This window comes from Tamandua tetradactyla, chromosome 9 (assembly GCF_023851605.1).
Source record: "Tamandua tetradactyla isolate mTamTet1 chromosome 9, mTamTet1.pri, whole genome shotgun sequence".
Taxonomy (NCBI): Eukaryota; Metazoa; Chordata; class Mammalia; order Pilosa; family Myrmecophagidae; genus Tamandua; species Tamandua tetradactyla.
The window spans coordinates 57023371-57095459 of NC_135335.1; positions in this window are offsets into that span (position 1 = coordinate 57023371).

A 72089-nucleotide genomic window follows, 5' to 3' on the forward strand; every position below is an offset into this window, starting at 1 on the left:
AGATAATCCTCCAATTAACATCCAATGCTAGTAAAATATTTGGCTGGCAAAGGCAGATAAAAGAACGCAAACAATTTGTTTCTGTGTAAGATTGGGGAATGCACTGAATAAACAGTACATTTTCTAGGTGACAATGACCTGTCTCCTCCACTGAATGAGGATATTGTTTTGCTGACTCCGAGAGAGCATACTTTGGGAAACCTTGTGTGAAATGGAAGTGCGAAGGCAGTTTCGGTTCTTAAATGCATAAAAAATAAAAAGCCACCTGTGTGGCCACTGGGGCCAGGCTTCCCACATCTGCTCAGTGTATCTGCTGTTCATGGCCCCTGAGGGCCCCCACAGGGGAAGCTGCCCAGAAATATGACTCTTCTTCTCCATGTGACCACCTTCCCCTGAAGACATTTGATGTTCTTTGCTAAGTATTTGCAAATAGTAATCTCAAGTGTGCATATGGGAGTGGGAGGGATTTCTGAAGCCCACTCCCCTAAAGCCCTGTCATTACCCCTCAGGAGCAATGTCAAATTACAATGCCCTCATATTTTGCTCAATGTACTTTGTTTGTGTATCAGAAAACAAACATTTATGGGAGATAAGAATCCAGAAATTCAGGCTCTTCTGAAGCAAGGATGACCATATTTCTGTATGTGAAACTTTAAAATAGGCATATGTTGAGTTATAATTGAGGTCCTATCATAAATAACTATCATCTTCCATTCCTCCTCCATGCTCTGTAGTGTAAGTTGGGCTTTCCTGATGATTGAACTGAGGAGCATAGAAAGGATTGGCATAAATGTCTTTAAAGAGAAAACTGCAACAGATCGCATAGAAAAATAAAGTTTATATGCAAAGAATGGTGCAGAAGAACCTTTGAAAGAAAAGGTAAAATCACAGATAAATTGTGAAGTAGAGAGAGTTGCACAGCACTTTGATGCTTCTGATCAAGATGAGACAGAACTTTAGTCATGTAATTCCCAAGACAGGAAGTCAGGATTTGATCCAACCTGGTTGTATAGATTGTATCATGTTCTTAATCTTAAACTCCATTCCTGTGGGTGTGAAGTGTTTGTAAATAAGATCTTTTGAAGATACCATCAATTAGTGTGGAGCCACATTATTCAGGTTGTGTCTTAATCTATATTCTGGAGGCCTTATAAAGAATGGAAATTCAAATACAGTCAGTCAATGGAAAACAAAAACCACTGAAAGCCAGAAGACATAGAAGACAGAAGTCAGAGGAAGCCACAGGAGAAGGGAATGAAGAGACTGGCCCGTGATGTAGGCCTACCATCACCAGAGCACTACTGGCTCTGGAAGAGAACACCTGGTGAACACCTTGATTCTAAATCTGTCCTTCAAAATCTTGAGCCAGTGAATTCTCATTAAGGCAATATATTGTGTAGTATTTATTATAGCAGCTCTGGCAGACTAAGACTCTGGCCCTGAACTTGCAGAATATATCAGCAGAGACTCACATAAGAATGCCAAATCACCTCCCCAAGTTGAATTCTTGATATTCTCACAAACAGTGTGGAAAACCAAAGCTATAGGCTGAGCCCCCAATCTTGGGATTTGTTCATATGAAACTTAACCCCACAAAGGATAGGTCAAGCCTACTTAAAATTAGGCCTGAGAGTCACCCCCAAGAGAACCTCTTTTGTTGCTCAGATGTGGCCTCTCTCTCTAGCCAACACAACAAGCAAACTCACCACCCTCCCCCTGTCTATGTGGGACATGACTCCCAGGGGTGTGGACCTTCCTGACAACATGGGACAGAAATCCTAGGATGAGCTGAGACTCAGCATCAAGGGACTGAGTAAAACCCTAGAATGAGCTGAGACCCAGCATCAAGGGATTGAGAAAACCTTCTTGACCAAAAGGGGGAAGAGTGAAATGAGACAAAGTGTCAATGGCTGAGAGATTCCAGAGTAGAGAGGTTATCCTGGAGGTTATTCTGATGCATTAAGTAGGTATCACCTTGTTATCCAAGATATAATGGAGAGGCTGGAGAAAACTGAAAATGTAGAGCTGTGTTCCAGTAGCCATGTTTCTTGATGATTATTGTATAATGATATAGCTTTCACAATGTGATTGTGTGATTGTGAGAACCTTGTGTCTGACGCTCCTTATATCTACCTTGTCAACAGATGAGTAGAACATATGGAATAAAAATAAACAATAGGGGGAACAAATGTTGAAATAAATTTAGTTTGAAATGCTGGTGATCAATGGAGGGGAGGGGTAAGGGGTATGGTATGTATAATTTTTTTTTCTGTTTTCATTTTATTTTTCTTTTGTCTTTTTATTTCTTTTTTCTGAATTGATGCAAATGTACTAAGAAATGATCATGATGATGAATATGCAACTATGTGATGCTATTGTGAATTACTGATTATGTATGTAGAACAGAATGATCATATATTAAGAATGTTTGTGTTTCCTTCTTGTAGTTTTTTTTTTAATTTAAAAATTAATTAAAAAAATTAAAAAAAAAAAGAATGCCAAATCAGGAATTTTGTGATAAACTTGTTTCCTTGGAAATCGTGAAGGGGATGTGAAGGATTTCCAACATATACATTTTTTTCTTTTGAGCTCTATCTAATTACTGTTTCATGTCATTCTTTATTTATCCATAAAATGTTATTGAGCCACCTACTTCCCACCGTTGTGCCAGACCCTGGACCAAACACTGATAACAAAGCAACTGAGATGTGGTTTTGTTGATCAGTTGTAGTAGTAGTAGAGAAGAAAATTCCATTGTGCTAAGCCCCTGAGAATTGAAAGTTGTTTGTTACAGTAGATACCCTCTTCTGATAATACAAACATGCTGCTTCACAAAGATAGTATAAGATTTATTCTTGTGTAAATGCCTGGTGTATCTTTTTTGACTTTTACATTATATATAATTACCTATTATTACATGTTGCATTGCATACATATTATATCTTACAATGCTATATATAATTATATTTATATTTTATACCATATATTATAAATTATATATTACTCTTATCCAATTTTCCTTTATGTCATTCTCAAATGATGAGATATTTAAAGCTATAAATCAGTTAGAAACAGTAAAGAACTTAAAATTTGTACAGAAAAGGTGACTATTGATGTAGTTCAAAATGTAGCAGCATCTTGTGCTGTAACGGTGTCAACTCTCTCTCATTACTGAGTTGGTCATCTTCCATGCCCCTGCTCATGACTGTGGGCCACTCTTTCCTTCTGTCTTTTGTGCTCCTGGCACCCAGACAGTGCTTTGTTTCACTTGTACTGTGCCTCTCTTCTTTTCTGCATAAGGCTTCTCTTGCCCTACCATGAGAGGTACAGGCACTCAGGTGCATATCAATCCTGCACATGCTGGTGAGTTAACATGGCAAGCCCTCACCAATGGATGTTGGTTCCCTATTTTATTACTTCAAACTTCCTCAGTTTGTCAATGTGTTTTATTTGATGAAAATTTGTGAGAATTCTATGGTTACTGACAAATTCCAGCAATACACTGAAACCGACACAATATTGAACATAAAATCACTCCCTTTTTTATAGTTAAATGTAATACTTTAATACTATTTTTAAATAAATTTTATAAAATTAAAACACCCTTTAGCTTAGAATTCACTTTTGTGTAGTGTAGTTCCATGGATTTATTTTTATTCTACTTTATATTCAATGTAACATTGTTCCTTTTAATCGCATTCAGAAAATAACACACACGCACATTTTAGTTTTCTCAACAGTAAAAGTCCACAACATAAAAGAAAAGTCTATTGCACTAGAAATATTAAACGTTTTGCTATTGCCATTATAACAAAGGTACTAGGTTAAAGGTGGATTTCATTACTATTAACTTTCAGAGAAAAATCCAAGACCATTCATTCAAACCCATGATGAATTAGCTTAAAGGCAGAGATTATGTAGAAATTTTATAATAAAACCCCTCTTCATTTTTTTTGTTTTAATATGATATTTTGGTACAGTTAAATATAAGCAGCATATATTACCTTAAAGAGAAAATATGTTCAATCGTGAATATTCAGAATCTCTGTTACCATACCACGATTAAAAATGGAGTTTAAATGATAAAATTGAACCATGAAGTTTCTACCTAAAGATAAAAACAGTAAAAGAGAATAGTTAAAAGTTAGACTGCATTGCTACGATGCTATGCACTGAATATATAATATTTTCAGAGGAATTTTCTAAATATTTTGTCAAATTAGGAGGTCTAAAATTCTCTAATGGAGAGAATTTGCATGAATGCCATCTCTGATGGATAGCTGTTTAAATATGATTTGGTAAAACTACATTTAAAATATATCTTAAGTACATTTTGACAAAGTTGAATTTTATAAAGTTGAAAATTTTATAAAGTTGAAAATTCAAATACAGTAATATTCAACAGCATTCACAGAGAAATTTTAGCTCATCTATGCCAGCAGATAGGAATGTTCAAGTAGCTGTTTGTAAGTGCAAACCTGGCACACCCTAGATCCAAATTACCAGGCTAATAGATTTATACCTCGGAGTAGTATATACTCACTGCAGCTACAACAATAGTATTAAATACGTTTTGCAATAATCTTAAGAAAAGATGAAGCTCAAGATTGCTCTTGGGATTTATTTTCCAGACGAATTTATAATTACATTGTTAAAACTATAAAGAGCACATAGGAATTTTTTTTTCAAAATTCCTTGATTTTATATTTTAATTAAAGAAGGAATGCTGCTACTCTTTTTTTACTCTTGTTTCTGCTCGACCAGGAAGATCACATGTCTTTCCATGTATTCCGAGTGCTGGCAGCTTTAACTTAGTTTCATGTCATAAAATATGTCTTTTCTACCACATAGGGTGTTATGTAGAGAATACTTATCGTTTGTATATTCTAAAAGCTGCAAATATGATCGATTATTTTTAACTGGTTAGGCCTATGCTAAAGTGGCTAAGATTACCATATTATTGCCCAGAGAGAGAGAAGCTAGTTGTGTTGTTTTCAGACTACAAAATAGACTTTGTTCAAACCAGTCAGCTGCTCTATTTTCACAGCTAGTTAATAATTAGTTTGCTTTTCATTTTCTCTCTCTTTTTCTATTTGTTTTTGGAATATGGGGGTAATTTATTTTGGGGTAAACAGTTTTTCACATGATGGCTATTCATAGGGTGACCTTCACCTCAAATCTCGATGAAGGCAGAGGTTGTTGCTGGGGTGCAATTAGATAGCTCTGGTTCTTGAGTGTCTCCAGTTGGCCATATCCGCACATCATTCCATCAGCAGGAATTCCTAAAGATCCTGGTGCACTTTGACACATGGTCTCTCCAATAAACTAAGTTTCCTTTGTAGTAGGGAGGGGACACGAGTGGGACTAGGTAGCTAATCACCAATACAGAAATTTTATATAAAATGTAGTAGGTGAATAGATGCTTGGTAAAACCACTGGAACAGATGTTACCCTCCATTCTACTCATTATATTTTAATATACTTTTCTCCTAATTAAAAAGAGAGCATACCAATTTCTGCAGTATTTGCATGTTTTTCTTTTGATTAAAGTGTCCACACTCATGCCTTGTGTTATTTATGGCTCTAAGTCAGATTTTTAAATATATTCAGCTTTAACCCAGAGCACAGAATCCTGTTCTTGCAAGTTCATTCCTTCTGTGTGGGTTTAATGAGCTGGGAGTTAATGCGGTCTCACAATCAAAACATCCTTGCACTGCCTTGAACACTTAGGGGTAAAAGTGGAAAATAATTAGCATCTGTTTTGGGACTCAAAGTCTTTCAATGACAATAAGAAGAGAGGAGAGCAGACACTGAGTAATGAGGAGAGGGCTTTGCTAAGCAGGGGTAGGGATTTAATTAATTTATCCCAAGTGAATCTGAACGAAATGTAGAATGGACTCAAAATGAAAAGGATATGCTTATGCTAACCTGCAGATGTTTTAATTAAGTTTATTTCTTTTGAAAATTTACTTAATCCCTGTAAGTGGCTCATCTAATTTATTAAAATAGAGATGCTCCATAAAGCTGAAACCAATTTGTGTGTGTATGTTTATCATCATTTGCTCATTTTAATCCATTCATTCATTTGTTCAACTAAATGCTGAATATTGACAATTAAAGCATAAAATTAAGAAAGACTTGAAAATAGATACCGTTCTAGCATTGAAATCACCTACTTTTTATCACATGGTTTGTCTAAGATGCCCCAGATGTGACTTTCAGTTAAGTTTATTTATTAACTAGATATTTCTGTGTCTCCTTACAGTAATAATATTTCCTATTAGAACCAGAGATTAGCAGTCAGATATAAAATGTTGTATATATTTTGAATGGTAAGAGCAATCTAAAGATATCAAAATTCTGCTCTATTAACTCCAGAGAGGAGAAAAATAATTTAAATGAAATATGAGCATTACATAGAGAATTGTAGTCATGTTTGTAGATTTTTTAAGCAATAACTCTGTGACTGGGTTACAACCCAGGACGGTGCAATGTGAAAGATATGAAATGTATCATTTTTCAGGATGCCCCAACTTTGTAAAATTGTCATTCCATTTTCTTCTGGCTTGTATAGCTTCAGATGAGAAGTCTTTGATAATTTTATAATTTTTCTCCCGTACATAATAGTTTTTTATCCTTCTAGTTACTTTTAAGATCTTTTGTTTTCATGAATTGTTTTTTATTATACTGCTCAGGGAGTGTTGTACTTTGTGAGTCTATGTCTTTAGAGCACTCAACAAATTGTAAAAATATTGGCCAATATTTCTCAATCATATTTTATTTACCTTCCTAATATCTTCTTGGATTTTATTTTCAATTTGAGTAGCTTAATATAGAGTTCACTGACATTCCATTGTTTTTTTTTTTTTTGTCTTTTTTGCTCTTCTGATCTTCAGTTTATATAGTTTCTATTGTTCTATTTCAATTACTAACACTTCTTGTTGAGTGTTTGACATTTACTCCATTCAATAGATGTTTATTTCAGTTACTAAAATTAGTAAGTTCCCTAGTAAATCATCACTATTTTGCTTTAGGGAGGAACCTACTTCATTTTTTCAGTCTTAAATGCTCATCATACTTTGGCACTTAGTTCAATCTGTAGACTCGTGGACAGACAATTGGTAAGCCAGCCCGAAAACTGAAAATGAAACCAGCTGAGGGAAACAGGCATGTGTAGACATAATGTCACAGTTGGCACGGGCAACCCCAAGGTAGCCAGCCACCTTCCAGTATGTGGGTGTAAGTAGCCTGATAGGACATTAGTAGGTATTCTCAGCTACTGGTCAGCCAGGCTGTTCTTAAAGGGCACAGGCAATAGCAGACTTGGGTGAGACAGAATAGGGTCCAAAGGGGTCAAAACATAAGCAAAGATGCCTTGCAAGGAAAGGGGTAGAGGTAGCCTGTACATCTAACTTAAAAGCAATTATGGCTTCATTTAATTGCCACAGGGACCCCAATAGAAAAACATAAATAACCTAATGATTTTTTAGTAGGTTTATTAACTAGGGTTTTGTAGAAAAACAAAATCAGCAGGAGATATCCATAGATAGAAAATTTATATAAGTGTCTCACATAAACATGAGAATGTAGAGTCCAAGATCTGTAGGGCAGGTTACAAGCTGGCACCTCAGAAGAAGGTCCTCAACAAATTTTCAGAAAAGGCTGGCTGGACAACCGTGGGAATGGAAGAGTCCAAAATCCATAAGGCAGGCTGGGTTGTTGCAGTTTCCATTGATTTTAATCACAGGGCATGGTGGTACTACGAGATACCTAAGAGGTCGCCTGTATTCCAGGAAAGCTCTTCTTTACCTTGATTGTGTAATTGCAGTCTTATTTCTCCCAATAGTCAGGGTCAATCACCCCAGCCAGCAAAGTAATCCCCTTCTTGGCTTGTTGATCCAGGGGCATGAGTAGCCCAAAGTGACCAGGTGTCAGTCTTAGATTCCAGTTCAATGGAATCACTGTTGTTTCTCCTGGTAGAAGTGCTCCCCCTTCTGGAACTAAAACTGTGGACCAGACACTCCCCTTAGTTGATTACAAATGCAATCAGCTGTGGATGCAGCCAATGCAATCATGATTTAAGTCCATGAAATATCCTCATAGCAACAGACAGGCCAGCACTTGCCCAACCAGACAACCAGCAACACCCCTTGGCCAAGTTGGTTCATGAACCTGACCATGGCAGAAGAACTCTGGCAAAAGCTGCCTAAGGAGAAAACATATCACTGACTGCATACACCTAAAGCTGTGCCACCAATTATCACACCCACAGCACCCCCTGAAGAATGTCAGTCTGGTATAAGAGGGTGGATACCCCCTGCCCCTGAAGACTAAGGTTGGGGCCACAACAGGTGATCAGGGACCTCATATAGAGCTAGTAACTCACTTGTTTCCAAAACACCATTTGCACATTTTAACTCTCATTGACACTGGAGCAGAGTGCACACTCATCAATGGAAATCCTTGGAGATTTATTGGGCTCCTGAAGGTAATATATGGGTATGGGGTAGAGCATATGGGTAGTGCAAACTGCCTTAATGCTGCAAATACTGCCTTAATACTGGCACCTAACCCCCAAAAGTATATTGTATGCATTTTTCCCATTCCAGAATATATATTAGGGGTGGATGTATTATAAGAACTAAACCCTCCCACCATCACCAGTGAATTTCACCTTCACATTTGCATGGTGAAATAAATTAGTTGGGGTCCTGCTCATTGATCCCTGGTGCACTTTCCCCCACTCAGGAAGTTCACCCATACCAAACAGTATCACTTTCTAAGTGGACATGTCGAAATCAATGAAGCTTACAAGAAGTGGCCAGGGTGGGGATCATGAGTACAGAGCCCACTTAATAGTCCAGGATGGCCAGTGAAAATACCTGATGGTAACTGGAGAATGGCAATTGGTTATTGAGAATTGAATAAGATTATCCCTCCTATTAATACTGCAGTGCCTAAAATTATTTCTTAAGAACTTACTGGTCCAGTTAGAAGAGTTCCACTATGTATTAGATTTAGCTAATGCCTTCTTCAGTATCTTATCAGCTGAAGATAGCCATGATCAATTTGAATTTATGTTAGGAGGTGGGGGGGTGGCAGTGGATTTTTCTAGGTTTTTTTGCCACATGGTTATCTACCTAGCCCCATCATCTGCCATGGAATGGTGGCAGCTGATCTAGAAGATGGGAAAAGCCACCAAACATAACTATTTCATTATATTGATAATGTTATGCTTGCTTCTGATGGTATTATATCCCTAGAAATTGTGCCCTTGTCAGTACAGCACCTTATAAAAAACCAAGGAAAGTCCATCAATGATGTGTTGATCTAGGGGCTTGGACAGTCTATAAAGATCCTAGTGGTGGTTTGGTCAGGTAAAACAAAGGTCGTTCTGGCAGCAAACATAGATAAGATACAAATATGTCCAACTTCCCATGTCAAAAAGGAACTGTAAGCCTTTATAAGCTTATTAAATTAATGGAGACACTTTATTCCCCACCATTATACAGCTCGAGGAGGCTCAATTTAAATGGAGGCTCACTGTTATTGGGGCACTGAAGCTAAGTCAGCATTGTAACAAACAAAAATAAATGTGAGACAGATCCAGTTGCCAGGTATTTTAATAGCAGGACAAGCTTGTGAATTGTATGCTGCCAGCTACCCAGAAGGTTTCAGATATTGTGGTAGTTTGGAGATGTTAAGTACCCCAGCAAATTCCATGTTTTTTAAATTCATTCCTATGGGTGCAGACCTATTGTAGATGGGATCTTCTCATTAGGTTATTTCAGTTGAGGCCTGCCTAAAGGTGGACCTTAATCCTTATACTGGAGTCCTTTTGAGAGGATGAAAGACAGAAAAACCAAGACAGCTCAGAGCAGCACCACAGAAGCTGAGAGATTAAATTCAAGAGAAACTCATAGAGAAAAGCCCTACAGAAGATAAGAGAGACCTACAGAAGCTCAAAGAGAAAGCCACTGGAACCAGAAGCTGAAAGCAACAAAACCTGAAAACAAAAAACCAGCAGGCACTGGCCATGTGCCTTCCTATGTGGCAGAGTTGAACTGGATGCCAGCAGCCTGTCTTCATAATCTAGGTATCATTCTGTCAATGCCTCGTGTTGGACATTGTCATCACCCAAGAACTTCACATTGTAACTTAATAAATCTCCATTGTAAAAGCCAGTCTATTTCTGGTATATTCCATTCTGGCAGCTTTAGTAAATCAAAACAGAGGAGACTGTGGCAAAAATAAAGCATGAAGCATGCACCACTTGGATTCTGGTCCCAGCTATGGAAAGGAAAAGAACAATGATATAATCTTATTAAAAAACAACTGTTGGGAGGGGGCCAAGATGGCGGCTTAGTTAGGTGCGCACATCTTAGTTCCTCCTCCAGAACAACTACTAAATAACCAGAAATAGTGCAGAACAGTTTCTGGAGCCATGACAGAGACTGGACACACAGCGTACCCCAGTCTGGACTGGCTGGACCCGCTGCAAGACTTTGCTGCAGTGAGCTCCCTAAGCAGCGCGCGCTTCCCTGGGCTGCAGTGGATGGCTGCTAGCGGCGCCCCTCCCTCCCTCCTTCCCGGACTGGCTGGGAGTCTCTGATCGGTGAATTCCCCAAGCCGCGGCGGCTGGCAACCAGTGCCCCTCCCCCACAGGTGGCTAGCCGGAGGGAAAGGAAAGAGTCTCCAACAGTAGTGGGGACTGAGTCCAACCAAACACCAATAGTGGCGTTAATGGACAAATTCTGACTACTAGAAGTAGGCCCCCAGCTCAGGCAAAACTGATCAAGGTGGAAGTCGCCTATTGGGCTAACTGAAAAAGAGGAAAGGGGGCAAAATAGAGCCTTCTGCAGCTGTTTCTATGGAGGCTTGGTTACCTCTGGGCTCAGTGCCGGGATTACACAAGTTGCAACTACCCCAAACACAGAAACAGGCTGCTTTCAGGGCTCTCTACCACCTGACCCTTCCCAAGGGGAGGGGTGAAATGCAATTCAGGTGGAATCCCTCTCTCAAGGAATTCAGATCCCAGGACATCACAATTTGAAGCCATTAAAACCAGCCTACAACCTTTCCTCTGTCTCCACCACGCACACAGCAGGGAGAGCCTTCCAAAGTTAAAGGAGCCACAACATCTTTTGCTGGTGGGACCTGCAGACAGACAAGCGCCACATACTGGGCAGGATAAGAAAAACAGAGCGCAGAGACTTCACAGGAAAGTCTTTCAACCTGCTGGGTCTCACACACAGGGAAATCTGATTAAATGTCCAGACGCCAGCAAAAAATAACAAATCACACCAGGAAAATTGAAGATATGGCCCAGTCAAAGGAACAACCAATAGTTCAAATGAGATACAGGAGTTGAGACAACTAATTCTGAATATACGAACAGAAATGGAATACCTCTTCAAAAAGCAAATCAATAAATTGGGGGAGGACATGAAGAAGGCATGGGATGAACAAAAAGAAGAACTGGAAAGTGTGAAAAAACAAATCACAGAACTTATGGGAATGAAAGATACAGTAGAAGAGATGAAAAAACAACGGAAACCTACAATGGTAGATTTCAAGAGACAGAGGTTAGAATTAGTGAACTGGAAGATGGAACATCTGAAATCCAAAAAGAAACAGAAACTATAGGGAAAAGAATGGAAAATTTTGAGTAGGGACTCAGGGAATTGAATGATAATGTGAAGCGCACAAATATACGTGTTGTGGGTGTCCCAGAAGGAGAAGAGAAGGGAAAAGGAGGAGAAAAACTAATGGAAGAAATTATCACTGAAAATTTTCCAACTCTAAAATTACAGATTCAAGAAGTGCAGAATACCCCAAAGAGAATAGATCCAAACAGGTGTTCTCCAAGACACTTACTAGTTAGAATATCAGAGGTCAAAGAGAAAGAGAGGATCTTGAAAGCAGCAAGAGAAAAACAATCCATCATATACAAGGGAAACCCAATAAGACTATGTGTAGATTTCTCAGCAGAAACCATGGAGGCAAGAAGACAGTGGGATGATATATTTAAATTATTAAAAGAGAAAAACTGCCAACCAAGAATTCTATATCCAGCAAAATTGTCCTTCAAAAATGAGGGAGAAATTAAAACATTTTCAGACAAAAAGTCACTGAGAGAATTTGTGACCAAGAGACCAGCTCTGCAAGAAATACTAAAGGGAGCACTAGAGTCAGATATGAAAAGACAGAAGAGAGAGGTGTGGAGAAGGGTGTAGAAAGAAAGAAAATTAGATATGATCTATATAATACAAAAGGCAAAATGGTAGAGGAAAGTATTACCCAAACAGTAATAACACTTAATGTTAATGGACTGAATTCCCCAATCAAAAGACATAGACTGGGAGAATGGATTAAAAAACAGGATCCTTCAATATGCTGTCTACAGGAAACACATCTTAGACCCAAAGATAAACATAGGTTGAAAGTGAAAGGTTGGGAAAAGATATTTCATGCAAATAACAACCAGAAAAGAGCAGGAGTAGCTGTACTAATATCCAACAAATTAGACTTCAAATGTAAAACAGTTAAAAGAGACAAAGAAGGATACTATCTACTAATAAAAGGAACAATTAAACAAGAAGACATAACAATCATAAATATTTACACACCAAATCAGAATGCCCCAAAATACGTGAGGAATGCACTACAAATCTGAAAAGGGAAATAGACACATCTACCATAATAGCTGGAGACTTCAATTCACCACTCTCATCAATGGACAGAACATCTAGACAGAGGATCAATAAAGAAACAGAGAATTTGAATATTACAATAAATGAGCTAGACTTAACAGACATTTATAGGACATTACACCCCACAACAGCAGGATACACCTTTTTCTCAAGTGCTCATGGATCATTCTCAAAGATAGACCATATGCTGGGTCACAAAGCAAGTCTCAACAAATTTAAAAAGATTGAAATCATGCACAACACTTCCTCAGATCATAAAGGAGTAAAGTTGGAAATCAATAATAGGCAGAGTGTCAGAAAATTCACAAATACGTGGAGGCTCAACAACACACTCTTAAACAACCAGTGGGTCAAGGAAGAAATTACAAGAGAAATTAGTAAATATCTCGAGGCGAATGAAAATGAAAACACAACATATCAAAACCTATGGGATGCAGCAAAGGCAGTGCTAAGAGGGAAATTTATTGCCCTAAATGCCTATATCAAAAAAGAAGAAAGGGCAAAAATTCGGGAATTAACTGTCCACTTGGAAGAACTGGAGAAAGAACAGCAAACTAACCCCAAAGCAAGCAAAAGGAAAGAAATAACAGAGATTAGAGCAGAAATAAATGAAATTGAGAACATGAAAACAATAGAGAAAATCAATAAGACCAGAAGTTGGTTCTATGAGAAAATCAACAAGATTGAGGAGCCCTTAGCAAGATTGACAAAAAGAAGACGAGAGAGGATGCAAATAAATAGGATCAGAAATGGAAGAGGAGACATAACCACTGACCTCACAGAAATAAAGGAGGTAATAACAGGATACTATGAACAACTTTATGTTAATAAATACAACAATGTAGATGAAATGGACAAGTTCCTAGAAAGGCATGAACAACCAACTTTGACTCAAGAAGAAATAGATGACCTCAACAAACCAATCACAAGTAAAGAAATTGAATCAGTCATTCAAAAGCTTCCCAAAAAGAAAAGTCCAGGACCAGACGGCTTCACATGTGAATTCTACCAAACATTTTAGAAAGAATTAGTACCAACCCTGCTCAAACTCTTCAAAAAAGTTGAAGTGGAGGGAAAGCTACTTAATTCATTCTATGAAGCCAACATCGCCCTCATACCAAAACCAGGAAAAGATATTACAAAAAAAGAAAATTACAGACCAATCTCTCTAATGAGTATAGATGCAAAAATCCTCAACAAAATTCTAGCAAATCGAATCCAACAACACATTAAAAGAATTATACATCATGACCAAGTAGGGTTCATCCCAGGTATGCAAGGATGGTTCAACATAAGAAAATCAATTAATGTAATACACCATATCAACAAATCAAAGTAGAAAAATCACATGATCATCTCAATTGATGCAGAGAAGGCATTTGACAAGATTCAACATCCTTTCCTGTTGAAAACACTTCAAAAGATAGGAATACAAGGGAACCTCCTTAAAATGATAGAGGGAATATATGAAAAACCCACAGCTAATATCATCCTCAATGGGGAAAAATGGAAAACTTTCCCCCTAAGATCAGGAACAAGACAAGGATGTCCATTATCACCACTGTTATTCAACATTGTGTTGGAGGTTCTAGCCAGAGCAATTAGACAAGAAAAAGAAATACAAGGCATCAAAATTGGAAAGGAAGAAGTAAAACTATCACTGTTTGCAGATAATATGATACTATATGTCGAAAACCCTGAAAAATCCACAGCAAAACTACTAGAGCTAATAAACGAGTACAGCAAAGTAGCAGGTTACAAGATCAACATTCAAAAATCTGTAGCATTTCTATACACTAGCAATGAACAAGCTGAGGTGGAATCAAGAAACGAATTCCATTTACAATTGCAACTAAAAGAATAAAATACTTAGGAATAAATTTAACTAAAGAGACAAAAGACCTATACAAAGAAAACTACAAAAACTGTTAAAAGAAATCACAGAAGACCTAAATAGATGGAAGGGCGTACCATATTCATGGATTGGAAGACTAAATATAGTTAAGATGTCAATCCTACCTAAATTGATTTATAGATTCAATGCAATACCAATCAAAATCCCAACAACTTATTTTTCAGAAATAGAAAAACCAATAAGCAAATTTATCTGGAAGGGCAGGGTGCCCCGAATTGCTAAAAGTATCTTGAGGAAAAAAAATGAAGCTGGAGGTCTCACGCTCCCTGACTTTAAGGCATATTATGAAGCCACAGTGGTCAAAACAGCATGGTATTGGCATAAAGATAGATATATCGACCAATGGAATCGAATAGAGTGCTCAGATATAGACCCTCTCATCTATGGACATTTGATCTTTGATAAGGCAGTCAAGCCAACTCACCTGGGACAGAACAGTCTCTTCAATAAATGGTGCCTAGAGAACTGGATATCCATATGCAAAAGAATGAAAGAAGACCCGTATCTCACACCCTATACGAAAGTTAACTCAAAATGGATCAAAGATCTGAACATTAGGTCTAAGACCATAAAACAGTTAGAGGAAAATGTAGGGAGATAGCTTATGAAACTTACAATTGGAGGCGGTTTTATGGACCTTAAACCTAAAGCAAGATCACTGAAGAAAGAAAGAAATAAATGGGAGCTCCTCAAAATTAAACACTTTCATGCATCAAAGAACTTCATCAAGAAAGTAGAAAGACATCCTACACAATGGGAGACAATATTTGGAAATGACATATCAGATAAAGGTCTAGTATCCAGAATTTATAAAGAGATTGTCCAACTCAACAACAAAAAGACAGCCAACCCAATTACAAAATGGAAAAATGACTTGAGCAGATACCTCTCAGAAGAGGAAATACAAATGACCAAAAGGCACATGAAGAGATGCTCAATGTCCCTGGCCATTAGAGAAATGCAAATCAAAGCCACAATGAGATATCATCTCACACCCACCAGAATGGCCATTATCAACAAAACAGAAAATGACAAGTGCTGGAGAGGATGCGGAGAAAGAGGCACACTTATCCACTGTTGGTAGGAATGTCAAATGGTGCAACCACTGTGGAAGGCAGTTTGGCGATTCCTCAAAAAGCTGAATATAGAATTGCCATACGACCCAGCAATACCATTGCTAGGTATCTACTCAGAGGACTTAAGGGCAAAGACACAAACGGACATTCGCACACCAATGTTTATAGCAGCATTATTTACAATTGCAAAGAGATGGAAACAGGCAAAATGTCCATCAACAGACGAGTGGCTAAACAAACTGTGGTATATACATACGATGGAATATTATGCAGCTTTAAGACAGAATAAACTTATGAAGCATGTAATAACATGGATGGACCTAGAGAACATTATACTGAGTGAGACTAGCCAAAGACTAAAGGACAAATACCGTATGGTCCCACTGATGTGAACTGACATTAGAGAATAAACTTGGAATATGTCATTGGTAACAGAGACCATCAGGAGATAGAAATAGGGTAAGATAATGGGTAATTGGAGCTGAAGGGATACAGACTATGCAACAAGATTGGATACAAAAACTCAGAAATGGACAGCAGAATACTACTTAATTGTAATGTAATTATGTTAAAACACTGAATGAAGCTGCATCTGAGGTATAGTTTTTTTTTAATTATTATTTTTTTTAAATTTTTTTCTCTCTATTATCGTTTTATTTCTTTTTCTGTTGTCTTTCTATTTCTTCTTCCAAATCAATGCAAATGTACTAAGAAATGATGAATATGCACCTATATGATGATATTAAGAATTACTGATTGTATATGTAGAATGGAATGATTTCTAAATGTTGTGCTAGTTATTTTTTTTTAATTAATAAAAAAAAAAAAAAAACAACTCTTATTGGTATATCTTTCCCTTATGGAAACTAAGCCTATATCAATGACTTGGACAATAACTGTGTAAATGTCTTTGCCTGCAAGTGGATATGTCAAAGCAGCTGTATGTGACCCAGTATTGCTTGTACACAAGGTAGAACACTACAAAAATGGCATGCTTATTTACAATGGAGTTCTTGCTATACTCGCCCACTGTCTTAGGGGTTACATAAATTATTGGGGCCGGTTACATAGGTAGAGAGTTTGAACTCCTTTACACCATCTATGCCAGCACTAGAGAAAGTAGCATCAATAAGAGAGGGTACAGGAGCCCCATCAGAAGATGCCTGATATACTGATTATTCCTACAAAGGACAAACCCCTTGATGACATACAATAGCAGGTCTAATAACTACAGGCACTATGTAGATGGATGAAGGAGAATATTAGAGCAGTCAACAGGCTGAGCTACAAGCCTTCTGGATGGTTGCAGTCCATAAGCCAAAGTTGAGTTCCATATGCACTGACAGCTGGGCCAGGTATCTTAGTCTGATTGTCTAGATGGGACAATGGCAACAGGAGAAATGGACCATAGGTGATATGGACATATGGGGTAAAGCCCTGTGGGAAGATATCTATGTTTGAGCACAAAGCTCAGAAATACAATCTGGCATGTTATAGCCCATACATCAGAGAAAATTGTGGGAAATCTGGAAGCCAACGTCTGAGCTAAAATTACATGGGTTGATGAGAACCATGACCAAGTAGATCGGCTACACCATAAATCAGCTCATAAGAGTCCTAAGACTCTATGGGAATTATGTAAAAAATTACATACACCTTTGAAATATAGTGATGTGTTCATGGCCTGTGAATCCTGTACAACATGAGCTTGACAGAGGTGACCCCTACCCATATGGGACAGATACCCCAGGGAACACAGGCTGAGCAACACTGGTAAATAGATAATGACAGATGGAAAAAAGTATATATTAACATGTGTAGAGGCTGCTTCACATGTTCTGAAACCTTTTGGATGTCAACAAGCAAAACAGGTTTTAGCAATACAGGAAACTTGTATGGGTACATGCAGTACATTGACAGCAACCAAAGCACCCATTTTACAGGTCACTTAAGTCCAGGACTAGGCATAAGAAAGATAAATTCTCTGGCATTTTCATCTGCCATACAATCTCCAGGCTGTTGGCTAGAAGGAAAAGAAAGATGGTATTTTTAAACAACAGCTATGGTACTTAACTCTCAACCACTCATTGCATGAGTAGGCACCTTGTTCACAGGAAGCAATTAGGCTGATAAATAGTGCACTGATGACGGGACAAACCACAGCATATGAACATTTTCTGGACCCTGATTTTCACATTACACAGTAAAAACAGAAGTAACATCGGAACAAGGTATTCCTCCAGTTGGAATAGGGATTTGTGTTGACATTGCCACAGGCTGTACCCAAAGGCACACACCAAATGTGGTGGGACCTGTACTAGAAAATACCATCCTTAGAAACAGGGAAAGGAATTCGCAATAACTCTGACCTCTATTTTACATGTAGACAGTCTCCTTTGTTCTGGTTTACTACAGCCTCTGAAGCTGGGGCAGAAATCACATTCCTATTATGTCTTAATACACAGGCTTCTTTACATATAATGTTCTACCTGACGCCATAGCACACTTAGGGGATAAAGTTTGGCTCTCCTCCCTGGGGAAGAAACCAATGTTGGGAATTATCTTGTCAGGAGCTGAACCTGTAGCTTACATATTACTGAACAGTCATGACCTCCCCTGGTCGGTTCCTACTAAATATCTTGCGTTTGTCCTTGGTTGATGATCCTAGTCTTTCCAACAGAAGGAAATGAATTCCTGAAATGGCTGCCACTCAAAGCCAGACTTACTGCCGGGTGTGCGGACAGTTGCTGATGTCCATTAGAGATGGAACAACTTGGACAGTAGTCCCATTTAACCTGGCAGGGTGGGGATTAGAGATCTGCTTTACTAATTTTCCTCTTGACAGTATCAGACATAGGCCTGAGTGTCTGTGTCTTATATTGTTGTGGATTCTGTCTCCAGATGGGCCCCTCAATTACCACTTGGAGATAAATGCAGAAGAGGGATGTGTAGAATGTAAGAGTGGGTTTTTGAGAGATAGAATGTGAGGCCATAAAGCAGAGAAGCCATAAATTCCTAGATAAGACCAAAAAAACCCTGTAAGTATACCTTAAAGCACACATGCATATTTCTAAGCAGGCTCGCTATCTGTACCAGACCCACACCTGCTACATATTAATAACATCAAAAGAAACCTGTTTTCAATCTTGCAAATCCCAACTTGGCTCTGTGCCTTCCTTGTTCTTGCCCCTATAATCTCCTGAAGCCCACGGGTGGTGCGGAGGCCATCCAGGACCAGCTTTCCCAGTTAGTGAATTCCTTAATGAACTCTTATTATTTTGCTGTGTAGCGTGGCCTGCTTCATGTTTTGGTCTTAAGAGCTCACCAAACTTTGGTGGAAACTAGTCTGTAGTTTCAGGTCTGATACCCTCTCAAACAGTTCTGTCCCCATCTGGTCAGACTTGAGCTGAGCTCACTATGCAGCCTGGGCCGAAAAAGGCAGTCTAGCCTCCAACTGCAGTGAGGTGGTCAGAGGAGAGAATGGGCAAGCATGTAGATTATTTTCTCAGATCTGGTTTTGCTCTTGCATTTTACACTAAGTGACATGGAGCATTCTTACATATATGAGGCTAATTTTGCCCAACATGCTAGGTAGACTGTCCTGAAACTATCTGGCACCGTTTAGATTTTAAAGAAGTGGTCCTTGATTGCAGCTAACAGTTGAGAGGAGAAGGCAATGACCAAGCCAAAGACTGGATGAAGACTGGGTTTGCTGCTGGTGAATCTTATGTGGACTGCTAATTTGAAGGCACCCAGTTAGTATGGACCAGTTAAACCTCCTTCCAGATCATCCACTAACTCACATCTTTTATAATAAGGATTTAGGCAGGGAAATTACTTTATGGAGAAATTACAACATGAAAAAGTACTTGATGTGCATTTAAGTTTGCTTTCTTAGAATGAACAATACTCTCCTGTCTGACTTAGCAGACACATATTACTTCTGTCTGTTCTATGCACCTACAGACTCTGAGCTGGAATATGAGTGCATGGGTGGGTGAGCCCACATCTCCCTGAGATGCCACTGTGCCCTGACTTAGATCTGAACATGTCCCAACATGAACATGAAGTATATATGATTATAGTAGCTTACTATAGTAGCTTACCCAAACAGGAGGTAAGAGGATGAGAGGAAATTTATTACATTCTATTAACAGTAATAAATCCATTTATTTAGTAATCTATTCAGTGAAAAATGCCTGGGTGTGAACATGTTGGGACAATTGTCGAGCCCTCAATAAGCAACACAGACCCTCTACTTCCCCGGATCAGGGAGCTTTCTCTAGCTCTCCCCTTATGTAGAAAGGTTGTAACTTTCCCTGTTGCCCTCAGATAAAAGTTCTCAGTTGGATATGTCAACCATTTAACTATTGCAGTGATTAAAATCCCAAATGCAAAGGCTATAGAATTTGACTTGTATAGTATTCTGTAGACACCCTTTATTGCCTAAAATTCAGCCTCAAGTTTACCTCTGGTATATGGTGGTACGTGGAGCTTTGTTTTATGCTCAATCCCACCCACAAGTAGAGCTGGAGTATTTTAGGCCATAAGAAGGACCCCAGCCTGGGAGCATGAAGGCATTGTTCCTGAAGTTATCCCCCATTTGCTTTGCAAGTCTCCCTGGGCGCACCCACAGCCCTCTCTACTTATCCTCCCACCTGTGCTATATATACATCTTCTTTGTGTGGTTTAGATGAATCATTGGTAGTGAATTATTGAGTAAAGTCCCCATAGATCATATTTGCTCAAATGGCCTGCCTGTTCATCAACCTGTTTTTGCAGTTCACTCCATTTAAACAACCAGGAGAAGCTTACTTGGGAGACTCCAACACAATCCTCGAGGCACATGCTTCTTGGAAAACGAGAAACATAACCTTTATGGGAAATTGACATTTAAAGGGAATTAGATGTGTAGTTGCATTTCTCATCCCAACACCATCAATAAAGCTGACTCTTGTGATCTCTCACCTTTATTTCATAGATGTGAGATTGGTTTTCATAGAGGTAAAATAAAGTGGTTCAGGGGTTCATGAGTGTGTAAGTACTTACTGGTCTCTAAATAAGCTAAAAGAACCTGAGCAATTGACAGTGACAGGATCTGATGGTTTACCAGCAGCCGTGGGGTTTTTACCATTATCCCAGTGAAGCCAATCATTGTGTAATTGAGCCACAAAGATTGTTCTTAAGCCATTAAAGGAGCTGTCACCTCTTACCAAACAGCAAGGACAGTGTTTGCAGAAAAACATATTTGTTTGTAAAAGTTACTGGGGATTCTGAATGTAAAAATGAACTTCCAATTCATATCCTATATTTCACATGTATTCTTATCTAAAGTATAAAAATGCCCTTTGATATCTACCTTGTAATCTTTTATAGTAAAAATAGGTGAGGTTCTGAAAGTTGATTCCTATTAAAAATTACTGTGGAGTTTTTATGTGCCCATTTATGAGGGATTAAATCCGTAGAAAAACTAAGTGCTTCTCATTTTGAGATTTTTCTTGATTTCCCTTATTTGTGTTGTATTTTTAAGACAGCACAATGCATTCATATTTTTATTTAATTGTAGGATTATTGTTTCAAAGTTGCATTTTTAATTATCTTCATTTCAGAATGTTTCCCTTGTTATTTATTGGTGACGTTTTTAATGGAACCTGGGAATTGAAAGTAGAAATGAGCTTGATTCAATCCACCTGGGGTCTGAAGTATATATGATTATAGTAGCTTACCCAAACAGGAGGTAAGAGGATGAGAGGAAATTTATTACATTCTATTAACAGTAATAAATCCATTTATTTAGTAATCTATTCAGTGAAAAATGCCTGGGTGTGAACTCTGTCTTAGTCCCTGTGCTCACTGCTCAGGGCTAAAATCTGGGGACCCTGGTCTTTGTCCCGAGGAGCTCTTAGTCTAGTACAGGGTTATTCAGTCTCCTCACTATTGATATTTTGGGAAGGGTCATTCTTTGTTAAGGGAATTTGAGGGGGAGTCCTGTGTATTGCAGGACATTTTGCAGCATCCCTGGCTTCTGGTCATTAGATACTGCAGCATCCTGGAGTCATGATAGCCACAAATGTCTTTAGACCTTGCCTGGTGTTCTTGTTTGGAGCTGTTACATGCCCCTGGAAAGGCCATATTTTTTCAGTCCATTCCTGTGTGTGCAGACCTGCTGTGGGTGGAACCTTTTGATTAGGTCATTTCCATGGAGATGTGACACAGCCCATTTAAGGCAGGTCTTAATTCCCTTGCTGGAGTCCTTTATGAGACGATAAAAGGCAGAGACATTTTAGAGAAGAGCTCCAAGAAGCTAAGATAGAAATGCCTAGAGACATTTTGGAGAGAACGACCAACAGACATGGTCATGTGCCTTCTCATGTGACAGAGGAACCCTGGATGCCAGCAGCATTTCCTGAGAGAAGGCATCTTCTTCTGAATGGTTTAATTTGGAAATTTTCATGGCCTTAGAACTGTAAATTTTTAACTAAATAAATCCTCTTTGTAAAAGCCAAACCACTTCTGGCATATTGCATTCTGGCAGCTTTGACAAACTGAAACACCTGGAGAGAAAAATTGTGTTGAGAACCGTGGTCCTAGTAGAAAACAATTTTTAATGTCAAGTGATGTCATAAGTGCTGGGAGTGCACAGGCAGTATAATAGAAACTGTAGACAGCACAGCTGATGCCATGTCAGGGAAAAAAGAGTCTGAGAAGCTGGGATATCTATTTTTGAAGTATGTCTATTTTACTTTCTGTGGAAATAGGCTAAAAATTTGTACATGATCTTGTAGGAAATGACATACTACTAAGACATCATACTCAGGAAAGGGACAAGATAAATAGTGACATTTTTATGATCAACCGATTATCTTATTCAGAGATTTGCAACTTGCTTATGACTTAAGGATAGGGAAGAGTTTATTTTCAAATAATCTTCTGGGTTTTTCCAAAAGGGTATCATAGTTTTGTCTCATGTTCATATAATATAATCTATCTGTAAGAGATTTCTAGCAACTTTACACTGAGGAGATGGTCTAATTGTATTTTCTCTATATACAGAATGAGTTTTCCTGACACTGCAGTGTAGACTTGAGCTAGTTTCTAAACAAATGTGATTTGTGATCTAGACTCTTACTATTCTTTTGTGCTGGTCCATTTATCTATTCCTTCAAGAGTGTGAAATTTTGGCTTTATGATAATCTCTTCTATCAACTAGGATATGTCCCCGCTTGTGATTTTTCAGAATTGGTTTATAAATATGGATAGCATTGTACTGTCATTTAAATTTTGAAAATATCTAATTTCCCCAAAAAACTTTTAGATTTCTTTTAAAATTGCATCTTTAAAATTAATTTAGTCTGAAGGGATACAGACTGTGCAACAGGACTGGATACAAAAACTAAAAAATGGACAGCACAATACTACCTAATTGTAATGTAATTATGTTAAAACACTGAATGAAGCTGCATCTGAGCTATAGCTTTTTAAATTTTTTTTTGTATTTTTTATTTTTATTTTTTTCTCTATATTATCATTTTACTTCTTTTTCTGTTGTCTTGCTATTTCTTTTTCTAAATCGATGAAAATGTACTAAGAAATGATGATCATACATCTATGTGATGATATTAAGAATCACTGATTGCATATGTAGAATGGAATGATTTCTAAATGTTGTGTTAGTTAATTTTTTTAATAAATAAAAAAAGAATGGTAAAAAAATTAATTTAGGAAGGATGGCTATCTTTACGATATAGATATTTGGATGCTGTATGATGGGGTCACATTTTGTTCTTTTTCCATGTGAGTATCTCATTATTGCAACACCATTTGTTGAATTTTTGTTTGTTTGTTTGTTTGTTTGCTTCTTTGTTTGTTTTGGGGAAGTGCCTGGGCCGGGAATCGAACCCGGGTCTCCCACTTAACAACAATGGATATTTGAGGCACCATCAATTCACTCTTCTATTTCCCTTTTCACTTTTATTTCACAGTTGGCTTTTTAAATTTAGACCCTACCCTAGAGATAATATATCTAAGCTAATTCCTGGCTATGTGATAGTCCAATGTTTATGCAAACCTTATCTGTTTACATTTTCCAGTTGCATTTTCTGAATTACTTTGGATTTGTGTTTTGATCTTTAAAACTACTTTGTATTCACATTTTTCCATTATTCTCTCTTAAGATTCTTCTGTTTTCTATTTATATTTCCATAAACCCTGAGATTATGACAATGTTTATCTTTTTTTTACTATTCCTCTTGTTGTTTATTTATTTCTCTTTTAGCAATGATATTGAGGAAAAATCTCCATGGAAAGGTTTGTACATTTAGCTATATTATTACTGTAAAGAATACCAGAAATAAGAGGGAAATGATTAGCTGGGAACTTATAATTCTATCTTATGTAACTGACTGATGGCTATTATCAACATGAATAATTAAAACAGCATGATCCAGCAGATATAAATGGTGAATAATCTGGAAAGACAACTCATAGCAATAAAATCTATATGCCTATTAAATTTGAGCACCTTTTTGTATGTTTATGAACATTGAGAAGATAATATATTGAAAACTGAAGTACCAGTTTATGGCTTCCTTTTGGCTCAAATTTTAAAAACTTATATAGCAAAATCCAGCAAGGCAAAGTGGAAACAAAATTTTAGCAGTGATCTGAACCAATGTAGCAATTTCAAAAGCAAATCGAACATATAATACAATGGGGTATATGTTTAACTTAAGACCCAGTGATTCTACACCTAGGTGCATACTTGAAAGGAAATGAGCAAAAAAATTATTTTGTATATTCAAATGAAAAGGGATGCTACACATAATCTCTGATCTACAGCAGGCATAAACCATGATTGCCCCAGTCAAATTTAGGTATCTGGTCACCTTCCCCAAATGAAATCTCATACAGGTTAAAAAAGAAATCCACAAGAATGCTTATGTATTATGTTTTGTAATAATAAAAAAAATGCAAAAGCCTAGAGCTGTCAGTAAAATATTGGACAAATGAAACCCACTTGATAAGCATCTTGAGATATCATATGAAAGTCCAAATTAGTAACTGTTGTCTACATATTGTTATGGGTATATCTCAAAAACAAAGTTTTTAATGAAAAATGCATAGTTCAACATACAGAATTATACATATAACAAAGTTATAAATGAAAACCATCAGTATTTGCTCACTATTTATTTACATATGTATAGTAAACTAATAGAGTCACATTCGTTTATTGTGCATTTCTTTTATAAAGAGTTTTTATATGAATATTTCTTATAAAACACTAGTTGTTTACATACATTGTATAATGCATGTAACTAGCTTAGGGTTAAATATAGTAGAGTTGGTGCCCATTTAGGAAAAAATAAAATCAAATTGCAAAAAAAAAGGAGGAAAACCTAAGGCTGTAATAGGACTGATGGATGACAATGTTTCCCACACTAAGAAATTACAACATAAACTCAATTCTACACCATGAGGACAAGCAGATTAAAATATATGAATTAAAAAGTCTACCAGTATAAAAAAAAAAGATCCTGTATGAATGTAAATGGAAGGGAATATAAACAAGGTCAAGAATACAATCAGCTCATTATAAGTAATCTAACAAGGAGCTATTAAAGTATAAACAAAATTGTACCCTAAATGAAGATGTGGTCAGATTTAAGATGTTAAGAGGTAGAAGTGATCCCACTTGGTGAGGACAGGGCACATGCAAGTTTCTGGCCTATTTAGATGAAGGTAACTCCAGTAATATGTATGAAATTGGTAACAATAACTTGATGACATGGTAGAGAAAATGAAGAACTCAAGTTTAGATATAGTTTGTTTAACATGATTCACTCATATAAAACAACATTTTCATTACTGAGATTAACAGAGGCACCTGCTTTCTTCAATCCAAGGCAGGGTTACATATGGCTCCCATGTTGCCAAACTTGATGTTACTTTACTTTCCTCATCTTATTTATTTTTGACATGTCAACCCATCCCTCTTTCTAAAACTAATAGTCTCTCTTGGTTTCCTCCATATAACACTCTCCTGATTTTCTTTCTACCTCTTTAGCTGTTTCTTTCCAGTCTCACTTGCTGGCATTGTGCCCTACAACCTGCCTTGGACCTCTTTTATGTTTTGCTTTTCTTTCTTCCCTTTTCCATCTGTGGTCTTTCCCTGGGTGACGTTCTCAGTCCCGGGGCTTAAATCATAAACTAATGATTCACAAATGTGTGTCTATAGTCCTAAACTTCTTTAGATTGCTAGTCTTCCATAAACAACTGCATACCTTAATGTCTCATGCCATATATAATGGTAGAAGTAGTCTCCTAACTTATCTCTCTGCTTTCCAGTTCTTTAAAATAACTTTAGCTCAAAATCCAACCTTGATTCCCCTTTCCTAATCCCACCCATGTCTAATCCATGAGCATGTATCAATTAGATCAAACTGCGCCCTGACTCATTCGTCTCTCTGCATTCTCCTTGCTAGTTTCTCTGGCCTGTTGTCTTTTACCCAGACCACTGCCGTGGTCACTGACTGACCTCCCTACATCCACTCCTGCTTCCCCTATGGTCCATCCTTCAGTTGGCAGCCAGAGTGACCTATAGAAAATTGTAAATCAGATCACATTACTTTCTAGCTGACAATACTCTACTAATTCCTGATCATGCTTAGAATTTACTACCGATTCCTCATCATGGCAGACATAGTTCTAAGTTAGTGGGGAATTGTCTGATGTTTTGACCTTTCTTTGTTTTGCTCTCCCCTCACATATCCTGATCCAGGCATATGGGGAATTTTTCACACATTTCTATATTCTGCGATTAGGCATTCATGCTCTACTCCTCTTTACCTGGAACCCCCTTTCCTTAGGAGCTGTGTGTCACTAGTTCTCTCCTGGTTCAATTCTCAGGCTAAATGTCATCTTCCCAGAGAAGTCTTCCCTAATAATCCCTGCTAAAGCAGGACTTTCATCCCTCCTCTTCCACTTTCCCATACTCATGTTGCTACCACATTATCTGATAGTTTTTTTTTCCTTTTTTGTTATCATAAATATTTAGTTTATTTTTAAAAATTGTTCATGGTCTGTTTCACCCATTAGAGTTAAATTTCACAGAGGCAGGGATTCTGTCTCTTTATTCGCTTGTATATTCTTTCTGCCTTGATTGGGTTCTGGAACACAAGGAAATGCAGGAGCTGATATTTTTTGTATACTGATTATGAACTAGAGACTATTTGAAGAGTTTTACCTTGCTTTAATGCTGTAAAAACCTCTGCATGTTAGGTATGATTATTTCCCTGTTTTACAGAAAAAGGAACAGAGACCAGAGAGGTCAACTGGCCGGTTTACATTGGGTTGCCAATAAAAAGTAGAGATGAAATTTGAACTAGCATGCCTATGCCTAGAGCCCACACTCCGAACAGGCACATTGTTACTATATTTCAGCCTAAGGAACTGTTTGGAATGAAAGGACAAACAGAAAAATTGTATCCATGTTATTCATAAATTAAGTTAATTCTTATTTTAAGGCCCAGCTCAAATAATCTAATATCCTTAATGTCAAATGTTCAAAATGACCTATACACTAGAGTTGGGAACAGACCTGTTCATGAAATCAGTAAATGTCATATAAACAAGGCAGCCAAACCACCAAGCCCATTGATGCAGTATTAGTTACATTAATTTTCTTATGAATGACTAGAAACATTAAAATTAATGCTTTACAGACCATCCCCTCTCAACTTCTCAGCCAAGATCCAAAACACCTAAGGTGTCTCAGTATATTTTTTCTTTTAGGAATATCATCCTGAATATAGATTATTCTATCTGGAATTATTTTGTCTCTTACGAAAGAATGCACCAGCATTCCTCTTCCAAGTTTGAGTGGGTGGCTATGCCTGGGCTGGGTGGTGAGCCAGGCATAGCTCGTTCTAGTTTCCCTCAGATCATTCCATTCCCCAAAAGATGAGACTTGACCACTCTTGTCCTTGTCCCACCTTACTCATCTGCCATTGCTATTAATAGAAAAGGTGTGCTGGATACGCAAACACAAGACAGAGGGAAAGAGTCATCCCAGGTAAAAGTAGGCAATGGACCCAATTAGAAAAAACACAACTCAGAATAGAAAGAAAATCACAAGTTTTTCATGATATGAAACTTAATAAGAACATACATGTTTAAAGGAGCTCAGATGCAAAATGATAAGCCTGTGAAATGTGAAAGATTTCCAACTGGGGAAACAAAATTAAAATTAGAACAAACACTATGATTCAAGATCAAGACAATGAATTCATAGAGCAAGTAACAAATAGTGCTATTAAATATCAAATTACTAACAGAGGAAAATTTTGAGACAATCACAGAATTTATATGAAAACACAAAAATAAATACACTGGGAAATGTGAATAAATGTGAAAGAAAAGATATAAGGTAGTTGTTATCACTAAATAACAATTGAAAAGAAACTGTACTTTAAGTTGCTTATTTTAATATATTATTACAAATTTTCAGTAGAAGTTCTTTTGAGTATGTTTATTTCTATCTATCTCCACTTATTCTAACCTGTCCTCTAATCTCAGTTTGGGATCAATTCTTGGCCATCGCTCCAACTACAATCATGCCCCAAGCTACTTACTGAAAATGTACAGCCAACTCTTCTTTGTTGTAATAAATTAAACATTAAAGACTCTCTTCTCCAAACAGCCTTTTCTGATCAAACATCTCCCCTTTTAATGAATTTCTAAAGCATTTATAGTCACTCCAATTCAATCTCACTCCAGGTCATGTCCTGTTTTTTCAGACTCAACTGTTTCTAGAGGTCATCTGTGTGTACTCTGTCATCTGTGTCTACTCTGTCTGAGTAGATCAGCATTTCTAGAAGCGGTGGAGCCAAGCTCTCTGTGCCACCAGGGTTACCTGCAGGACTGAATGCAGAGCTGAAGCCATCAGAAACTCCCTGCTAGGAGGATTCTGAGCTAAAAGCTTCCAGCTAACCTGGGAAACTAGAAAGACTCATCAAAATTTATGAGATAAAATAACCTCGAAATCCAAATAAAGCATCCAAATATATATATGTGTTTTAGATATGTTGTGGACTCCAGTGCAACTCAAAATAATGAGCCAAGGGTTTCCATTAAGCAATTCTCATTTAAGAAATGTTTTATTACATTCTAAGGCAGGTACATTATTTCTCTTTTAATAACTGGTATTCAGCAAGGATACAATTTTATATTGGGACATTTTTAGATCCTAGTATGGTTTATGGAAGAAATAAGAGAGGAAAAGTTTGAGGAAATACAACAAATTCCCCTTGGATAGGAAAAAACCATCAATCCCAGTAATATACCATATGTGATACTACAATGTTAGGCTGGTGGGCAATTTAGTGGTCTACAATAAAATTAGCTAAAATTAATAAAATTGGTAAATGAAGAATATTTTCTCTTTTTCATCAAGACTTCTGTCTCTCAGGAAAATTAAATCTTTCAAATTTCAACAAGAAACAAAATTTGAAATAGAAAAGGATGCCATTTTATCTTCCTCAGAAAAACTGTCACATTATTCTCTGCATGAGCAAAGAAACAAATATTAGTGAAGATTTGAATTTGCAGGTCTTAAATGTCAACATTTCAAAACTAAGTTATTTTTAATTTTTAAGGTTACTCTTCCAGAATGTATTCTTTCTTAATAGAAAACATTGGAATCATTTGAATAATGATTTGAAAAGCACATTATCAAAATATCTGCAAAATTTCAAATTTTGCATCTTTTTCATAGTCACATACACTTGAGATTCCAAGGAAATGATAGAACTTAATTAGCAGCAATAATTTATTAACTACCAAGTACTGTGTTGGATGTTGAGGGAGTAAGACATCCCTTCTTCCTGGGAGGCAATGAAGCCTAGAATCACATGGTGCTTGGTCATATTATAATGTGGGAAGCCCAGGGCATTGAGAATGCGAGCAGGAGAGATGCAGTCCAGTCTAGGGGTCAGAGAAGGGCTCTCTGAGTCTAGGGGTCAGAGAAGGGCTCCCCAAGAAAGGGATATTTAAGTTGAGACTTGAAATGTGGGTGGACAATGCAGGGCAGGAAAGAATATTCCTTGGAAAGGATGGGGGAAAGGCAAAGAATTGTATAAGAAAGAACACAGTGCCTTCAGGACAAATGAAGGGGGTCAGTCAGCAGATCCTGACAGTGGAGGGAGACGGGGCCGGAGACTGGAGTAGAACCTAAGAACTAGGCAGTCTGGAGCTTATCTGCAGAGCAATGGGAGGTCTTCGTAGAGTTTAAGAAACAAAATTATCTTAATCAAAGTCCTCTGGTCCCGGCAACTGGAGGTGCAATGCTGGAGGCTAAATGCAAGTCAGAGAACTGGATCCACAGACCCAAAATAAAAACATGACTACAGCCTCTACTAGGTATTGGATAGAAGACATGGATAGATGTAAGAGATGTTCAAGAAGCAGGGCTAACTGTACAGGGTGATTGTTTGAGTGGTGGTGATAAGGGAGAAGGAGAGAACAAGGGTATCCAACATAACTGTGCAGGTTGCACACTGAGCAGCCCAAGGGGTCACTGCCATCGCAGGCTGCAAGAAAGGCCTCCCATGAAGTGGTGTAATACGGTTGAACCCAAAGGCACAATGATGAAAGAATGCATCTCTTTCTTGGGAAAATGGGGAAATGGTAGTGCCATTTGCTGCCAGGTAGGAGAAAAATCAAGGTTCATTGTGGGGGGTAGTGGTAGCAACAAGGAGGGGGATAATTAGGCAAATGCTGAACAGTTTGTGTTTGAATGGAGATGCACAACAGACAAGTGAGTCCATGCCCCACACTGGCAGTATTGGTCTGCATGGTAATGGATGTTTGAGAACCCCGGCATCCATGAGGCTAGAACAAGAGAGTGGCCTGGATTAGGCAAAGAGTGTGTAAGGACCGGAGACCAAAGATCAGTGTCAAAACCTTTGAATTTTCAACATCTATAGGTGAGAGAGAAGCAAAAACACTAGTGAGAAGAGAGGGTAAGTTACTGAAAGAGCAGGGAAGGATGAATCACAAGATCCAAGGAAGAGGAAGAAGAAGGGGCAAAGTAGCTGATGTTGAGAAAGGGAGAGTGCCCACAGTGTTTAATAAATAGGTGGGTACTTGGTGGCCTTTGTGAGATTATTTCTATCAGGACAAGGAACAGAGACTGCAATGAATTGAAGATGCAGTCAAAATTACAGGAATAGATGCAGATGCAGGAGGTATGGACAACTCTTTCTTGTAGTTTGGTAAGACACTTGCATGGGCTAGGTCAGTACCAGAGAGAAAGTTAGCATATAGAGGGGTATTAAAAAAGCAAAATGGAGTTTTTTTTTTTTTTTTTTTTTAGGAGATTAAGCAAAATTGAAGCTGTTATCCTGTAGGAGCAGACACGCCCCCTTCATTGTAGCATAGCATGTGTTATCCCAGCTACTTATCATCCATTTTGGTTTTGCTTGAGTTAGCTCAAATTGAAAAGATATAAACTGATACAGCTGGATATTTAGAGTATTCTTTTTAGGAACCATCGTGAAAATTCATATGTTTCTTAATGTGATCACTGCTTCACTTTCTGAAGTTCTTTTTCCTTTTTCAATTTGCTCGGTTGCTTATAAAATTAAAAAAAAATTTTTTTTGCTTATAAAATTTTAATGCTAATTATACAGGAAACTCAAATAGTGACGTATATACAGGGAGAAAGAACAGCAATCTCATTCCCAGTAAATTATGGGACTCTGGAAGCTGAAGTTAGACGTTGGAATCGTAACAGAAAGATATTCTGTTAGACATCCACAGCTTGGCTTCAACAGTGCAAACTGGAAATATTTATCTGTCTAGAAAATCTAAGAGCAAGCTTCATTTAAAAACCTCTTAAATTGTATAGACATATGTTGGAATTGATAAATAGCCCATATTTTTCAGGGTCTTCTCTTAACAAAATTTTCAGGTCATTCTTCATAGATGAATTAACCTTTTTGTTTTCCTAAGTAGTCAATTATATCAAAGCTTGCAAATTCAATGTAGTCTTACTAATATTTATTTATTTGGCATAATTATACTTGAGCTTCAGTGTGTATATTTATTAGGTATTCAATAATTTCCAGTTTTTTTATTAATTTATCATGTTTTTGCTTGAATTTATCATATTAATTACTGGTTTTAAAAAGGTCTCTCTAATCACTATCAGCATAGATAACATGAACTGTGAATTAGGCTATAAGGATGTTATGGCTAATGGTTTTAGGTCAGAATTTCTCAACTTTGGCACTATGGAGACTTTGGTCAGATACTTCCTTGTTCTGGGGGCTTGGGGATACTGTCCTCTGTATTGTAGCATATTTAGCAGCATTTCTGACTTTCACCAAATGTATATCAATAGTAGCCCCCTGCCCAAACTGTGACAACCAAATATGTGTCCAAACAATGCCAAATGTCCCATGGGAAACAAAAAATATTGCCCCTGTTTGCACTTCTTTACTTCCTCCCACTCCTTACCCATGTTGGAAATCACTGTTCTAGGTAATGTGTAAAGTGAGGAAATTCATTTATCCTGAATTTAAATAATATTTTCTTTACACTTCTACTGTCAAGACCATCAAATATGGTTAGAACTAACATCACAGTTTTGTTTTGAATCAAAATCCTGGGGTGAAAGCAAGAATCAAGGAATTTAAGCCTACTTATAAAAATTAGATCATAAATTAAGAATTTTCATTTTTAAAAACATTTCCAAAAGCAGACTTAGAAACATAATTAGAATTGTCACTTTTAAGTTTTTTTCCCAAATGTGGATTCATCATATTTAACTTTAAGTTATGGGATGGATCCAAATTGGAGTCTCAAATTCTTTTACTTTGTGGTCATTTCTGCTGCTAGGATTTTCTAGGTGTAATCAAACCCATTCTCCCTGTGCGATGTATACTGAGCAATAAAATAATCTAGATGGGTTCATAATCCTCTGGTCAGTTTCCCTGAATGCATATATATATTCACTGAAGATATGAGGATTCAAAAGTCTTTTATAGGGACCGGAGTCCTTTATAGGGAGGGTGAAATTTCAGTCAAATGGAGAGAAGCCAAGAGAGGTCACCATGTGCATTGTCATGTGGCAGGAATGTCAAGGACCAAGGAGCACTGGAAGCCCGTCCCAGAACTCCTGTCTTCAGAAAGAAAGTGTCACCTTGCTGAAAACTTGAATTTGGTCTTCTAGTCTCAGCAGCTTGGAATTTAGAATAGGGCAATGCATGATAACTTGTCTTTGAGGGACCTAGGTTGATTGATCTTTTCATAAATGTTTTTCCTTGCTCAGCTGTGCAATTGGAGGTCCAGCTTTCAAATAGGCTCACAAAGTATATCATTGCCTTAGCTTATCATGAGCTAGCCAATAACACAAAACTAGAAATACAAAACTACTCCATTTAATGTTGTTTTAAAAATCTATCAGTATTAAGCATGATATACACTGTTAATTGGAGTACATGTGCTAATCTACTTATTATTTTTTTGAGCAAGTCACATAAAGTTGAGATAAAATTATGGACACATAGGGATAAAGGGGGAAAAAGAAACCACTCATTTTGGAAAAGAGTTTCTGTCAATCATGGAAGGAAATGAATATCAGATATTGATACTGTGAGTATAAGAAAGATTTGAGATGTGGATAGGACTATGCACCATACTGTTTACAAAATCCAGAAAGGAAACAACAAGTTATGTTTTTAGTGTGCCCCACCAAAATGAGTATAGAACTTTTTGATAATGAACATTGACTGAAAAGTTGGAGAACTGAGGTCAGAGTGGCATGCTGGCCTTTGCATTAGTGAATTCTTCACCATCTACTGGCTGCCTCTGAAGGTGGAGAATCAAATATCAATCTCATTAGAGCCTTACAATTTCTTAGACTTTAAGGATGCTGACATATGCTGCTGATGCTTGGCAGGAACTTTGCATAAATCCAGGATGCCCATTAATCCGTCCGCAATGAGAAATATAATTGTCTGCAGACTAGAAATTTGCATACTTATCATATTATCCCTTAGTAGCAAAACTAAAATGGGAACTCAGATTTAGTCAAAAGTTGACTTGTTGAGTATGAACTCAGAATCAGAGAAGATGAAGCATTCAAATATTCAATGGTATCAGACTCTAGTGTCCAAACTATCCAGCTTCATTCCAGAGATGCTCCTCTGCAGCAACAGATAGTCTGTACACATCAACTTTATATAGAATACTCTCCCCCCCACCCCCACAGGGGCCAATGGGTAAGCTCACGTGGGAGAGCTGAGGAGGTGCTACTGAGACATGAGGGGATGCTTATGATGGTATCTGCGAAAGCTAGTGGGGTTTTTCTGTCTCATTTTCTTGCTTCTCTGGAAATATTCTGTGAGATGGTGAGAACTGATTGGCAGTTTCTTCCTTCCTTCCCATCAGTAAGACTCAATGTTAGGCCATGATGGTCAAAGAAGATGCTGGCTTTTCACTTCTAGGATAGAAAATATGGTCAACAGGTGTACATGAGGGAAGCCACCAATCAATCACACAGTCTTCCACTAAGACCAGGAAGGCTGCTTGATGCGCTTCAAGACAGTCAGATTTGGTAGGAAAGGTAAAGCCCACCTATCTGGGCAGACATATTATTTCCTTCAGTCTGCACATCCCTGCTCCCTCTCAACTAATCTGTACAGACTGCAGTGACCTTTGTTAACATGTAAACTTGATCATAAAATTCTCTTGCTTAAACCTTCTGATCAATCTCAGAATAAAGACCCACATTTTTAACTTAACCAGATGGCATGATTCTAAGCCATCCCTCCCTCTCCAATTCCTGCACCCGGCTGTACACTCAGTAGTGTAGCCTTCCTTCAGTACTGGGAACAGTACCCTTACCACTCAGGTGCTTTCTGTATTCTCTATGGAAACTTCATTGCCTAATTAACTCCAGACACTATTCAGATCTGAGAACAACTATTTCTTTCCTGGGAAGAGACTGCCTTCTTGACATCCCATACATTTCAGTTTGCAGAACTGCTATGGCTAATACTACACACTGTTTAGCTTAAACAACAGGAATTTATTGTCTCATGGCTCTGGAAGCTAGAAATTCAATATCAGGGTATTGGCAAGGGTTGCTCTCTCCCAGAATTTATAACATTTGAGCAATCTTCCAGCACATGGTGTTCATTCTCTTCTTGTGCCTGCTCCTCCAATTTCTCCTGACTTCTACTTTCAACTTCTGCACCCAATTTCCTCTGCTTATATGGTCAGTTGTATGTATTAAGGCCATCATTCAGTTTGACCACATCTTAACTAATAATAGCATCTTCAAAGTCCTTTTTACAAATGGGTCCATATTCATGGGAATACAGATTAAAATTGTCTTTTGTGGGGAACATGATTCAATTCCCAACAAATTGATAGCATCAGATATGTCCTTGTAGCGCTTAGCAGCACAGTTTGTTAGTCCTAATCATAACTTCATATGATCACATTAATAATCTCTCTGTTTCTTTTTCAACTTGTAGCTTAATGAGAGCAGACGTATCTATGTATCTTTCCCATATTATGCTGCAGTGCTTGACCCATGGCATATGTTCCATAAATATTTGACATATGAGTTAATTCTCATTGTATATGTTTTTTTTTTACTTTTTTATTGTATAGTACAACATATATACAAAGCAAAGAAATTAAAAAAGCAACAGTTTTTAAAGCACTCTTCAACAAGTAGTTACAGGATCGATCCCAAAGTTTGTCATGGGCTACCATACAAAGAGAATGCAGATTATTTTTCCTTCTAGCTGTTCCAGAATATAGGAGGCTAGACGACTTTTGTATTTTTTTATCATCACAATTGACTTTTTTCCTTCTATTTTTGGGGGAAAATAACATATATACAAAAATGCAATAAATTTCAAAGCACAGTTCCACTATTAGTTGTAGAACATATATCAGGGTTTGATATGGGTCACAATTCCACAATTTTAGGTTTTTACTTCTAGTTGCTCTAAAATACTGGAGATAATTGATAGAGATATCAATTTAATGATTCAGCATTCATATTCAGTTGTTAAATACTATTTCTCTGTATAACTCCAATATCACCTTTGATCTTTCCACCCCCTCTTTAGGGGTGTTGTGACTATGGCAATTCTAAATTTCTCATATTGGAAGAGTCTGTCAATAATATGGGGTAGGGAGATGGAACTATCTGATGTTCTGGAGAGGTTGGCCCTCCAAGTTTCAAAACTTACCTGGACCAGGGACTCATCTGGAGGTTGTAGGTTTCTGGAAAGTTGTTCTAGTGAGTAGAACCCTTGTGGAATCTTATAAATTGCTCTAGGTGTTTTTTAGGATTGTCTGGAATGGTCCTGGTTGGGGTTTGGCAAGTTATGATAGGTAGCAAGGTCTAACTGAAGCTTGTGTAAGAGCAACCTCCAGAGTAACCTCTTGACTCAACTTGAACTCTCTGCCACTGATTATTAGTTACACTCCTTTTCCCTCTTTTGGTCAAAATAGAATTGTTGATCCCACAGTGCCAGGGCCAGATTCATCCCTGGGAGTCATCTCCCACATCGCCAGGGAAACTTTTACCCCTGGATGTCATGTCTCATCTAGTGGGAAGGGCAATGATTTCACTTGCAGAGTTGGGCTTAGAGAGAGCAAGGTCACATCTGAGCAATAATAAAGGTCTTCCAGAAGTAACTCTTAGGCATGCTTATTGGTAGTCTAAGCTTCTCCGCTACCTACATAAGCTTCACAAGAGTAAGCCTCAGTATCAAGGGCATGGCCTATTGATCTGGGTGTCCCTAAAGTTTGAAATAGTATCAGGGGATTTCCTGATGGTAAGGTTTAATAGCTCCATATTCTTTCTTCCATTCCTCAAAAGACTTTGCCAATACTTTTTGATTATCTCCTTAATATATTATAGGATGTATCCAGACATTACAATAATCTATATAGGATTAAAGAACCTCTTTCTTATTCTGGGCTCCCTGTGTTTCAATTGCTCAAATGAGCTCATTGTATATGTTTTTAAAGGCACAACTCTATCTTCTAGATGAATGGGGAACTCAGCTGGGACTAAGTTAGGACTGATTTCTCTACGCCCATATGAACACCTGTGAATAATTATATCCCACTGAAACAAGACCGCTTCTTTCTAGATTCATTTCTATAATTACTTGAAAACAGATGTCAACATTTTTAGTAAATTTAAATGATTAGCCATATAAATACTATTGATATGCACAGCAAACTATATGGATATCAGGGGCAGTATGCTGAGTAGCAAAAATGCCAATGTCAAAGGGTTACATAATGTGCAGATATATTTATGTAACATTCTTGAAATGACAAAAAAATCTAGAGATGGAGAAAAAAACAATGACTACCACAGATTAGAATTTCGCAAAGGTTGGGAATATGAAAGGGTAACATGAAAGATCATGTTCGAAAGATCATGGTCACAGCAATGGCCCAGGTCTGTATTTTGCTTCTGGCGATGATTATTCAAATGTATACCTGTATCATGCTTCATTACAGTATATATTCCCGATCAAGAAAATTTAAAGGAGGTCCCCTGAAAACTAGTAAAATGTGCTAAGCTTTGTACTGGAGTTGATATTATATACAGATGCCAACTTCCTAATTTGACAATGCACTATGCTATGTAGCATATTATTATTGGGGGAAGCTGGGTGAATGCTAACACAGAAAGTTTCTATACTCTTTTGGCAAATTCTTATGCATATTAAACTATTTCAACATAAAAATTTATTAAAAACATTTCAGAGCATCGTAATGTCATTGAGAATTTATAGCATGTAGCTACTGATTCCAAAATACTAACTGTAAAAAATTTCTGTATAAAATTTTTAAAAATTGAGTTATAGATAGGAATCAATTCTGTGATTTAAATATAAAACTTGAGTTCTAAAGAGCATTTTAAAGAGGAGAGATCATAAATATTTTATTTATCTTCTCAAAAAATAATCCATGGAAAATATTTCCTAAGGAGAGGTATGTTAGGAAACTTTAGGAATTGTTTCATGAATACATTGCTGGAAAAGTCTTAAAATATAGGAATTTTAAATAGACAATAATTGTCCCTGTTGAAAAAGCTTACAAGTTTTCATATTAGAATTGAAGAAATTATAGTTAATTCTTAATCTATGGCACATCCTAAGAAAATATTTCATATAACTAATTATTATATTATAAATTTTTAAGCCATTTTATTCCTTTAGAAGATTCTGCAATTAGTTCCTTTTCTCTCAAATTGATGCCTTCACTATTTACAACAAAGCTTTTGTATTGAATCCACCTATGACATTTGAGGTCTTCTTTGTGGTTTATTTACAATCAACATTTAGGTGTTGAGGCATCCATCTGATGGCCCATTATCTGGGCCACATCCATCTGCTGTGCATTTGACATCTTTCTCACCTGGAGCACTACTTGTCCTGCTGAATGCTGGCTCTCTCTTATATGCGATCAGGTTGCAAATTTGTTCCTTCATTGCTATAGAGTCACTTCCTTCTCTTGAGATGTTAAATTTCTTCAGTTTATGTTTAAAGACCCATACAGAACACATGAATTTGCAGCTTATGGGCCTTAGATTCTAAGAACTCCTTCTAAGCCCTCAAAGACTTTCTCTTCTCTTTTGTTCTGCTGTGTTTATGAAATTTGCTGTTTTGATAACTTAGTTGGCCAAGATGGACAGAAATGACTAAGTATGTTAATGATAATGTATGGGAAGGCTGATTATAAATTATTAATAGTTAAGGTGGTCATTTTGTTAGTGCCTAATTATTAGGAATACTGCTCATTTTTATTTCTTTTGCACGCCAACATTTTTCATGGTTTTTTTTTCGTAATTTTGCTCCCAAATTAAGTGAAATGTCAGCATCATTATTATGAAATTTTGCATTTGAATAAGGAGCTCTTTCCTCTTGACCCTTGCTTCTGGCATATTTAGTTCATGGACCCATTCCCTATGATAATTGCTTCTAATTAATGATGAATAACAAGATTTTATGTCCCCACAAAACTAAACTTAAACTACCCTCTATTTCTTATGATAGAGGTTTTTTATACTCTAGAAAACGTCTGCTCATTTGTGAGTCTCAGACCACAGAGTAAAGCATTTCTATATGTACAAAATAGATAACAATTTCTAAGGACCTTAGCCTTTCTTTAATTAATTAAGCAAAGTGTTATGATGTATAAAATCCTCCTAAAGCCTAATAATCATGATGGGTGAAAAGCACATTCTTCCAGAATTTCCATTAGTTGAGGGCCATATTCATTCTCACAGACTTTTCTACATCCTGATACTCTTAATTAGCCCAACTCCACATTTGTTTAGCCTAAGGATAAAAAATTTCTAGGGATATCTGAATCATAAGACTGGTTTTGAGTGTGGGAGGAATAAAAGTCACTGGTTCCCAACATCCTGTTTTACTAAAAGAAAGAATCCAGTTAGCCATTTGTGGTAGATTGATGCCCTCTACCAAAGACATAAAAAAGAAAGCACAAAGAAACAGAAGCCACAAGAAAGACAAAAAAAAGACAGCTCTCTATGTGATGAAGGCAGAGATCGATTGTCAACTAGCCACCCCCAGAAAGCCACCCTCTGAGAGAAAGTATGGTCTGATGATACATTGATTTTGGACTTCTAAACTCCAAAAGTATAAGTGAAATTTCTGTTGTTCAAGCCAGTCAGTTTGTTGTATTTATCAAAGCAGCTCAGGAAAACTAACACAGTTCTGGGTATCAAGACTGTGTGCTGCTATTATAAATAGTTTAAAATGTGGGAGTAGCTTGGAATTGGCTGAAGGTTGGAGGTAGAAAATATTTTGGGGTGTTCAACAGAAACAGCCTAAATTCCAGTTGAAGAGATTGTTGATGGAGATATGAAAATTAGAGGCAATTTTTTCATAGAAATATGCTCATTAAAGGTGCTTCCAGTAAAGTCCTAGAAGGGAATGATGGTGTTTTTGGAAACTGGAGGAGAGGTGATCCTTACTATGAACAGACAGAGAACTTGGTGAAATTGTGTTCTGATGCCAGATGGGAGGCAGAACTAGTAAGTGAAGAACTTGGATTCTTAGCTGAGATCTCCAAGCAGAATGTGGAAGATGCAGCCTGGTTTCTCCTTCCTGCATACTGTGAAATGAGAGGAAAGGGATAAACTGAGGACTAAGCTGTAAAGCAAAAAGGACCCTGCCCTTGATGATATGGAAAATTCTCAGCCTGTTTAGAAAGCATGCTGAGATTAGGGCCAGAAGTGGCTCTGTCAAGACATTCCCTGAATCCCCAAGTGGTGTGTCCCTAGAGAATGAGGCTGTACAAGAAGCTGTAGTTAAACAGATGCTTTGTAATAACATTAGGCATATGACTGATGGATCCAATTAGCTATCTCAGAGGAAGACCAGATTAGAAATGCAATTATACAGGAAGAATTTTTGGAAGATCCTTTAGTTGTCTGACCTGGACTCTTTGAATTGCATGGGAAACTGGCAAAGATTTTGAGAATTTTGTATCAGAAGAAAAATGTTCATCTGAACTGACATGGGCAGAGATGAGAAGAAATCACAAAAGTAGAACCATGGGTGCAAAGGTCTAGAATGATAGGATTGGCTTTGGCCCAAGGTTATGGGCTTGCTTAGGAACATACACCCCTGTTTTCATTCCAGTTTCTCCCGTTTAGAATGGGAATGTATATCCTATGCCTGTACCATCACTGTTACCACACCCATAATTGATTTTCATTGGATTTTGGATTTAGATTTGTTACTGAAATTGCTTGAGGCTTTTTTGGATATTGACAGAGTGAAATTTTGAATGTAGGAGGAATATGTGGAGTCCAAAGAGGAGACTGGTCTAGATGGATTCATATCACCCATAAAGACATGTTCAAGTCCTAATCCCCAGTCCCGTGAGAGTGAACTCCTTTGTATAGGATCTTGAAAGTCCTATTTGAATGAGAAAAATTGAATCAAGGTGGGACTTAATTCTATATTATTAAAGTCCTTGTAAGTACTTTATAAATAAATTTAGATAAAGAAACAGAAGCCATAGAACACAGAAAGAGATAGATTGCTATGCGACAGAGGCAGAGATTGGTACCAGGAAGACCACCAAAACTTGCTAGATTCGGAGAAAGCATGCCTGGTTATACCTGAGTTTTGGACTTTTAGCCCTCAAAAGTGTGACAATAAATTCTTGTTATTGAAGTCAACCAACCAGTCTGTAGTGTTTATCATAGCAGTCATGGCCAACTAAAACACCTCCTCTTTGCATTCTCCACGTTAGGTCTGAATTTTGGTCAAGCCTTATAGTTAGGAAGAATGCACATGTTTTTTTTAATTTAAAATAATGTTACTATTTCTCTGTTGACAACATGTGAGACTTGTGGGAAGGAAGTAAGGAACCAGAGGGATCTTGCCTCACCCCAAGACCCGAATAGGATCTCCTCTGACATGTCATGGGGCAATGTGAGGTCCTGGGGGTTCAGAGGTGGTGTCCAGAAGTGGCACAGGGACACTGAGAGAGAAACTGCCAAGGACTGATTTAACCAGGCTCTGCTATGATGACTTAACCTAGAACATCCAAGTTTCATACCAGAAAGTCTCCCTGATAGTCAGACAACACTCTAGGGCATTTTTTGAGCCGGTCATACAGGAGTCCTCCATCTTGTCATGTTGCACTTCAATATGTGGCTTTGAGGCTGTGACAGATGGGAAGAGGGAGAGGAAGGGCCACTAAGCAGTTCTTAAACACTCAGGCTCAGAAGAAACATGGATTATCTCTGCTTCCAAAACATTGACCAAAATTAGTCACTTGAACCTCCCCAAAAACAAATCTGCAGGGAATATGGGTGAAAATATGGCTATGGAATGAGCAGGAAATATCTCTGACTCACCAAATTAAATTCTTTTTCCTGCAGTGTTTCCATCAAGTACATAATGTCTAGAGCCCCATCCAACATTACATACGAAATGTTGGCTCCTCTCGCTTTTGTTCTGTTCTGCATGAAGTAATGAAGTAAGGGAAGGCAGATCACGAACTGGACGTGAGTTAAGGTAGTTCCCTTTTGTGATATCTATGTTCTCTCTTAGCTATTAATTACTATCTTCAACTGAGGTTATGAAAGAGCCATCTTGAAACTTTAGGAGAAAAGGCAAGGTGTGGAAAGTATGGGGAAGTTTAAGATTGTCTGATATCATCAAATACCTTTTTGAGATTTCTTAAGTGAGTCCAGACTGGAAATGAGTTTGACCAGCAGAGGTATATGTAATTTTCTCAGCAAACTAAGGTGTGGGTGGGGTGGGGGTGAGGGTAATGTATGTGCATGTTTGTGTGTATTTGTGTGGGTATATACGTGTATAAGTGTACATTCAAACATGGCACTCACCTTCTATTCTGGGAAATCCTTCTATACTGTTTTTTTTTTGAACTGTGTCTTCCCTTCATTCATTGTTTTATCCCCTTCTGGTGCTATTGTTGGGCAGATGTTGGAAGATCTGTTCTCTCCTTATGCCTTAACATTTCTTTCATTCTTTCTGTTCACTATCCCTGCCCTCTGTTCTAAGAGAATTCCTTACTTTCATTTTCCAGCTCATTAATTTTCTCTCTATTGTGAGTGTAGACTATTACATTTCTACTGTTTGTTGAAGATTTTAATTTAATTTTAAATTAAGAATTTAATTTTATCTTGGATATAATACTTTTTTGAGTTTTTCAGAGGATGATGATTATATTAAATCTAATATTCACTCACCCTCTTTGTAGAGATTTCTTTTTAAGAAGGTGTGATGGTTAGTGTTCTAGTTTGCTAGCTGCTGGAATGCAATACACCAGAGACAGATTGGCTTTAAATAAAAGGGGATTTATTTCATTAGTTCTTCAGAGGAAAGGCAGCTAACTTTCATCTGAGGTTCTTTCTTAGGTGGGAAGGCTCAGGGTAATCTCTGCTGGCTTTCTCTCCAGGCCTCTGGGTCCCAACAACTTTCCCCCAGGTGTTTCCTTTCTGCATCTCCAAAGGCCTGGGCTGAGCTGCTAGTGCTGAAATGAGGTATGCCAAGCTGCTTGGGCTGTGCTATGTTGTGCTCTCTCATTTAAGCACCAGCCAATTAAGTCAAATGTCATTCATTGCAGCAGGCATGCCTCCTAGCTGACTGCAGATGTAATCAGCAACAGAAGAGGTTCATGTACCATTGGCTCATGTCCACGGTAACAGAATTAAGCATGTTCACCTGATCAAGTTGACACCTGAACCTAACTACCACAGTTAGGTTCTGGTGTGAACTTGGTCAAGTGATTATGCCCAGTTGTCTGGTCAGGCAAGCATTGGCCTGACCATTGCTGCAAAGATATTTCATGGCTGGTTGATAAACCGGAAAGCTGGTGTATTAAATCACCTGTCAGTTGATAGCATCTGTGGCTGATTACATCTGTGATCAACTAAGGCGTGTCTCCCACAGTGAGATAATTCAATCAGCTGAAGGCTTATAAAAAAGAAGAGAGACTCTTTCTCTGCTTCTTACCCAGCAAGCCTTTCCTGAGAAATTCATCCAGACAATTCATCAGCATCACTAGCTTCACAGCCTGACTAATGGATTTTAGACTCTTCCATTCCCACAGCTATGAGAGACACCTTTATAAATCTCTATATTTTACAATTGGTTTTCTACTCAGACTTGACACAGAGGCACTAATGACTCTATTTCCAATAATCAAGATGGCATTGACAGTTGAGGGGGGTGAGTTAGGCAAAAGAGATACTCAAAATATCACCATTAGATTCTGCTAATTGTACCCTTATGTGAGGCAAGGCTCTGGGTGAGAATGTTTTTGACACCTTTATGGAATTTTGTGGAATTAAGAGGAATATTGATATTGGCTGCTTGTTATTAGATAAGCTGGATACAGTGAGGAGGGAAAGGGATGGGTTGAAGGTTTTAAATTTGTACCTTGAGTGCTGTATGGATGATGTAAAACTTTCCATGTGTGCCCTGAAAGAAAATTTTATTTCCTGTGGTCATGGACTTGAGATCCCTAAAAGCCAGAGACAAAGCCTAATTGTGTGAGTAGCAGATTTACACTGTAAACTAAAATCTCAACTTTGCAGAGTGTCTGCTGTTAAAGTTAGAGTTTTGATTGGGGAATAATGGGATCCTGAAATGAAGGATAGTGATATATGGCTTGATAAAGATGGGGATGATGAGAAGGGATCCCTGGAATCTGTTGAGCCTTTGCTAGATAGATCTGTAATGGACAAGCCCTGAGAAAAAAGCTTCCCTACTTCCAGACTTCCTTGAGGAAACAGATTCCTGGCCTCCAACCTCCACTTAACAAGGTTAACTCTTTAGTGCCTACTAATCCTGTAATCATCTCTCTGGGAAAACAGCCCTCACAACTCTGTCTGGCGTGATGAATCCTGCTTCACCAGATGAAACTGCAATGGAATGCTTTGAGGTAATTGGCTTGAAAGACACTTTCATTTCTTTTCATGATCCAACCCCACCACTTCTCTTTTCTTCAAGATCTACAACTAAGGACCCAACAGGCCCCGAAAGGTGAGGTACGAAGTGTGACCCATGAAGAGATATAATAAACTCCAAAAGACCTGCATGAATTTTCCAATCTATATATGCAGGGATCATGGGAATATGTATGAGAATGGATATTAAGGGTCTGGGATAATGGTGGAAGAAATATAAATTTGGAGCAAGCTGAATTTATTGATATGGGCCCACTAAGCAGAGATTCTGGATTCTTTGTTGTAGCTCGAGGTGTTAGAAAGGACATTAACAATTTGTTTGGATGGTTGGTTGAAATGTGGATCCAAAGACAGTCAACATTAGCTGAGGTTGAAATGCTAGAACTATCCTGGTATAATGTAGATGAGGGGATCCAGAGGTTTAGACACATAAGAATATTAGAGTGGATTTATCATGGAAGGTCTACTCACACACCCCAGGAATGTCCAGAGGACATATCTTTCACCAGAACCTCAAAAAATAAATTCATAAGACTAGCTTCATTATCCATGAAGAGCTCTGTAGTGGCCCTTCTATATAGGTCAGATATTACTGTGGGAAATGCTGTCACTGAGTTGGAATCCTTACACACAATGGGGATGACCAGATCCTGAGTTTGCAGAAGCCAATGACCACAATTAATTACCATAGATGAGGTGGGTGTGGCCACTATAATGGACAGTAGACTCAAAGCAACAGTCAAAAAATATTTTAACTTGCAGAAACTTGTGGCATTGGTTAGTAGATCTTGGGGTGTCAAGAAGTAAAGTAAACTACTATAAAATACTAGATTCGTGTTTGAGTTACATAGGCAAAAGAATTCTAGGCCAAATAAACAGAAGTTTAATTTCAATTACAAAAACAGAGTCATGGACCTTTAATCAATTCCTACACTTGAGACAATTTACAGACCCAGAGCCCCTTGAATGAGAGAAGGGCCAGGCATTCTTGGGGAAAGATCCTTTTATACTGTCCCAAATTTACACTGTTAACCCTCCTCCCACCCTTCCCCAAGGAGATCTACAGCCTTTTACTAGGGTGGCTGTGCACTGGGGTAAAGGAAATGATCAGATATTTTGGGGGTCTGGACACTGGTTCAGAAGTGACACTAATTCCAGGAGAACCAAAACATTATTCTGGTCCACCAGTCAGAGTAAGGCTCATGGAGGTCAGGTGACAGATGGAGTTTTAGGTCAGGTCGGTCACACAGTGGGTCTAGTGTGTCCCCACACCCATTCTCTGGTCATATCCCTAGTTCCAGAATTTATAACTGGAATTGACATACTCAGCTACTGGCAGAATTCCCACATTGCTTCTCTGACTCATGGAGTGAGGGCTATTATGGCAGGAAAGACCAAGTGGAAGCCACTAGGACTGCCCCTACCTAGCAAAATAGTGAATCAGAAGCAATACTGTATTCCTGGGGAGATTGCAGAGATTTATGCCCCTCTTAAGGTCTTGAAGGATGCTGGGGTGGTAATTCCCACCACATCCCCATTCAACTCTCCTATTTGGCTTGTGTGCAGTAAACAGATGGGTCTTGGAGGATGGCAGTGGATTATGGTAAACTTAACCAGATGGTGACTCCAATTGCAGTTGCTGTTTCAGATGTAGTATCTTTGCTTGAGAAAATCAAAATATCACATGGTAGCTGGTATTCAGGTATTGATCTAGAAAATGCTTTTTTCTCAATAGTTGTTAGTAAGTACCACCAGAAACAGTTTGCATTCAGCTAACAAGGCCAGTAGTATACTTTACAGCCTTCCTCAAGAGTTTATCAACTCTCCAGCCCTATGTCACAATCTTATCCAAAGGGACCTTGATAATTTCTCCTTCCCACATGATATCATGTTGATCCATTATATTGATGATATCATGTTTATTGGACCTAGTGAACAAGAAGTAACAACTATACTAGACTTACTGGTAAGGCAATTGTGTATTAAGGGATAGGAGATAAATCCAACAAAAATACAGGGGCATTCCACCTCAGTGAAATTTCTGGACCTAGTGAACAAGAAGTAACAACTATACTAGACTTACTGGTAAGGCAATTGTGTATTAAGGGATAGGAGATAAATCCAACAAAAATACAGGGGCATTCCACCTCAGTGAAATTTCTGGTTGTCTAGTGGTGTGGGGCATGTCTAGATATCTCTTCTAAGGTGAAGGATAACTTGCTGAATCTGGCCCCTCCTACAACCAAAAAAGAAGCACAACACATGGTTGGCCTCTTTGGATTTGGGAGACACCATATTCCTCATTTGGGGGTGCTAATTTCACCCATTTACCAAGTACCAGAAAATCTGCTAGCTTTGAGTGGGTACCAGAATAAGAGGAGGCTCTGCGACAGGTCCAGGCTGCTGTACAAGCTGCTCTGCCAATTGGACATAATGATCCAGCAGATCCAATTGGTGCTGGAAGCGTCAGTGGCAAATAGAGATGTTGTCTGGAGGTTTTGGCAGGCCCCTATAGGAGAATCACAATGCAGACCCATAGCACTTTGGAGCAAAGCCTTACCCTCCACTGCAGGTAACTACTCTCCTTTTGAGAAACAGCTTTTAGCCTGCTGCTGGACCTTAGTAGAGACTGAATGCTTAACCATGGGCTACTAAGTTACAGTGAGACCTGAGTTGCTTATCATGAGCTGGGTGTTGTCTGATCCACCAATCCATAAAGTTGGGTGTGTGCAGAAGCACTCCATTATAAATTGGAAATGTTATATTAAAGATAGGGCTCAAGTGGCTCCTGAAAGCACAACTAAGTTACATGAGGAAGTGGCCCAAATGCCCATGGCCCCCACTCATGCCACATTATCTTCTCTTTTCCAAACCAGAGCTATGGTCTCAGGGAAATCCTTACAGTCAGCTGGTGGAGGAAGAGAAAACTCAGGCCTGGTTTACAGATGTTTATGCATGATACACAGGGACCACACAGAAGTGGACAGCTGCAAAACTACGACCTCATTCTGGCATGTCATTAAGGGACAGTGGTGATGGGGAAATCCTCCCAGTGGGCAGAACTTCGAGCAGTGCACCTGGTTGTTCATTTTGCTTGAAAGGAGAACTGGTCAGTGGTGTGTATGTACACTGATTGATTGGCTGTTGCTAATGGTTTGACTGAATGATCAGGAACTTAGAAGGAGCACAGTTGGAAAAATTAGTGACAAAGAGGTCTGGGGAGGAGGTATTTGTATAGACCCTTCTTAGTGAACAAAGAACATGAAGATTCTGTGTCCCATGTGAATGCTCACCAGAGGGTCACTTCAGCAGAGGAAGGTTTTAATAATCAAGTGTACAAGATGACCCATTCTGTGGATACAAGTCATCCTTTTTCCTCACCCACTCCTGCCATTTATCCAATGGGCTCATGGTAGTAGGGATAGAAGTTTTGCATGGGCTTAGCAACCTGGACTTTCACTCACCAAGGCCGATCTGGCTAGGACCACTGCTGAGTGCCCAATCTGCCAGCAGCAAAGATCCACACTCAGTCCTTGGTTTGGCACTATTCCCCAAGATGATCAGCCTGCTACCTGGTAGCAGGTTGATTCCTTGGGAACATTTCCATTATAAGAGGGGCAGCAGTTTGTTCTAACTGGAATAAACACAATATTCCAGAAATGGATTTGCATTTCCTCCACACAATGCTTCTGCAAAAACTACGAAATGTGACTTACAGGATGTCTTATGCACTGTCATTGTATTCCACACCACATTGCTTTGATCAAGGAACTCACTTCACAGCAAATGAAGTGTGAGAATGGTCACACGCTCATGGAAGTCACTAGTTTTACCATGTTCCCCATCATCCAGAGCAGCTGAAATGATAGAATGGTGGAATGACCTTTTGAAATTCCAATTATGATGGCGATACCTTGTTGGGCTCAGACATTGTTCTCCAGGAGGTTGTGTATGCTCTGAATCAGCGTCCACTATATACTGCCATTTCTCCCATAGCCAGGATTTACGGATCCAGGAATCAAGGGGTGGATATGGGGGTGGCACCACTCACTATCAGCCCTAGTGATTCCATAGGAAAAATTTTGCTTCCTGCCCCTGAAACCTTAAACTCTGCTGTTCTAAAGGTCTTAGTTCCAGAAAGAGGAGTGTTCCTACCAGGAGACACAACAATGATTCCATTGAACAAGAAGTTAAAACTGCCACCTGACCACTTTGGGCTTCTCATGCCACTGAAACAACAGGCTCAAAGGTGATTACTGTCCTGTCTGGGAAGATTGATCCTGATTATCAAGCAGAATAGGACTGCGACTATACAATGGATGTAAAGAACAGTTTTTGTGGAATACAGGGGATCCCCTATGGTGTCTTTTAGTACTACCATGCTCTGTGATTAAAGTCAATGGAAAACTGCAACAGCCCAATACAGGCAGGGCTACTAATGGCCCAGAAACTTTAGGAATGAAGGTCTGGGTCATCCCTCCTGGCAAAGAACCTCAGCCAGCTACAGTGTTTGCTGAGGGTAAAGGAGACATGGAATGGGTAGTAGAAGTTAGTGATAAATGTGAACTATGACCATGTGACCAGTTATGAGAATGATGATTGTTATTGTATTAATATTTCTTCCTTGTTTTGTTATCACTATATTTGCATTTGTACATAAACAAATGTTATGTTTTCCTCTTATCATATGACATAAATTGTATTGTTCATGTTATAACATTTAAGTCATAAGATACGAAGTTTAAGGATGAGTTTAACGTAAGGACTTGTACCTTATTTTGGAGAGTTGTAGTGCATTTTCAGTAGTACGCAGGACAGTTGAGTATTACTAGGTGAAGCATATGTCTGTTATTGTGTTCTTTCTGGAAATTGTGTTTCAAGGTGATGTGTATGGTGCCAAATTGACAAGGGGTGGACTGTGATGGTTAGGTTCTAGTGTCAACTTATCCAAGTGATGATGCCCAATTATCTGTTAGACAAGCACTGGCCTGACCATTGCTGCAAGGATATTTCCTAGCTGGTTGATAAATTGGAAGGCTAGTGTATTAAATCATCAATTAGTTGATGGCATCTATGACTGATTATATCTGTGATCAACTAAGGCGCCTCTCGCACAATAAGATAATCCAATCAGTTGAAGGTTTTTAGAAGGAAGAGAGACTCTTTGACTGCTTCTTCAACCAGTGAGCCTCTCTTGTGAAGTTTTCCCAGACCCTTCATCAGAGCCACCAGCTTCACAGGCTGCCCTACGAATTTTGGACTCTTCCATCCCCATGGTTACATGAGACACCTTATAAATCTCATATTTACAGATCTCCCCTGTTGGTTCTGTTTCTATAGAAAACCTTGACTAACATGGAAGGTAAGCTCTTCCATTGCCCCTATTCCACTCTTGGATCAATTTCACCACACTTTTGAGTTGTCTATTGACAGGTGTCCACCATTCCATACTCTAATACATTTTTATTTCGCACGTTACATATGGAAATACAAGTATTCAGTGATAAGATTGTGGTTTTTTTTGCCTATATCACACTTTCATATAAACATTTTTAGTCTGTTTTCCTTCTAACTATCTTCACATTTTTCTCACAAGTTAAATACATAATTATTTTGGTTAGATCATCAAGTCTCTTAATAAAACTGTTCTTTCCATGTCCTTTGCACATATGACGTTTCTTTGCCTTAGAGTTTATGGCCCAAACCCATCTGCTGTTAGCAACAGCATGGGACCATCTGTCGGAAATTAGGAGCTTTACTCTCTTGGAACTTTCAAGTTTTATTTGGTGTCATAGGATTTCTTCTTGGCTAACTTTCAGGTCTTTATCTTTAGTTTCTACACATTCTCCCCACTCTGCATTCACTCTTCAGCAAATTCATCCTCTTTAACACTGAGTGCACATTATTGGATATGTGGAAAGATATACACAATCCCTGAATTTTCTAATCTTGTATATAAAGCAATGTATTCTCATGATTTGTGCATGTTTCCTTAGGATGATGGGTAGAACTCATGACAGACATGATTTTAAATCACCTTTCTTGAAACAAGTTTGGCTGGCCTGTGCCACAATTTTCACTTGCTTCTGTTGCTCTTTCAGAAAAGAGAAAAGTATTTGAAATGGGAATTTAACCCAAATGCTTTGTTTGAACAAACAAGAAGCACTCCTCAACAGCTCCACAAGCCCCCCAGATCGGGGCCCCTGATTCTCATCTTACACAATTCTCTCTTCCTCTGACTCACAACCCTACAGCTGACCTCCAATTCATTAAGTCAAGACATTATTCTTCCCTCTGGTTCTTCTCCTCTGATTTTATTATTCATATCACTGCTGTGATGAGGTAGGTAGAGAGGGTTGGTGAGTAAGTCAATTGTGATCTTCCATTGAAATGTTATATTTGGTACATAATCAGAAGAATCACATGATCATCAATAGCTTAACTGCTTTGCCTAATTTAGGCAGATAAGTAATATTGCTGATTTTCTTGTGACTAATAATTCTTTAATTTTAGGAGTCATAATTAATTTAATAAGACTTGAGAGAAAAAAGCACTACTACATGGAATATATTATCCATTATAAGATGCTATACTAGTTTTTAAGAATACAGTAAATATGTCTCATTTTGCTTCAAGACATGCATAACAAACATCTACCTGCTCTCTGAACTCTGGCATATCAGAAAAAAGGTATAAAAAAAAAATATAGTAGTATTTAGCCAGAGCTGGCTACATAATTTGTAGGACCAAGTACAAAATAGAAATACAAGCTTCTTGTTCAAAAAGCATAGGTATAAGTGTGAAAATATAAAGCTTATTCATTTCTTTTTTAATCTCATTCACTATTTGTTATGAGTTTTTTTGTATTTGTTATTTAATGCCATTCTAAGTAAAGAAAATGTAAATTATTAGAATGACATTTACTGCTCATCTTTATATTGTGAAGTGTCAATTTTAAATACAGATATAAGGGCATTTAATTGTTTGCAGAATCACCAAAATTATACAATTCATATTTCATAGATGCATACATACATATTTGTCCTTACCAGGACAATGGAAACTCTACCCAAGACTAAATCACTTATTGTTTTCTTCAACTCTTGATATGTGTACATTTTACCAAAACTCTAAGCTTACAGTTTATTGATTCATAGGGAAGACTGAAAGATCAAAAAATTATGTGTTGTCCCATCTTTCCCTTTCCTTTTGTGTCATCATTTCAGCATAAGTGGTTGATTAATACATGGAAGTAACATGAGTAAAAAAGGTATGATAAGCTCCTTGGTCATTAGCATTTCTTGGAATACTATTGCCTTCTTTCTATGTTCTAGTGCAAATGGAAAGCAAGGCTTTTAGGAATATAAATGACCAGAGTTATTCAGTCGTGTAACATGATGAGTTTGTACTTACTTCAACTCCATCTAAACTACCACACAGCCTAAGAATTATGTTCTCATGGGAAACTATGAATATATACAAATGGGGCAGAAAGGAACAGTGGGTGGGTATATTGAGTGTATTCCCTCTCCTCATTCATACACATGCTCCTTTGTCCCATCAGACTTTACTTAGAAAACACAACTTCGATGATAAAAGTATTGAGAATCTCAAGGTGACAACAGAACATCAAACCAAATGTGAGTGTTCTGAGTACTGGGCTCTGTGTATCACACAGCTGGCTCTATATTAGGAAATATAAAATCTTAGGGTACAACATGGCACCTCTTTCTACCTAAGCATATGTGCAGGTAATACCGAGTAGAATTTAAACAGGTCACACTTTAATCAAAGGCAAAGAGCCAGTACTCTTGGATCTTTCATATTTACTTGCAATCTTTAAGGAACCTGCAGATAATTTTTCCCTTGCTAATGAAACAAAAGCAAAATACATTTGCTGAGTGATAGCTGCATTCTGCTACTTCTCCAGTGTAGCCTGCATACTTGCCCCAAGAATCACTTTACATGAACTCGATTCTGAAACCACTTAAATCTAAAACAATTTCTGATCTTCAAATGGAACCAATTCTCCTAGCTTTGATTTCCTGAAAGACTTTTGATGATCTTCAAGTAACATAAGATATTGACTGTATTCTACCTTGCAATATGTTTATTTTTACATTTGATCTGTAACTCTAATTGAAAGCTTAATTTATTGCAAAAATAAAAAGTTTTTCACTTTGTAGATACTAAGTTACCTGATTTCTTTCCTTATCTATAAAGGGTAACTGAACAAATAACTTGATAATATGCATCTGACTTTATTTCTTCTCATAGCTTATATCTGTTTGTGCCTTAACATCAAAAGTTCCATCTGAATATGTAAGATTCTGTTTCTGGGCTTTCATTAATTACAAAACTAAAATGAGGGCATGAAAAACCAATCATTAATGTATTGAAATGGTATTAAAAACAAAATGTAAGCAAGAGGGCAGTTTCCTCATGCAAGCCAGCATCAATTCCCAGAGCTCTCTCACCCATATTCCTGTCATTCTTAGATCTCAGTTTCAGTTACTTCTCTCACCAAAGCTCTACTTCCAGTATTAGATATTCACATTTAGATCATTCATTCTTACCTCAAATTCACTAAGTTCAAAAGCAAATACGTCACTTCAATTCTTCTTCTCTGACTCCTTCCTTTCTCAGTACACACAACTCTTTAATCTGCCACCCTTGGGTGAAGCTTTGGCATAATATTTGATTTATTAATTTCATTCAGCTCTTGGGAACAGCCAGCCACCAGAGCTTATCTCTAGTTCTTGTCTCCTACTGTGCAGAAAAGAGTTAACATAATAACCTTGGGTTGCTCTTCTTAGGAAGATCTGCCTGCAGACTTGGCTCTTGGCTCTTTTCTGAGAGCTTGGACTATGCTGATGTAAAACATTCCTTAAATTGTAATGATGGCTCACTGTGCCTAGACTGTTTGTGCCAACCATGCGCTTTATGTTGAACACCTGCTTTCCCTTAGGAAGTCTGCAATTTAGCTATGTGCCAGGCAGAGGGTGGCTGAGTGACAAACCACTAATGAATGCCTTGGGTACTTGGTCTCTAATGAGCTTCCCTGTTCAACAACACTTCACACGGATTGCTCCCCCTCAGCACTGGGGCAGTTAAGTGCGTCCTGTGTACCTCCAGTGGGAGGGGAATCTTGGAAGCTTGAGCCTGGTTACCTCCAGACTCACTTTCCTCCAGACAGCCTTTACCCTCAAGTCATTTTGGTCTATATCCTTTTGTGATAATAAATCTTAGCTGTGAGTGTGACTAAATGCTGAGTACTGCTAGTGGATAAATGAACTTGAACTTGAAGGTGGTCTCGGGGAAACTGGTACACACATCACTTGCTGTGTTTACTATTCCCACTCTTTCTTCTCCGCTGTAGACTACAGACTATACCTCAGGTGTTTTTGGAACCAGATTCTTAGCTTGTTCCCCTGGCTCCTGTCATTCCATTCTCAAAATAACCTTCTAGATTATTCTAAATATATAAGAATAGTCTCACTTCTCTCTCCACTTCTCCATTCCTATTGCTCCAGCTTGATCGTAGATTTTCTCACTGAGGTTGTCATATTCTCCATCTGTGACCTACTGGCTTCAGTCTTGCACCTAATCAATCCTTCCCATTTTTTCCTAAAATAATTCTTGTAAGATACAGAACCGATCACGGTGTCCCTCGCTTAGAGCCCTACAGAAGCTCTTTGACTGCCATCCCCAAGAACTGTCTCAGAATACATCATCTCTCCAGCCTTATTGTCTGTGAGTCTGGCCTCTTCCTTATGAGCCAGCTGCAAGTGCCAGGCATGCCAAACCTGCTCCTCATTCTCAGAGTTTAGTGACAAACTGCCAAATCTCATAGAAATGTCCTTCACATGAAGTAATTAGTGCATTTTTAAATAGTTACTTTAAGAAAACCTTCATGGTTTCTCATTACCTCAGGAAGAAGTAATCATTTTTCTGAGCTTTGTTGACCCATTGCCTTGCACTTCATTAGTCTGTTTTAGTTTCTGTGTATGTGTGTGTTTGTGCGAGCCTATGTCCTTTCCCATAAGTAGACCAGATACCCCACATCATTCTCATCCTTGTATCAGTCATTCCCCGAGTTAGGGAAACATGCTGATGAGCAAGCACACCCCTTCATCATGCAGATTCATGAATGCCCAGGGAAAGGAAAACACAAACCAGCAATTTCTAGCAGAAATTCAAAAATAAATAAATAAATAAATAAAGCTGTGAAATAAAATATAGGCAATGCAGATAAGATTTTATTTCTGTCCTTTTCTGATGTAGATACATCCCACCAAATATTGTAGAATTATTTTCAACAGATAAATAAGAAGGGTAAGTGACTCATGTATGTTGAGATGAAGTTGTTTAGAATAACGTTTTTATATTATATTATCTGTCACTGTTCAAAGCAGGATGCCAAAATATATATAATAATTTAGCTCTGTTACTGAATTGTAATAAATCTACGATATATTGTTATTGAGAGTAATGAAAAAGTATATGGGCATAAATGACCTGACATTTTCATTTCTGTGATCTCATACACATTTCATAAGGTAAAATAATATGTTTTATTTAAAAAGTGTAAGAACGTATAATTTTGGACCAATAAATAAAGATATTCCAGAAATGACAGAAACAGTCTTAGCCATATAGATACAAAAATAGCAGTAATAAAGAAAATGTTAAAAAATATGAATTTTGCTAAGTGAACATCATAAAAATTGAAATATATTCAGTAACCCTCTGGCACAGGAAGTAGGGTTAGTATTGGTTGACACTGAATTGAGGTGGCATGTGAACTCTTCCCACTGAGTTAAATGTATGCAAATACTGAAAAGTTATGGAAATCATTGAATCCATGAAGTAGGCATCTAAAAGTTTCATATTTTTGTAAAGAGAGAAAATTTTATCTCCTACTGAGTTTCCATAAATGCTAAAGTTACAACAGATATTTAAAAAACATGGAGTGGGTGAGAGGATAGTTCAGTGATAAGATTCTCACTTGCCATGCAGCAGACCCCTTTGATTCCCAGCCCATGCACTTCCCCCCAAACAAACAAACAAACAAACAAAAAAAACCAAAAAAAAAAATTCAACAAATGGTGCTGCAAAATGATACTCACATGGAAAAAGAATGAAATGTGACCCTGCCATACAGCATACAAAAAAAGAAAAGAAAAAATAACAACAACAACAACAACAAAAACAATTGGGAGTACTGTATTAGCTAGGGTTCTCCAGAGAAACAAAATCAGTAGGAAATATCTGTAGATATAAAATTAATAAAAATGTCTCACATAACTGTAGAAACATAGAGTCCAAAATTTGTAGGTCAGTCTGTGAAGCTGATGACTCTGATGAAGGATCTGAAGGAACTCCACAAGAGAGGCTTGCTGGCTGAAGCAGGAAGAGAGACTGTCTCTTCTGAATCCTCCTTAAGAGGCTTCCAGTGATTAGATTAAATTTCACTCATTGCAGAAAACACTCCCCTTGGCTGATTACAAATGCAATCAGCTGGATTTAATTCTATGAAATGTCTTCATAGCGATAGAAGACCAGCACTTGCCCAAACGGACAAATGGGCACCACCACCTGGCCAATTTGACACATGAACCTGACCATGACAAGTACTATTCATCGGACAAGCCCAAACTTCTTTGTGTACCTCTTACACAAATGATACAGTCTTTCAGTTATAATTATTTCTTTAAATTTAGGTCTATGGCATAGACCACCAAGACACATTACTCCACAGACCTCTCTGCTATTACACTGAATCAAGGCTACTTAACAAATTTCTCCTGGAGCCACTTGACTCTGATCAGTTGCTAGTGGGTTTCTGGATTGTCATTGAGTGGGATTCTGATGGTCAGTTCAGGATCATTGGGGAATTTAGAGATAAACTGGCAATTAGGGCATGGGATAGGCAAGGAGCTGCTAAGACTCAAACTTTTTTTGTATATGTTCTAGGTTATATACTCTTTGAGGCAGAGGAGTCATATCTGTTGGACATACCATGTATAACACAATGTAGGAAATTAATATTCTCAAAACAAATGTGTGGAATGATGAGATAAATAATAAGCAAGAAATCCAAATTAACTGTAGTGAGAGAGGGACTTTACTGGCTATTTATGGAACCTCTAATAAGCTCTAGGGAAGCTTGAGCTTCCTGAACAAGAGATCACAGTCAGATCATAATACTCATAAAATTTTCACCAGAATAACCTGAGAATTTCTATCTCAATATCTTTGACTTACAGGTATCTCAGTGGGTATATAAAAGTAGGCATATAAAAGTAGGATATATTATTACTCTATAATAAATCCATAACAAACTTTGCATAGTATGGGTTAAATTGTCTTTATTATTTCATTAAAAATACTCTATATTGTAAGAGTAAACTACCATGTACCAGCAATTTAAAGAGAAACCATTATACAAAATGAGAGCTATTTTATAATGTGCAAAATCACTCCATCTTTTGTTTTTACAGTGGTATATATGTAAAGAAATAAAGGAAGAGTACAGAAAAAATTAGAGAGTAATATGGGCAGGCAGACTACAGAGGGCCTTAAAGCCAGGAAGCTTGCTTTTAGTCTGAGCAAACTTCAAGACATCAGAGGGTTTTGAGCAGCTGATTTGCACAATCTCATGTCTTAAAAAGATCGTTTGATTGCTGAGTTAAAAGGAGTCTCTAGGGGTTCAAGGTTGGAAGAAGGAAGATCATTACCTGTTCCCTGAACTATTTCAGAAATACACAGATGAACCTGAACTACAGCAGAAAAGGTGCTGAGAAGTGATGACATAATAGATGCATTTGGAGGTGGAACTTCCAAATAATATTTTCTGACAGATCAGATATGGAGTATTAGAAAAAGAGAAGAATAAAAAATTGTTACTAGACTTTCTACCTGAGCAACAGGAAAGATGGAGTTATGATCAATAGAAATGAGGATGTGGTAGTCATTATGGGGAATGGTCAGAGGAGTTTGTTTTGCCTATATTAATATTAAGATGTAGATTAAATACTCCAGTGGAAATGTGGAGTAGTCAGCTGACAATATGACATTTGGAGGTTAGAGGAGAGACGTAATTTAGTGACACAACATTGGGCTGTTTCTTTAAAGTTATGAGAGTAGAGGAAATCAAGTGACTGACTATTAATAGAAAAGCAGAGAGGACCAAGGACTGAAGCTTGAGTTATCATACTACTAAAGGTCAAGGAGAAAAGGAGAAACCATCAAAAGAGTCTAAACAGAAGCAATCAGTTATGTAGGAGGGAACCACAGGTGTAGTGTTTTCAAAATCAAATGAAGAAAGTGTATCAAGGGTGAGAAATGTTGTTCAGGACTGTGAAAAATGAGGATTGCGCTTGGGTTTGACAGTATGGTGGTTAACTATGGCTGATCCTGGAGCAATTCTTGTGTATTAGTAGGGCAAAATAGGTATCAAAGACAATAAATAGTAACAACTCTTTAAAGAATTTTGTTGCTGTAGGGAGCAATCTAGAGGGCAATATATTGTGGTTTAAGTGGAGTGAAAGGATTATATTTTCAAAATGGCAAAAAAAAAAAAAAAACCCACCATTCTTGGTGGTGATGGGAATGATCCAGTAGAAAGAGAAATTTCGATAATATAAAAAAGAAAGGAGGGAAATTGCTGACACTTTGTCCTGAAATAAGTCAGAGGGAATTGTCACAAGTGGACCAGTGGAAATATTTCATGTAGATAGGAACCACATAGTTCACATTTGCTTTAGGGAAGTTAGTGTGGGTTCAGATGCTGGTTGGTTGGGACATTTGTTTGTGGGTGTCTGTGAAAGTTCTCTTTTGATTGAGGCATGGCTATCTGCTGAGAGGGACGAGTGTTTGAGGAAGAGGCAGCAGGTATGAAATAGTCACATGGGAGAGGGGGAAAGTAAGTGGAAAGGGTGTGTGACATCAAGTACCCACTTGATATTGATGACCGGGAATTAGATGTAAGACCAACCAGCATTTGTGCATTTTTATCCACCCCGATCAATTGCACTGGCCTGGTGCAGACCAGGCAGAAAGTTTCCAAGGAAGCATAAAGCAAAGCAACAGAGGGGCTATAATTTCACAGACATATGAAATAGTAAGATTATAATTATGCTGTGTTTGTTTAGATTATGGTTGTTTTTTTTTTAAATTTCACCTTTTATTAGCTTTCCTTTTTTTACCTTTGCATCTTTTGGTCTTTTCACAGTGACATGTTCTATTGATGATGCCAAAAAAGCACTCTGAAAATTTGAGGCTTACTCAATAGTTAATTTTGTGTGATGATATTTGTGTTGTTTGTCAGTACTTTTTCAGAAACCCGTCCCTTTGTGTTTTGCTCAATTTTCCTAAAACAAGACATGATGTGTCTGACCAGTCTCGGTGTGTGTTATCAGAAGACACTCTGGATACATCACTAGCTGATGATGGGAACTTTTCCCCAAGTTCACAGCTGGAAGGAGACAGGCAGGTCTTCATAATTCTCATTCTTGTTTCCACTTTTTTTTTTTAACCTATATTACTAGTGGTAATTATTATAACTGACTGTTACTGGAAGATTTTTATGTTTTTTTTTTTTTTTAACTTATGCTCCCATTTCCAGGGGTAAGAAAATTGTTCTTTAGAGCATGTGCTGGTTTGGAATAATGTACGTATACTAGAAAAGCAATGTTTTAATCCTAATTTCATTTTGTAAAGGCAACTGTTTCTTCTAATCTCTATTCAGTATTGAATATTTGAAACTGTAATTAGGTTATCTCCCTGGAGATGTGATTTAATCAAGAGTGGTTGTTAACTGGATTAGCTGGAGGTGTGGCTCTACCTATTCAGGTGGGTCTTGATTAGTTTTGGAGTCCTATAAAAGAGGAAACATTCTGGAGAAAGAGTCCAGAGAGAGCAGAGCAGAAAAACATAACCACAAGAAGCAGAGTCCACCAACCTTTGGAGATGAAGAAGGAACTTGCCTCCCGGAGAGCTCCACAAACAGGAAGCCAGAGAAGAAGCTAACAGATAACACCATGTTCACCATGTGCCCTTCCAGAAGAGAGAGAAACCCTGACTGTGCTCACCATGTGCCTTTCCAGATGAGGGAGAAACTGTGACTGTGTTCGCCATGTGCCCTTCCACTTGAGAAAGAAACCCTGAACTTCATCGGCCTTCTTGAACCAAGGTATCTTTCCCTGGATGCCTTAGATTGGACATTTCTGTAGACTTGACATTTTCTCAGCCTTAGAACTGTAAACTAGCAATTTATTAAATTCCCCATTTTAAAAGCCATTTTGTTTCTGGTATATTGCATTCCAGCAGCTAGCAAACTAGAACAGAGCAGTTGCGCTAACCTAATACACAGTCATAAAACTTTGCATTACAGAAATGAGATTGAAACTTTTCTCTGTCTGTTGTATAACCAAATTCTCTTCACTAAAATTCTAAAATACTATTTGCCCATGATTAGACAAAAACATTAATTTGACATGATCCTCTGTGCTATATGCTTATCTTAGTATGTTTCTTCAAGGATCAACCACTAAGCTCTTGGCCAGAAGCATAAATTCAGCAAAACATCCTACTGCCGTTCTGCTTGGTCATGTCACATTGTTCCACCTTGAGTATTTTTTAAACTATTCGATTGAGTAAACATAAGCTTATTTATCATTCTTTCACAGATATTATGTTAAATATCACTATTAGTTTTCAACTTATGTGTCATTTTTTCCAACATTTTACCTTCAATGAGAATATTTTATTTTAATGTTGCAGAATTAGTAAGTTAAAGCATACAGTAAAAGCAATTGTTTATACCCAAGCCTTTTGAACATGTGATCATGTTGCTATACCAGGAATGAGTTTTATTGTGTAGCATAATTCTGCATAAGTTGAGGTGTTTGGGCAAGATCATTGTAGAAAAAACAAACAGATTTTGGGATGTTTATAGATGCCACTTGATTCAAGTTCTCATCCATTTCTGTTAAATGTTGAGAATGATTTCATTTGCAGAATTGTGACATTCTAACCATGTACAATGATCATGATGAAGCTATAAATTAAAAAGTATACCAATTGAAAATGACCTTTAATAGGAAAAGACTCTACTCTACACATTCATTTCATTGTTCTCTAGTGTACAATTTTAAATCATTTGAAAATTTTTAATTTGAAGTGTTTGGACTTTCCAAATCACAAGTGTTTTAGCTCACTAAAGCTGCTGAAATCCAATATACCAGAAATGGGCTGACTTTTAACAATGGGAATTTATTAACATGCAACCTTACAGTTCTGAGGCCATGAAAATGTCCGGATCAAGCACATATGGCAAGGCCCATGGTGACCTCTGTGGTCTCTCCCTTCTCTTCTGGATTTCCTTGCTTCCGTTTCTGGCTTCAGAGCCTTCCTCCCTGTTTCTTTGGCTTCCTTCCTCAGCTGTGTCCTTCTCTCTGTTACAGGTCTTCTTCTAAATTTCATCTTCATATAAAGGACTCTAGGAAGTGAATTAGGATCCAGCTGGGGCACAACAGATATAACCTAATCAAAAGGTCTCACCCACAATAGGTCTAAAGCCACAGGAATGAATTAGCTTGAAAAGTATGATCTTTTCTGGGGTCCACAAAGACTCCAAACCATCCACAACCAGTAAATTTCAGAACCTCATGATTGTAGTGGACTTTAACCTTCATAAAAGGAGGTTTGTATTAGATGCATTTTTAATTATTTTGTTTTGTTTTTGTATGGGCAGGCACCAAGAATCGAAGCCAGGTTTCCGGCATGGCAGGTGAGAATTCTGCCTGCTGAGCCACCATCGTACTACCCTCATTTATTTATTTATTTATTTTACTATTATTATTTTTTTATATGGGCATGCACTGGGAATCGAACCCGGGTCTCCAACATGGCAGGCAAGAACTGTGCCACTGAGCCACCATTGTCCACCTCACCCTTATTTAATTTTAATTGTAGTAAAATATACATAACATAAAAATCATTTTAACCATTTTAATTTGACAATTTTTTGATATTAAGTACTTTGAGAATACAGTGCTACTTTCACCAGAATCTTTTTCAAGAGTCTTTTCAACATGCTCATTTAGCAAAAGCTCCCCAACTCCTTCCACCCCTCATTCTAATGATCATTATCCTGCTTTCTGTCTCTATGAATTTGCTTATTCTAACTATTTCATTTAAGGGAGATACACAATATGTGTCTTTTTTGTGTCTAGCTTATTTCACACAGCAGAATGTTTTCAAGTTTCTTCCATGTAGCAGCATGTACCAACATTTCACTTATTTCATAGGGTAGATACTATTCCATTCTATGATTATACCATATTTCATTTATCCATTCATCTTGTTGATGGACACTTGGGTTGTTTTCACTTGTTGGCAACTGTAAATAATATTGCAATGAACATCGATGTACAAATATCTGACCAAGTCCCTGCCTGTAATTTGTTTTAGTATCACTAGGATTGGAATTTCTGGGATGCTTTGATGTATGTGTGCATATGTGTGTGTGTTGTTTCTTCCTTTCTTAGCATTTGATTTTAAATATTTTTCACCCTGATATCTCATTTATGGTTACTGTGTCAAGAGATTTTATTTCAAAGATTCGGAATCCCCTGAACACAGGTATTTTTTATGAAGCCTAAGCATGACAAATGATCTCGGTAATCTATGCATGATTCTAGAGAAATAACAGCCAAAGCCTTAATCTTCATAAATTCAAGTTAACACACAGATTAAAATGAAAGATAGGCTATATACTATTCAAAATAAAATTACATAGTTCAATTTAACCCATCATCTCTACCCAAAATAAATAAGCAAACAAGCATGTCTGCTCTATGATGATGTGATAGTGTATTCTAGATGAATGCTGTACAATAATTTTAAGACAAAAGGAGAATTAAGTCTTGTTATGTTAACTTGTTCTTCTAATTAGTTTTCCTGTGTAAGAGACCACCCCACTTTTTTTTTTGCATTAAATGAGCATTTCTTTATGTTCAGGGATTCCATGACTCATCTTGCTCCATTGCCCAATAATGCATGGTCATATTTGTACATAATGTACTCAAGCACCACATATACATATAAAATCATGTCAATGCATACAGCACAAATGTACTGAAATCTGCCTTGGATGCACTGATACTGCTACCTGGAACTTGGCTTCTACTTAGAATATTATGGGTGATAATGTAAGGTGGAAATTCATATTCAATTATATTATGACAGCAGTTTTCTTGAGCATGTTAACAAGTTCAAAGCAAAATTATAGTATTAAAGATTAAATTCAGAACCAATTATCTTTGTTTAGACACAAGTGGTGAGAGAGCTTTTAAAGGGAAAATGAAAGGCATAGGTTGTTATGATAGAATACTGTGTATTTTTTAAATATTAAGATGGAGTTGAGTTAAAATATAAAATGTTTATGCAATATTACCTTCTATATTCACTTTGGACTAGTGCTACAGCAAATATTCCAAAAAAAGGGAGAAACTTACAATTATAAAAAATATTACTGTTGACTTCTCTTTGATCCAGAACATGAAGATTTTCTTTGGAATAATACAACTGGGATCTCTGCAGAGGTCAATTTGCTTTTCCTAGCCATCATTTTCCAGTTTACTACATGAGATGTTTAAGACACAAAATATGTGATGAACATGAAATGCAGATAAATAAACAGAATTCTATTATCATATGTATTTTCATTTAGCTAAGTAAAAGTCTCTTCTTCATTAGGAAAATTTCTGCTCAGCACTTATAGATCACAAAAGTTTATACAAGTGATTATATGGCATGCAAGAATATAATTTATTTGATGAAGTAAAGAACTAAAATATATTCATTAAGATTAAAAGCTGTCATTTTGATAACTGCCTAAAACAGCTTGCCTATTAAAAAGTTAGGAGTAATGTAAGTATATAAATTAAACTATCATTCAATTATGTATATTGATGACAGCTAACCATTTAAAATAAATCCAAAATAATAAAAATGTTCTTATGCAGGAAATTTTACTACTCTGTTCTGAAATCTTTGTGTATTCATTGTTAAAGTTATGTAGATATCTACATTGATTGAAAGAACATTTATGTTTTCAGAACTAAATTATCCATAACAAATCTTTGACATGGTGCTGATTTGTTGCATCTGATGAGGCCAGAAAAATCAATTGGTCCTATTACTTTGCAGCTATACTCTATTATAGCATTTATCATGGTATATTATTTAGCTCATTTATCTGTTCTAGCATCAAATTGTTCATTGACGATAAAGTTCATTCTTTGAAAAATGTTTGTATACCCATATTAATGCTGTAAGTAATAGTATCCTACCAATAAAATGGACATTCACTCAAGCTAATCAATTGGTAGAATAAATAAAAGAGTGAAGGTTAGTTCACTTCTGAAAAATTTATATAATCTACAACCAAATTTTCTAGAGTTTTTCTAGTAAAATTAACTATATTGAATTAGTTGTTATGACTGTGATGGTTAATTTGATGTAAAAACTTAATGAGAATATGTTGTGTAGTTGTTTAGACAAATACTGGCCTGGTTGTTACTGTAAAGTATTTCATAGATGGAATTAGCATTTACATTCAGTTGACTTTAAGGAAAGGAGATGCCCCCATAATGTGGACATCCAGATTTATTAAATTAGTTTTTAATTAAATTAATTAATTAATTAATTAATTAATCTTTATTAAATTAGTTGGAGGTCTTGAAATCGAGATCTGAGCGTTTCAAGAATCGGAAAGAATTCTGCCTTGAGACTACAACCTCTATTCCTCCTTGGCAACACTGAAAGACTCTAGCTAAAGACTTCCACAATGCTTCTCCCAGATTTCCACCCTCCAGCCTGTTCCATGAAATTCAGACTTGCTAAAAACAAAGAGGCTAGAAAATGAGGGATACTGCAAGCAATATAGCCTGAATGAGAAATCCACTTAAATATGCCTGCATTCATTTAGCTGCACCTTATTTTTGTTTTGATTTTTTAAGTCTTATTTTTTTTAAAGTTAAGAAAATAAGTAATGCAGAAAAGTTGACAAATTAAAGCAAAGAATTTCCATATAATTTTCCTAGATTATTCTCCTAATGCTGACTGACTTTTCTCTCTTTTTGTATATGCGTATATACACAAATACGTGTACACAAACACACACATATCGTGATAAAGTAAAAAGAAAGAGAGAGAAAAGAGGAAGAAGAAGAAGGGGAGAAGGAGGAGGAGGAGGAAGTGGAAGAGGAGGAGAAGGGGAAGAAGAAAAAAGAAAATGATGGAGAAAGAAGGAGAAGAGGAAAGAGGGAAAAGGAGGAAGACAATGAAGAAGAGAAAAGCTACAAATAAAAGTTACAGGCGTTACGGTCCTTCATCTAGATGTATCAGTACTCATTTCCTAAAATCAAGGATAATTTCTGTCATAACCATAGTTCAATTATCAACATCAGAAAATTAAGGTTGATACAATACTCTCTAATCTATAAACTTTTTTCAAATAATGCCAATTACCCCACTGCTGATACCAAAATCTGAATTAGTCAAGGTTCTTCAGAGAAACAGAACCAACAGGATATATGTGTGTGTTATGCATGTGTGTGATTTATTATAAGAAACTGGCTCAGGAGATTGGCTCAGGAGCTGGCATCCCAATTTTGCACAGTAGGTCAGAGGCTGGAAATTGTAGAAGGAGTGTTTATTAAAGTTTGCAATCCAGGTTAGCAGTGGAGGCCAAGGAGAACAGGAGGGTTTAGTCTTAGAGTCAGAATTCCTTCTGATTTTTGAAAGCCTCAGGTCTTGCTTTTAAGACCTTCAACAGATTTGCTGAGCCACTCATATTGCTGAAGACAATCTACTTATGCCAACTGAATGTAAATGCTAATCCCATCTACAAACATTTCCACAGTAACAACTAGGCCTGTGTTTGACTAAACAACTGGACCCCGTAACCTAGCCAACTTGACATATAAAGATAACCATCAAATATCCTATTAGATTACCCAGTAATAGTCATATTTCAGTCATTTGATAAACTAGGTTGTAACAGATACCCAATGAGAATTTATTTTTTGTTTGTTCATTTTTACTTTCTGGCAACAACCTCTACATATCTCACTAACATTATCTTCACCCATTCTAGACTTTAGCCCCTTGGCTCATCCCCGATCTTCTAAATGATCAACACATTTTATTATTTATTGAGTTTTTCTCAATAATAAATCTTGTGGCTTCCAAATTCTGGGATTTTCTCAGTTGTAAAATAGCATTCTTTCCCCACTGGATACTCTAGCATGCTGCTGCTTAATGCTGCATTGATTTGTTCTTTGAGTTTTATAATACCTCATTGTGATTACTGATGAGTAACAAATGTTGATATTATTGGACCAGTTTCTTTAAATATGGGTAAATGAGGCAGACAGTAGGTAAACAAGAGGATAAAGTGGATTTAGTTACATAAAAGTTATGATAGAAATCAACTAGTATTGATCTAGAACCTTTCTAACAAAAAATTTTGGTTTAACAAATCAATTAATATATAGTTAATGAGCAGCAAAGCTTGGAAGAGTTGGGGTTACTTTGCAAAAATTAAGTTTTATTTGCAGTAAAATTTATATTTTGGAAGATTTCAAAACCCTTAATGTTGTTCAATCACTCTGAATTAAATGTAAATTCTTATTACTTTGAATTTGTTTATATTCTATTATATAATAACTTCATATCCAATTATTGGGTGCCTACTTTATCTACAGAGACATAGAGATGACTCTTGAGCATAATCCCTGCATAGCACAGAGACAGAATTTGAAGACAAATAATTAAAATAAGTGCTAAGCTGAAGATACATTTAAGGAAAACACATATGTCTCAGCATATGGTTCTGTTTGGGAGCAACAGGGAAAAATACCCAGAAGAGGTGGTTTTTGAGCCGAGTCAGGATAGAGATAGAAGAAAAGGAGCCCACCAGGAAGAAAATTCTAGGTAGAAAGAAAAAACTGACTTATCACAGAAGAGACAAAAAGTATAGTTCAGTGTGGTACAGAGTGAACTGAAGTAAAGGGAACAGATGGAAAAGAGGTTGAACATTTATGTGGCAGTTAGATTGAGAAGGCTTTTGCTACCTTCTAAAGAAAAAATCCAACTTCCTTACTTCTTTCCCCCCTCCCTCCCTCTCTCTCTCTTTCTTTCATTTATTTATTTTTACAAGGAACCATCTTCTTTTATTTCTTAAACAATCACCAACCCTCTACCCTCTACCCTAACCTTCCCTTCCTAACTCCTAATCCACTTTCTATCTCTGTGAATTTACCACTTACAGTCATCTCTTGCAAGTGATATCTTACAGTTTTCATCTTTGGTGTATTGCTTGTTTCATTGAGCATAATGCTTTCAGAGTTCTTCCATGTTGCATCATGTCCCACAACTTCATTTTTACTTATGGCTGAATAATTGTCCATAGTTTGTTCATCCTGCTTGGCATTCATTATGTATCTTGGATTTATATATTCATATCTTTCATCATATTTGGGAAGTTTTCTTCAAGTATTATCTCTGGTCTTTTATCTCTCTTTCCTTCTAGGACTCCTGTGATGCTTACATTGGCATGCTGGTGGTCCTATAGTTTCCTCAGGCACTGTTCATTTTTTTTCATTCTTTTTTCTTTTTGCACCTCAAGCTGGACAATTTCAAATCTTCTGTCTTCAAATTTGTTGATCCTTTTCTCTGCCTCCTTTCAATCTGATCTTGCATCCTTCTATTGAATTTTTCACTTCAGACTGAACATTTAAGTTCCAAAATTCCCATTTGGTTCTTCATTATAATCCCCATGTCATTATTGAAATTCTCATTTTGTTTTCCTGATTTCCTCTAGTTCTTTGTTCATATTTTCCTTTAGTTTATTGATCCCATTTATGATAGTTATTCTAAGGTCTTTGATTAGTAATTCCAGAGACTGCCCTTCTTCTGGGATATGTTCCAGTGAATTCTTTTTCTCCTGTGACTGGGCCAGACTTTCCTATCTTCTTCTATCTTTTTAAATTTTTTGTTGAGAACTGAGCATTCTAAGTATTATGTCGCGCTCAACCTGGAAATCTACTTCTCTCACACTTCTGCCTGCTAGACTAAGAACAAGAAAAGAAAAAGAAAAAAGAAGGAAAAATTTACTAACAGTCATGCAAAACAGTGAAATGTGCCACCTCTCCAAGACTCTTGTTATGTGCAACTGGTAAACCAGAAGCTGCTGTTGTCAAGGCCCAAACCTTGGTCATCATCCCTGCTTAACCCTCAGGGATTCAAGGGACCAAAAATATAAAACAAAGAAAGAAAAAAGAAGAAAAAGAAGAAAGAAAAAGATAAAGAGGTGCTCTGACTCTTTATGTCCCTGTAGATGTTAGTGTAAGGTCACAGGTCACTGCTTCTGAGAGAAACCGGGTGAGCATCTGTACTGGCCCCTCAGGGATCTACTAGACCAAACACAGGAAAGAGAAAGAAGAAATCCAGCCAATGAAGAAGTGCTGGAGTCTAGCTCTGCCCTCAGGGTTGGCCAGACCAGGAACTGCCCACATACAGAAGGAAAAAAGCACTAGGTCTTTAGGTGGATGCCGGTGGGAGGCTGGAAGTGCTATTGCCCAGAGGACTAAAACTGCGGCCAGCTTCCAGGCATGGATGCTCCGGACTGACCTCCCCCTCAGTCCCCATTGTCAGAGGAAGTTTCCTCTCCAGGCTTTGCACCCTTCCCATTGCTTCCAAAATATGTGCTCCATTGCTGTACTGCAGCATTTTCAGCAACCGCCTGGGGCTGATCAGTGGGGACTGGTCACTGGTTCATACTTTCCTTTACAGAAACTGAACTCCCAGCAGCCTCTTGCTTCCTCTGGCTCCCCTGTCTTATTCTAAATGTCTATTCTGGTCCCAGGGTTACCACCTAGGTTATTTCAGTCTCTTCCCAACTCATTTCATTCCAGATGCCATTTTGTGCCTGCGCTATCACAAATTACTATATCAAACCACTTGCATGAAGAGACTTCAGAAATGATGCATCCTTTACCTTCCTTTAAAAATTGAAGGAGCAAAGCTGAGAATATACTCACATATTCAGTTTCCCTCATTTCTTAGATATAGAGTAGGATAATATACACACTTTGTTTCCCATCTTGTCTTTTTGCACTTAATACCATTTACTGATATATAGATATAGAGATGTTTTTCAGTAGTTTTGATAGCTGCAGAGTACTCCTTTTTTGAGAATGCACCAAGACCTCTGTCCCTGGTTCCTAGCTTATCTTTTTGCACTTAATACCATATACTGATATACAGATAGATATAGAGATATTTTTCAGAAGTTTTCGTAACTGCAGAGTACTCCTTTTTTAAGAATGCACCAACACCTCTGTCCCTGGTCACATATTTCTCTAGTTTTTGCTATGACAGACATTGTTGCAATAAACAATTCTTTGCATATATCATTTAGTTTTCTGCCAGTTTTTCTTGAGGATAGATTTCCAACAAATATGTTGATGAGTCACATGCTAAATTTTACCTAATTCCTCTCTCACATGAAAATGCAGAAATGTATGCAAATGTATAGCTAATGTAGTATACTGTTGCTTATTGGACTTCACTATTTTAATCGAATAACTATATCTCAGTCTAGCTTCAATTTGCAGTTATCTTATTATGAGCAAGGTTGAGCATCTTTTTATATACTTAAAGGCAACATGTTTATTTTTCCAGGAACTTCCTGTTCATATATTTTACCTATTTTCCCATTTCCTTGGTAAAATTTCCCATTGTAATTTTTTTCACAGCTCATTATGTGTTAGGAATGCTAATTCTTTGTGTAAGTAGCAAAAATATGTATTTTTTCTGATTTTGTCCATTTCTGGATTTTTTCTTCTTCTCCTTTCCTTACATTAGTTTTGGTCATACCAAAGAGGGTTGTTGGTTTTTTTCTCCTATTCATTTGTCAAATGTATCAATCTTTTTCATTATTGCATTTGGATTTTAGGTCATAGGAAAAAGTTCCCCACTTGCATGTTTTATAATTTTACCTTGTGCTTTCTTTTAGCACCTGTAGAGTTTCATTTTCACACTGGAAGTTCTGATTCATGTGGAATTTATCCTGTGAAGAGTATGAGTAGCTGATTGTTGTCCTTGGCTCAACTAGATGTCCCAAATTGACTCATCAGTGTGTTGCTGGAATATACCCTACTTGTACGTAATATTGTTTCTTTATTGTGCTAATCAATGCCACTTTACTTATTAGTGTGCTAGTGGGTGATTTATTGCCATTTGCTAATGTTTCAATTGAGGGGAAGGGTTTCCACTCTTTTCTCCAATAATAGTAGGCAATATTGAAATAAACGGTTCTAGTTTTACTCTGTTTTCTGCTCTGTTAAAGAGGAAGGATTGTTAACCAGATTGGGTTTCATTACCAGAGATGAAAGCAATAATCCAGTTCCAAAATGCATGACTCTTTCTGACTGTTCCGTGTTGGGTACCTCACCTTCCCATTTCATTTCAGGCATGATGCAGCATCCACAGTTTAGAACTCAGTAAGTTATATCAGAAAGAATATCACCAATACACTAAGGCTTTTTTTTCTCTATTTTGTAGGCTGCTCTTTCCAGTAAGTCTCAGAAGTAGACAGATCCCAGTTTTGATACCAGCTGTCACAAAAAAGGCCAAAGATAATTGGATAATTGTTACATTGATAATGTATATTAACATTGATAATGTATATTAACTCATGATTCCTGGCCATAAGTAAGGAGGGTACAGTTTGAGCTTTCAATTTTCTGTTTGCAATAACATTTCATTATAGCTTTTAGGTTATAATTTTTAAAAACCTTGAGAAAGGAGTCATTCCACAATATGGTACTATTTTGAGCTCTTTTTTGACACTGTGTTGTGAAAAGAGAAAAGATGGACTACGTAAACTTTATAGCATCTGTGACTTTTAAAACCTAATTTAAAAAGGTTCAAGATAGATATAGAGGAGAGTTCTCACGAAGCCTTTTATGGATGGACTTTTAGTATTAGGTGTAGGGAATTGATGTGTCTTGTGCAGAAATTCGTGGGGAGTTCTGGTCTGCTTCATATGCTAAAACCAAGTAAATCCTTGAGTCAAGTTTAAAATTCTCCAGGACTATAGAAGAAAGCTAACAATTGTATGAATTCAGAAGCATGAAATTCATGATGATAAAATGTTTACGGGTGTGTGTAGAGCTATTTCATGGAATTAGGGTAACAGGGAGGAGAAACTGGAAAGCAAGGAAGCTTTGATAGGATGTATTTTCAGAGTCAATGAAAAAATATTGTGTCAGGCTTTGGTGTACACTAGCCTGCCACTCTGTTAGAGGAATCATGGTATTCTATTTCATTTCCAGATTTAATATGGTTTAATTGCTGGTTCTCCTGGCATTCCCCAGATTCTTTCAATAAATGGCTTAAATAATTTAGCCAAATTCGCTTTTATTTCAGGATCAAAGTTTTCCAATATATTCCATTTCTTAGAAGAGAAAAATTAATCAATCTGTCTTTGCAATAAAAATTTGTTTAGTTTCTTCTGACAGTTAAACTAGAATCCTGAATACATTTAAATCTTGAAACTCAATTAATGTAGTCCTTAGTTTATGCTACTAAAAATGTATTGTGCAGATTGCATTTTTCAGAATTCTAAAACATTGTAAAATAGTAGGAAATTCACCACCAAAAGAAACCAAAATTGAAATCCTTTCTTAAATTGAAGTAGTAGCTTCTCCTTTCTTTAACTACACCTGGGGAAGCATTTGTCTTCTGAACTAATTTAATTTTTTTCAGTTTTATTCACCAGTGACTTATGCTTGGAATACAAGATAAAACAATTGAATTCATCTAGTGCCTAAAGCTGCTTTAAAAGTACAGTTAGATATCTCTGGTGCAATTAAGATGCGTTCATTTATTTCGTTATTTACTTTTGTCTCTTTTTAATAGTAGGTAAGTGAATCAGGGAGAAAATAATCTGTGTTAGATAAAAAAAAAAAACACAGAGTTCCTGAAAACCTCCACTAAATGCCATGATTTACCCCACCTTGTCCTCTCGTCCTGATTGGGGCATTCTCAGTTCAGAGTGTATCCCACTCCAGTTGCTGGTTCGGAAGGCATATAAGTGAAATATGATATATCATTTTTTGGAATGTGCAGTTTATGGACAACCTTTCGTTGTACATAAGATGTGTGAAGGTCCTTTTGTCCCATTATCTGATGAAAAAATTTACTTCATGTTTAGTTTACGGACAAAAAGTGAGTGAAAGAACAGGTAGGTTAATGAAACATTGTTAAGTAAACCAAATTACCTGCCTACCTTGGCAGTGCTGGGAGTGACACTGTCCCTGAGAAATGATAGAAAATTTTGTCATGAATTAAAAACATAGTGGGACTTTCCTAAAAAAGAAAAAAAAGACTCTGAAAAAAATTGCAATTTAAGCAACAATTGAAAATTAGCAGGTTTTGGTCCAGTAGAGAAAACCTGTCAGAAATAGAAAAATATGCTATAATTAGCAATTTATGATCATTCCCCTTTTTGTAAAAACCCTCTTTTGTAACATAAAACTTAAATTTCAGCCAATTATTATAGCTCCCCCCTTTGGAAATCTCTTAATTGCATTTCTAAGCTAAGGTAACTTGTAAACTATTTTGAGAATCTCCAGTTTAAGATTTTCCTGCTTAAACTGCTTATCCTCCAAGAAACCTTTTATATTGATTATTATTGGTGATTCAGTTTCATTCAACAAGCATGAGGTATGACTTACCTTCATTTTACACTTGTATTCCTCATACTTCTATGAAAA